This window comes from Myotis myotis, unplaced genomic scaffold (assembly GCF_014108235.1).
Source record: "Myotis myotis isolate mMyoMyo1 unplaced genomic scaffold, mMyoMyo1.p scaffold_m19_p_22, whole genome shotgun sequence".
Classification (NCBI taxonomy): Eukaryota; Metazoa; Chordata; class Mammalia; order Chiroptera; family Vespertilionidae; genus Myotis; species Myotis myotis.
Genome location: NW_023416327.1, coordinates 6,079,109 through 6,150,456, shown reverse-complemented (window position 1 = coordinate 6,150,456; position 71,348 = coordinate 6,079,109). Strand labels below are relative to the sequence as shown.

General features: G+C 48.2%; 1 protein-coding gene and 1 pseudogene across 6 annotated transcripts; both read right to left on the bottom strand.

The window, feature by feature from the left end:
• Window positions 1-20,702: 20,702 nt before the first annotated feature.
• Window positions 20,703-21,341, bottom strand: LOC118679129 (annotated as a pseudogene).
• Window positions 21,342-43,436: 22,095 nt separating this feature from the next.
• On the bottom strand, window positions 43,437-62,970 carry MFSD9 (major facilitator superfamily domain containing 9). 6 transcript variants are annotated; one of them, XM_036355383.1, is made up of 7 exons: window positions 62,741-62,970; window positions 59,520-59,610; window positions 58,043-58,130; window positions 57,049-57,160; window positions 52,061-52,190; window positions 49,095-49,304; window positions 43,437-45,150 (listed from the first exon to the last, which is right to left on the bottom strand). In XM_036355383.1, exons 1-7 carry the CDS (start codon window positions 62,903-62,905, stop codon window positions 44,363-44,365), a joined length of 1,584 nt encoding a protein of 527 aa, XP_036211276.1. In that variant the 5' UTR covers window positions 62,906-62,970; the 3' UTR covers window positions 43,437-44,362. The 6 variants fall into 6 exon arrangements, with proteins under 6 accessions (XP_036211276.1, XP_036211279.1, XP_036211280.1 ...); XM_036355386.1 differs by having other exon boundaries at window positions 57,049-57,092; window positions 59,520-59,623; window positions 62,741-62,867; XM_036355387.1 differs by having other exon boundaries at window positions 57,049-57,092; window positions 62,741-62,765.
• Between the last annotated feature and the right edge of the window lie 8,378 nt (window positions 62,971-71,348).

Here is a 71,348-nt window from a genome sequence, read left to right as displayed (position 1 = left end):
GTTCGATTCCAGTCAAGGCCATGTACCTTGGTTGCAGGCACATCCCCAGTGGGGAGTGTGCAGGAGACAGCTGATCGATGTTTCTCTCTCATCGATGTTTCTAACTTTCTGTCCCTCTCCCTTCCTCTCTGTAAAAAATCAATAAAATATATTTAAAAAAAAGCAATCCCATTTACCATTGCAACAAAAAAAGTAAGATACCTAGGAATAAAGTTAACCAATGAGGTAAAAGACCTGTACTTGGAAAACTACATGACATTAAAAAAAAAAAAAGAAAAGAAATAGAGGAAGACACAAATAAATGGAAGTGTATACCATGTTCATGGATTGGAAGAATTAATCTCATTAAAATGTCTTTTCTACCCAAAGCAATCTACAGATTCAATTCAATACCTATTAAAATACCAGTGGCATACTTCATAGAGCTAGAACAAATACTCCAAAATTTATATGGAACTACAAAAGACCCCAAATAGCCACATCAATCTTGAGAAAGAAGAATTAAGTAGGAGGGATCACAATACTGAATATCAATCTATACTACAAAGCCATTGTAACCAAAAGAGTCTGGTACTGGCACAAGAACAGGAATATAGATCAATGGATCAGAACAGAGAATCAGAAATTAACCCACACCATTACGGTCAATTAGTATTTGACATGGGAGGCAAGAACATACAATGGAGTAAAGACAGTCTCTTCAACAAATGGTGCTGGGAAAACTGGCAGGCACATGCAAAAAGATGAAATGAGACCACCAACTTACACCAAACACAAGGATAAACTTAAGGTGGCTAAAAGACTTAATTGTAAGGCATGAAATCATAAAAATCTTAGAGGAAAACATTGGCAGTAAAATCTCAGACATTTCACACAGCAATATGTTTACAGATACATCTCCTAGGGCAGTGGTCAGCAAACCGCAGCTCGTGAGCCACATGTGGCTCTTTGGCCCCTTTGGCCCCTTCCACAAAATACCACATGTGGGCGCGCACATACAGCGCGATTGAAACTTTGTGGCCCGCGATTGAAACTTTGTGGCCCATGCGCAGAAGTCGGTTTTCGGAAAGGAGATAGACAAAACAAGTATACAAGATGAGTGTGGATGGGAGACTTGGAAGGGGTCGACCTCAGCGAACGTGCCTCAATCAGATTGAGGACGTTTTTAGCAAAGGCCAGCTTAGAAGTACCTTAATTAAGTTAATAACAATGTACCTACCTATATAGTTTAAGTTTAAAAAATTTGGCTCTCAAAAGAAATTTCAATCATTGTACTGTTGATATTTGGCTCTGTTGACTAATGAGTTTGCCGACCACAGTCCTAGGGCAAAGAAACTAAGGAGAAAATAAACAAATGGACCTACATCAAAATAAAAAGCTTCTGCACAGCAGAAGAAACCACCATCAAAATGAAAAGGGAACCCATTGAATGGGAGAACATACTTGCCAATGATACATCTGATAAGGGGTTAATATCCAAAATATATAAAGTACTCATACAACTCAACAAAGAAGACAATCCAATTAAAAATGAGCAGAAGACCTGAATAGACATTTCTCCAAAGAGGACATACAGATGGCCAAGAGACATATGAAAAAATGCTGAAAGTCATTAGTCATCAGAGACATGCAAATGAAAACCACAATGAGGTATCACCTCACACCTGTCAGAATGGTTATCATAAAAAACAAAAAATCAACAAACAACAAGTGCTGGTGAGAATGTGGAGAAAAGGGAACACTAGTTCACTGCTGGTGGGAATGCAGACTGTGAAGCCACTGTGGAAAACAGCATGGAGTTCCCTCAAAAAATTAAAAATGCAACTCCTGTTTGACCCAGCTGTTAAGGGCTGGTAGAATACACTTGGTTTAATTTACATCAGTTGGACTCAGGGGGGTGGTAGAGCCACTCCCTGAGGGCAGGACCAATCAAAAGATTGGAAGCCACTCAGTTTGACTCTCCCACCCAGTGTTAAGGGGATGGATCTCATGATGTCAAAGGCCCAACCAGATGTGATGTAACTTCCTGTAACTCAAGTATATAATAAAGCAGCTTTCGGAGCTGGCTCTCTCTCTGCATGCTCTGTCCCTCCAGAGGGCAGGCTCTCTCTGCCTGTACCTCTGGAGGGCAGGCACCACACCCAGCCCAAGCTTTTAATCTATTTTATGTCTGTCTTTCATTATTTCTTCAATCCCAAAAGCACCTTCTAGATTGCATAAACCGGTTCAAGTCTCTTCTCCATGCGGGACGCGGGAAGAAGACAGACCCAGGAAACCGCTCGGTATACTCAGCGATCCCAATTCTGGGAATATATCCTAAGAAACCTGAAACACCAATCAGAAAGAATATATGCACCCCTATGTTCATAGCAATGCTATTTACAAAGGCTAAGATTCAGAAACAGCCAAAGTGCCCATCAGTAGATGAGTGGATAAAAAAGCTGTGGGACATTTACACCATGAAATACTATTTAGCTATAAAAACAAGAGGGATCCCTTACCCTTTGGGACAGTATGGATGGGCCTGGAGAATACTATGCGAAGTGAAATAAGCCAGACATAGAAAGACAAATATCACGTGATCTCGCTTATTTGTGGAATCTAATGAACAAAATGAATTGACCAACAAAATAAGAACTGAAGCAGGGAGGCATGGAACAGACTGACCTACCTCAATGTGGGGTTGGGTGGACACGAAGAGAGCAATCAAAGAATTTATATACTTATATGCACAGCCCATGGACACGGGCAACAGGGCAGTGAAGACCTGGGGGTGGAGGATAGAGGCTGGGAGGAGGGGGGGAAAGGGTGGAAAATGGGAGATATCTGTCATACTATCAACAATTAAAAAATAATTTGGACAATTTTGACCAACTAGGACTCCGGTTCGGTTCTGCCATCGAACTTAATTCCTGAGCCACAAACAGAACAGAACAACCACGTCCCTCCTCCACGAGCAGGCAGCCAGAAGATAAATAAACCCCAGATACCTGCTTCCAGCTGGCGTGGCCTTGGCTCAAGGAGGAGCTGGGCAACCCAGGCTTTGAGCCGGACCAAGGCAACAAAGTTTCAATTATAGAAGTTAAATAAATCCCAGATCCCTGCTTCCATCTCACGGGCATGGCCAGCCTGAAAATGGCCCTCAGCCCCTCACCCAGGCTGGCCAGGCACCCCAGTGGGGATCCCCACACTGAAGGTGGTGTGGCCAGCCTGAAAACAGCCCTCAGCCCCTCACCCAGGTTGGCCAGGCACCCCAGTGGGGATCCCCACCCTGAAGGTGGTGTGGCCAGCCTGAAAACAGCCCTCAGCCCCTCACCCAGGTTGGCCAGGCACCTCAGTGGGGACCCCCACCCTGAAGGGGGTGTGGCCAGCCTGAAAACAGCCTTCAGTCCCTCACCCAGGCTGGCCAGGGACCCCAGCGGGACCCCCACCCTGATGTGGGACACCCTTCAGGGCAAACCAGCTGGCCCCCACCCATGCACCAGGCCTCTATCCTATATAATAAAAGGGTAATATGCAAATTGACCCTAACAGCAGAAAGACTGGGAATGACTGGTCACTATGACACACACTGACCACCAGGGGACAGGCTCTCAATACAGGAGCTGCCCCCTGGTGGTCAGTGCACTCCCACAGGGGGAGCTGTGCTCAGCCACAAGCCAGGCTGATGGCTGCCAGCACAGCAGTGGTGGTGGGAGCCTCTCCTGCCTCCTCAGCAGCGCTAAGGGTGTCTGACTGCAGCTTAGGCCTGCTCTCTGCTGGCAACTTGATATCCTCTGAGGGCTCCCGAGCTGCCAGAGGGATGTCTGACTGCCAGCTTAGGCCTGATCCCCCGAGGAGTGGGCCTAAGCCAGCAGGTGGACATCCCCAGAGGGGTCCCAGACTGCGAGAGGGCACAGACCAGGCTGAGGGACCTCCCCTTCCTCCCCCCAACCCCCCAGTGCACAAATTTTTGTGCACCGGGCCTCTAGTTGTTTAATAAGCAGACAGGTAGATGAATAGAGATAGATAGATAGATAGATAGATGATAGATAGATAGATAGATAGATAGATAGATAGATGATAGATAGATAGATAGATAGATAGATAGATAGATAGATGATAGATAATAGATAATAGAAAATAGATATATAAATAGATTTGTGTATGTGTTTTCACATATTCAACTATTATTTATCTGAGAACACACACTACAGTTGCCCCAACTGATCTTCATAATCTATTCTTTATCACCTTGAATTTATCCTCAATCCAGTAGCTGAAGTAATCTTTCAAAACCCAAATCAGATCCTGGGATTCACTGACTTGAACTCTTTCATTAGGAACAATAAAATCTTTAATATGGCCTAGGAGGGCCTGCACCACAGGGTGCCTGTATCCCTCTCAAAATAGATAATAGTGTCTGATCCTTTGCTGATTGACTTAATATTTGATTTGTACCCTGGTTTTATTAAGTTGAAAGCTTTAACTGGAAAACTTGTTGCAGTCAAAGCTGATATATGTGCTTTGCATGTAGCTAAAAAATGCTTTTTTGACTGTGACCTAATTATTGACATAAAACTGTATGTAAATTTAAGATGTTGATTTGATTCATTTATATAATGCAATATGGTTACCACTGTAGCATCAGCTAATACCTCCACCATGTCACATGATTATAATTTCTTTCTTTGTGGTGAGAACATTTCAGATTGAACCCCTTAGTGCAAGGGTGATTTCTTTCCCGGGTTCTTGTCCAGACGGATTCAAAGAATAAAGCCATGGACAAAAGGTGGCAGGTGAGAAGTACAGAAACTATTGCAAGCAGATACTGCCTCTCAAACTTTGAATTCTAGGTTTCGAATCCTAAGGCCATTTCTCTCCTGGCCCGGAGAGACGGAGGGGTCCCCTAAGGAGGGTGGCCACTGCTCACTTTGTCTGAGGTATTGTATATCCTGGAGACCACCCTTTGCCTTATTGTGTCTTTCCCACCGTGGGACCTTAGCCTTGTAATAGTTCCCCTCTCCCTGACATTCGCACTTCTCCTCCTTTGATCATCTTATCTGTTCAGATTGGCATTGCTTTTGATCTCTTTTATGGCTCTCTCCTAGTTGTCCTGGCTGAAGTTGTTTTATTATTCCTTATGGCTCTCTCCCAGCTGCGCATGTCAGGGCTGCTTTTGATCTAACTGCTGGTCACTTTAATTGCTCAGGCCAGAGATACCTCTGACCTTGGTTTATGGCTGTTTTAATTGCTCAGGCCAGAGATGCCTCTATCCTCTCTGGACCTGCCCCCCCCCCTTCCTGTCTGCCTAATTAAACTAGCTAGCTAGTCCTTATGAGTCCCCCCTCTGATTAGGAAACCCCAACTGCCACTGGGGACAGGGGGCATCGATCATTCTGGCTACTTCCTGCTGGACAGGGACAATAATTGGGGCAGCAGTCAGGGTTCCCTTGAGGTGGGCGATCTAGGGGTCCACAGAAGAGGAATCAGTGGCCTCCATCTGCAGTTCCATTTGCAGGACCATTTGTAGCTTCAGGGTTTCTAAGTGGGAGGATATGAAACACACCAAAAGGTTAAACAGGCAAGGGCCGAAGATGAGTAATAAGAATAGTATACACAGAGGGCCAAGAAAAGGGGCCAACCAGCTTCTTAGGGATGGCATGATTCCCCTAATCTGCTCCCAAAGCTCTGGGAGAGAGAGTGTGAGGCCCTTTCTTTTAGCCAGGCTGCTTGTTGGAGGATTCGGGCCATTTGCTCCTCTACCTCCTTAGATGCAGCAAGAACTGTTGATCATGGCACAGACTCCTCCTTTTTCGGCTAACAGAAAATCTAGGGCCTCTCTGAGAGTAAGGACCATATGAGCAAGGGAATCTATATACTTTTGAATGTCCCTAAAGTTTGGTCAGAGACCTCAGAGATGTGAGAGACAGCTCTGGTCAGGTTGGTGGTAGTGAAAGCTTTATAGGTGACTCCTACAGTTAACCCTGCAATAGCCATAACAAGGCGATAAGAGTAATCGGCTCCCGGTTGTATCAAGTGAGGGCCTTTGGGCTGAGGGGAGAGAAATTCACTAAAAGATTTCCACCCCAGTCCTCCGCTGTGCAGGGGATAAAGAAAAGGGCTCCAAGCAGGAGGATTTTATGGTGTTTCTGGGTCCCAGCAAGGGAAGAAAAGGTCTCCTCCAGGTACTAGCCTAGAGTTTTGGTGATACTCATAAAAAAAAAGACAGAATAAGTACTATCAGGAAGATGAAGGCAATGACTATCCAGAAATACCAGAGCAGGTTACTTACCTGGCACTTGTCGACTCTCCAGGATCCCTTCGAAAGAGAAGTTTCAGGTCCTCAAAAAGTTCACACGAGTAGGAGTCGGGTGAGTCAGATGGTGGCAACACAGCTTCATTCTCCTCCTGTGCTGGCACCCAGGGCTTTAGTTAAGGCAGATGGATCCAGGAGTCGACTCCACTGACCTTGGTCACAGCAGGGTGGATAAAATCATGGGATAAGGACCCTCCCATCGTGGCTCATAGTGGCAGAGAGGGCAGGCAGGGCCTTATTGAGAACTAGATCCTCAGATGTTAGGGATGCAACCTGGGGATCCCTGGACCTGGCTGCAGAGAGTTGTAAAGTTTGCTGAAATTTGGCCAGTGCTGTAATATCTTGTACTAATGCCGTGGTTTCCTGGTCTACGGGGAAATCATTGGTAAGGAAAAGATGGCCATATAACATTTCACAGGGGCTAAGTCTAAATTTCAGGGAGTATTTCTAATTCTTAGCAGGGCTACAGGCAAAACTAGTGGCCGGGAGAGGTGAGTCTCCTGAACAAGCTTGTGAAGGTGTCTCTTTAGGCTGCCATTTGCTTTTTCCACTTTCCCAGAGGATTGAGGCCTCCAGGCGCAATGGGGTGGTATTTTATTCCTAGGGCCCTTGAGACCCCTTGAGTGTCCTGGGCCCAGAATGAGGGGCCATTATCGCTCTGGAGAGAGTGTGGCAATCCGAAGCGGGGAATAACTTCTGAAATTAGAGCTCTGACTATGTCTTGTGCCTTCTCAGTCTTACAGGGGAAGGCCTCCACCCAGTTAGTGAAGGTGTCTACCCACACGAGGAGGCACAGACATCCTTTAGCGTTAGGCATGTGGGTAACGCCTGCCTGCCAGTCTTCCCTTGGATGCCCTCCGGTTCTTTGAAGACCGGCTAATGCTGATTCCTGGTGGCTAGGATTGTTCCTTTGGCAGACCTCACAAGATTTGATGACTTGTTGGGTGTTTTCATGAGAGCCTTTCCTGTAAATAATTGCTGGGTTATTCGATAGGTCTTTTCTCCCCCAGATGAAATGCCTGGTGCAACGCCCTAATGACCTTCCACTGATCGGCTCTAGGAAGGAGGAGCGTATCCCCCACTGCCCGTATCCATCGGGTGGGAAGGGGAGTGTACCCTCGGGAGTCAGCCCATTCCTTCTCCTTCTGGGTGTAGTAGGGCTTACTGTCTCGCAGGGAGTCTTCCCAGACGAGAGGGGATTCCAGAGTTTTCCAGACTCTTGGGGGTGGCAGCCTTGGTTGCCACATCTGCCGGATGATTTCCCGCTGTTATTTCTTCTGTTCCTTTTTTGATGCCCCTTGCAATGTATGACTGCGACCACTGCTGGCTGAAAAATGGCCCATAGGAGGGGGTTAATTTCCTTACCCATTAGCAATTCCTCCTTCCAGGTGGCTGCATGGGCATGGAGCACTAGGAAGGCATATTTGGAATCAGTAGAGATGTTAACTCTAAGGCTCTGGTGAGAGCAACTAATTCTGCCAGTTGTGCCTAGTCCCCGGGGGAAGCGGCTGGCTCTCAACAGTGTCATTTAAAGAAGGACTGCATATCCGCCTTTTCTGACTCCTTGCTCAGCATAAGAGCTTCCATCAGTGCACAGGACCAGGTCAGGATCATTTAGAGCAGCGGTTCTCAACCTGTGGGTCGCGACACCTTTGGCTGTCGAACGACCCTTTCACAGGGGTCGCCTAAGACCATCCTGCATATCAGATATTTACATTACGATTCATAACAGTAGCAACATTACGGTTATGAAGTAGCAGTGAAAATAATGTTATGGTTGGGTCACAACATGAGGAACTGTATTTAAAGGGCCAGGAGGTTGAGAACCACTGATTTAGAGGCTCCTCCTGCAAGTCTTCCCTGGGTGCAAAGTTTGTAAAATAATCTGTTCACAATCATGCAGAGGCTCCCAGTCTCCACAGCGAGAAGCGAGGCAGGGTTCGAGGCAGGCAAGTCCTGGTCTGAACAGCTAGGCCCTCAAGCAGGAGGGCCTGGTGTCTTCACAGTCGGCTATCTGAAAGCCATAGGCTTCCCCTGGTGTTCAAAAGAGGGACAACCACATGGGGAGTGTATACCGCTAAGTCCCGTCCCAAAGTTAGCTTAACTGCCTCAGGGATCAGGAGGGCGATGGCTGCCACTGCCCACAGCAGGAGGGCCCGCCCTTGGCCTCAACATCAGTTTCCTTGCTTGGATATCCTACTGGCTGTTGGGTCTGTCCTCTAGGTTGGGTCAGGACTCCCAAGGCTACCCCCCTTTCTGTTAGGTTGAATTCCTGGCCTGTTGGAAGATTTAAAACCAGTGCATGTAACAGGGCCTTTTTGAGTTCTTTCAAGGCCTGCTCAGCCTAAGGCTCCCAGACTGAAATGGAGAGGCTGTCCTTCTGTGCCTCTTTAACTAGCTGGCAAAGTGGGCGTGCGATTCTCCGTAGCCTGGACCCATAGCCTGCAGGATCCAGTGATGCCCAAGGAGCCTCTCAATTGCTCTGGAGTCCAGGGCCGAGGGAAGCTGAGGATAGGGCCTATCCAGTCCTCTCTAAAGCTAGTGTCCCTTTGCTAGATTAAGGCCTAGGTATTTAACCAAACGGGAACACAACTGGGCCTTAACTTTGGAGACCTTATATCCTTTTTCCGCCAGGAAATTTAGTAAAACCTGAGTCCCTTCCTTGGAGATTTCCTCCGATGGGGCACATAGTAAAAGGTCGTCTACATACTGGAGGCCCTTAGTCCTGGGGAAAGTAAACTGCCCGAGGCCTTTCGATAAGGCCTGCCCGAATGAAGCAGGGCTATCCCGCAAACCCCGGGGCAGCACTGGCCATGCGAGCTGACTGCCCTGGTTATTACGATCTTCAAAGGCACACAGAAACTGTGAAGCAGGATGCAGGGGTCTACAGAAAGGGGCATCCTTGAGGTCTAGCGCAGTAAACCACTCTTCGTCCTCCAGAATCTGAGTAAGAAAAGTATAAGGGTGAGGGGCAACTGGGTGAATGGGCATCACCATTCATTTGCTAGTTGTAAATCCTGAACTAGCCTCCAATTCACCATTAGGTCTTCGTACTCCTAAGATGGGGGTATTGCAAGGGCTGCTACATGCTTTTAACAGGCCTTGCTTCCTTAGATGGTCTGTTATAACCGTGAGTCCTTCCTGAGCCTCAGGCTTGAGGGGATATTGCCTCTGATGTGGGTATGAGGCTGAGTCCTCGAGACGCACCTGAACTGGAGAGGCTGTGATGGATGGACCAATCCTGCCCTGCATGGCCCAAATGTCAGGGTTAATTCCAGCCTCCACTAGGGGGAGGCATAGGACCTGCTCTGGATACATGTAGACAGTAGATCCCAGATGAGCTAGGACAAGCATGTCAAACTCAATGGCTAACACGGGCCAAATAAACAAGGTTGAAGTTTATGTGGACCGCAAAAAAACAAAAGCTTCAATTTTCATAGAGACATGCTGAATACAAAGGGCTAAAATAAATGAGTCATCGTTAACATAAAATAATAGAACATTTTAATAAAAATTAATATTTTTCTTGAACATTAACTTATCAGACACTGAATAACTGCACAAATTAATAAGCATAATGCAAATAAACCTATTTTTCTTGTTCTCTGAAAGCGAAATACTTCCTGTCGCGCACACCAAAAAAATCAGTCCGAGACTAATGACATGGCAATTGGCTGCTGCTACTAAAATATTCGCTGCTAGTATTAGTGGAGAGAAATGGTGTGCCTGCACATAAGGGAAATGAAGGCAACACCATTATTATAGTAATCAGTCATTAGCAAACGTTGTAGTTCATTATTAATAATTATGTATAACAGGATATTATAAAAATTAAGTTACAAAATTTTTATTAAAATGTTTCTTACATACTGTTATATTGGCTGGGCCGCAAAAATATTCATCATTGTGGGCTGCGTGTGGCCCATGGGCCACGAGTTTGACATGCTTGGTGTACAGGATAGAGGTGGCCTATGTAAGCCATTGACGTCCAACAAGATACCTATGTTTCTTCCTTTTACATTAAAGGGTGTTTGGGGAATTTCACTATGGAAATCCCAGGCTCAGCAAAGGAGCAAGTGCCTGGAGACTCCAGACTGGAGAAAGCCGACCACCAGGCAGGAATCTGAGCAGATGACGTGGGAAGGAGCAGATCATGTCGCGGGTGAGAAGTGACAGGTGACTCAGAGTCCCCGTGAGGCCATTGGCAATGAAGGAGCCGTCACGGCCTCGGACAAGCTGGCACCAGCATCGGGCAGGCGAACATTTCAACGATTGCGAATGCCCAGCCAGCAGGGAGCAACACCTCTTTTGTTTTGAGCTGGTGATGGTGTCAGGAGAGATGGCTGTGGAGAGGGGTGGGGACAGCAGGTGGGTCTGTGGTGGGTTGGGACTCTAGGGGACAAGACAGCCCAGCCTCCCCTCAGGTTCTACGAGGCCAGGGGCCCCATCCACTGTCCTCTTTGTGTGCCACCACGGTCAGTATGAGGAGGTGTGCCTCCAGATGCAGAGAATACCCTGATGGCATCAGCTCTCATGGAAGGTGGGCAGGACCTGCGAATGATGGACAGTGTGACTGTCTGACTCACTGACTAGAACTGAGGCCCAGGATTTGTGTCTGTTTCACTCACTGAGTCAGGCTAAGTGTCTCCAAAATGCCTGTTTGTGGTCTACTGTGAAGTCAAACAACATATTTTTCCTCTAATAATTCTACAAATATGTGAGGAGTGTCTTTCTGCTGTCCCAGGTAGCTGGAGGGAGGAGTGGAAGTCCGGATTCCCTCGTGCACTGCACTGTGGACACTCCAGTGGGAAAGCGCTGGGAGGCCCAGACTTGAGCCTGTTCTTGGCCTCCCTGCTCATCTTGGGGTCTGGGGTGTGGAGACCACCCTGGGCCAGCTCTCAGTTCAGACAGGCACTGGGCGGTGTTGTTGGCCTGGTGCACCTGCACCCTGACCCAGTCGGTGGTGTAGTGAGGCCCATGGGCCAGCACTTCGATGATGTTCCCATTGGATCTCTGCAAAGACAGAGCAGGTACTGAGCCGGGAGGCGTCAGGAAGCTTCCGCCCGCCTGTGGCTCTATGCTACGGCAAACTAGTACACAGCCAACGAGGACACAGTGAGGGTGCTCCTGGCAGCCCTGCTGAATTAGCAGCAGAACTGAATCATGTCCCGGTCCAACCACAGTGAAAGGCTGAGCCATTGCAGAAAATTACCTCCTTTATGGGGTATCAGGGCGGCAAACGGGGCCACAGCTCCTGACCTGGTTGGCCTACAGTGGTGTTCTGGGCTCTGTGAGATGACAGGCTGCAGAGAAATGTATCCAAGACCTTAATCCCTTCCCTTTCTCTTTTAAACCACCCTATCAGGTATGATGGTGTGTAAGGCTTGGAGAGGGTCTGCAAGGAAGTGGAGCTGACTGCCAACAGGATACCTGGGGCAGCTAGCGAGCCATCCAAGCAAGCAAAATGCAAGGACAGCGAGAATTTTCCTCTACTATCCCCACAAGTACGAGAAGTCTGCTCTCTACCCTCCTGGGCAGGAGGCTGGGAGGCATAGATCCTTTGGGGGTGGGCCTGTCAAGACATTGAGGCCCCAGATTTGGCCCACCCGAGTCACCTCGGGTCATGGGTGTGGGCCAGCTCTCACCTCAGACCAGCGCTGGATGGTTTTCCTGGCCTGGCGCACGTGTCCTTTGTACCCGTTGAGGGCGTAAGTGAAGCCATCAGCCAGCTCCTCTATGGTGTCCTCGTTGGAGGTTTGCAAAGACAGAGCCGGGTACCAGGCCAGGAGGCATCAGAGCCCTGCCTGGGCAATGCCAGTGGGGGAGATGCCCACCACAAATTCTGCTCCCCAGATCAGGCAGAGAGGGGCATCTGCAAAGACCTCCAGGCAGGGAGGGAATGAGGACGTCTGATTAACAGGTGGTTAGTAGAGTCCATCCCCAGCACTCAGCTTCCCTTCCTGCCAGCCATGACCTGGGCGTTGACATGACAGACCCTTCAGGCTCTGACAACTCCCACCTGCTCCCGCCCAGGATGTGTGCCCTTCATCCCACCTCCCACCTCCCACCTGCTCCTGCCAGGACGCTTTCCCTCACCACCCCCGACACACACAAGCCCAGGATGAGGGCTAAGAGGGTGGGGCTGCCCAGGTGGGACCCCGCTGGGGCCTGGCCTGGATGGGCCTGCCCTGGGCTGCCCTCAGTTGCTGGTGGGTGCCTCCTGCCAGAGGGTGAGGGGTGTGGGGGTGGCACTTGTGCCGATCTCTGCAGCCACAGAAACAGCTCTCACTCCAGGCTTTCTTCTGCCCAGAGCCTCGGAAGCACGGGAAGCAACACAGAGCCATCCTAGTCTCCTGGCCGGCCCGGCCAAGTGAGCTGGAAAGGCAGTGCCTCTAGAATGTGGGTACCTGGTTCCCACAGTCTAATTTCTGTTGGGGATCTGTCACCAAGGAAGTGAGGTCACCCGTCAAGGTTGCATGACCTGGGCCCTTCTCCAATCAGAGTCGCCCTAAGCCCCCTCCGGGCTGTTGACCGCTCACCCTCCTGGCCCTGACCTGCACACCTGCCTGCACACCAACAGCTAACGCAGCCCTCCCCCAGCGCCCTGGGAAGGTACCAGGCCCGGCTTGGAGGAGAAAGCTGCGTCCACACCTCCTTTTCCTTACCAGTCCCCGGTCCTGGGGCAGTCTCCGTGCCTCCCAGGGCCTCCCCGCCTCCCAACCTGCCCCATGAGGATGATGCTGGACACATTTCCTAAGGAGTGATCAGTGCGGATGAGGTAACGCCCCTAACACCTGGGCTGGCCTCCCCGAGTCCGATGCACAGACGCAGAGGTGGAAGAGTGACAAGACTGAGTGGGACATAGCATGGAACACACTCACACAGGCCTGGGTGCAGCTGGATCTTGGGGAAGCCACTGCTCATCTTGGCCCATTTTCAAGTCTGCTCCTTTAAGAGGTTGAAATTATAAGAAATTCACATACTGGCGTTCACTGGTCTAAAACCTTGCAGTGGTCTCTCTCTCTCTCTCTCTCTCTCTCTCTCTCTCTCTCTCTCTCTCTCTCTCTCTCTCTCCCCTCACCTGAGGATATTTTCCCATTAATTTTTAGAGTGAAAAGGGGAGGGGCGGGGGAGAGAGAGGTGAGACACATTGATCAGTTGCCTCCTGTAAGGACCCTGACCAGGGCCTCAAGGCACCGGGGACAAACCTTCAATCCAGGTACATGCCCTTGACTGGGAATCAAACCTGCAACCCTTTGGTGCACGGGCCAACACTCTAACCCGGAGAAACACCAGCCAGGGCTATATCTTTATATTTTTAGTTCATTTAATTTAAAAAATATATGCAGAGAGAAATTAAAATAGAGTCACTCCAAGAGAGGAATATTTAACCATGTATTTTGTACAAGAGACCTCTAATCGTGGTCCTCTTCTCATAAGAGAAGTTCTATTGCAATTAAAATAAAATAATGGTAAAGCATCCATTCTCACAGACTTCAGTGTACCGGTAGTCAGTGCAGGACACAAGGATAACGCTCTAAACACCACAAGCAGGAAATACAAAGAGCAAATGAGACCAGGGTGGGTGAACCTCAGCCCGAGGACCCATACAGCCCGCCTGGTGCTGACGGCCTGCGAGTGGAGAACGGCTTTCACAATATTTTTAAATGGTTAAACAAAGTCTACAAAGATAATATGTTGTGACACATACAGTTGTATTCTAGTTCCAGCCCACAAACAGCGTTTCACTAGAGCACAGCCAGGCCCACGCACCGAGGTGCTGCCTCTGGCCTTTGTCAGCAGCAGAGCCTAGCGTGGCTGCAAGCGGAGCAGGTGACTAGCGGTGCCTTTACGGAGAAAAGGGGGTGACCCCAACCGAACCCTAGGCCATGCCTGCGGTAGCTCATAGGCAGCCTTCAGATAAAAACTTTAGGTGATTTCCCCCCATAACTGGTATATTTCCCGGTAATCTTAGCTGGGATAGTGACCCGGGGAAAGCAAATTCTGTGTATTCCAGCCCATATCCTTCTCAGGAAATACCTGGTGGGGAGGGGATGGCCAGAAATGCATGCCCATTTGTAAACGTTGGTTTATGTGTTTTATTCTGTGAATAATTAAGTTTAAGAAGCCTTTTTGGCTTTGTTTTGAATAATTATCTTGCTGAAAAGTGTGATGCTCGTCATTCATAAAAGTGTAGACATACATGCACAAAACCGTTGTGCCGCAGAGCGTGTGTCATAGAATTCAGTGTCTGCTGTGTCCCCCAAAGCGCGAGCTGAGATCACCTGTGAGGCCTTCTCTCAACCCCTCCCTGCCTGTGGGGCACCTGGGCAGCTTCAAACTGCTGCCCACGTTCAAGCCAGGGTCACTCCGACCGACGTGGACGGCTAAGCCTTCCTAAGGAAGGAGAGCAGCACTTTAAAAGCATGAACGCACGGTTTCTTAAGTAAATGTTTTGTCCTGCTCCTTGCTGTTACCTGATCTGCTGCCTCACTTCCCCGCGCCTCCTCCAGCCCTTCCTCCTGGCCCCTGGGTCTCCCACCTGTGTTTATGCTGCTGCCGGCCCCGCCCTCCCTGCTGCGGCCCCGCCCTCCCTGCTGCGGCCCCGCCCTCCCTGCTGCGGCCCCGCCCCCCCTGCTGCGGCCCCGGCCCTCCCTGCTGCGACCCCGCCCCTCCCTGCCGCCGGCCCCGCCCCTGCCTGCCGCCGGCCCCGCCCCTCCCTGCCGCCGGCCCCGCCCCTCCCTGCCGCCGGCCCCGCCTCCTGCTGGTGCACCTGCAGCTGGGTCCTCGCCAGGATCAGCGACGCACCTGAGCGTGGCAGGTGTCGGCCTGTGTGGGGCAACAGCGCAGCCTCTGCTCCTTCCTTCTCTCCCCTGGGCTCCCACCTCCGTCCTGGGAACCAGGTCTCCTTCCCACACAGGGATAGACGCACCCGACACGGAGCACGGGGTCCTGAGGCTGGGTGGCAGGGAAAGGAAAAGAAGGCAAGAGGGAAGTAGGGCCTACCTTGGCCTTGGCTGCCAGAGGGAAGGGGTATAAATAGCACCTCCCTGAGCCGCTCTCAGGAAGCAGGTGGCTCGTTATGCTGATGAAACCCGAGGTGCGCAGAGGCCTCGGTTGCAAGTAGGAAGCAGCTGCTGCGTGGAGTGATGACGCCGGCAAGATGTTTCAGCCCTCGGCGGGCGAGGGAGCTGCTGTTCCTCTCTTGCCCGGGCCTCCTGGCTGCCAGGCCACGTGCTCCTGGTGTCACACCAGCACCGGGAGGAGGGACGCCCTGCCGGCTAAGTCATGAGCCTCTGCTGTTGTCTCAGGCCAGCAGGCGTTTATCGTCATCTACTGGGCACATGAAGTAAATCATGATGAGGCGTGGCCCTCGCCTACCGGGTGTATGGCCCAGTGGACAAGGGGAAGCCGTTACCCCACACCTGCAACGCGTAGCTCTAAGGGCCGTCGGTGGGAGGAGGCGGCGAGATGGGTTTTCACTAGGACACACTCTGGTCGGCTCCCCCGTGGGTGACCTGGAAAGACTCGCCCGGCAGGCCCGGCGCCCTGGGCTCTGGGGTCGCCTCTGGCATTTTGTGTGATTGGGGGTGAATTTGCGTTTCTCAACCCAAGTGAGAGCTGGCATGGCCTGTCCTCGAACAGGCCTGTGTGCCCACAGGTCCCGTCAGCCGGCTTTCCTGGGGTTCTGCCTGTCAATCTCAGTCAGGGGAGCAGGGCACCTGCTTCCCTTGCGTTTCCGTGGCTGGTTCTGGGGGGAAGTGGTGGGTCAGCCGTCCCTTCTCGCTTCAGCTCAGAGGCCCTCAGCCATGTGTTGAAGGCATGTTGCCAGCGGACAGGAAGTGCCTGGCATTGTTGAAGCGTATTAAACTAACACTATGTAAAGACTGCAGATTTCTCAGAAACCAAGCAACAGTGTTCGCTTGTCACGTTAGAGGCACAAAACATGTATGAAGTTGTAGCACATACACGTATGCACCCACACATACACACACATGCAAACTGACACATATGCACCCACGTATACACACTCCCACAACACAGGTTGCTGCCTCTTGAGAAGACTCCTTTGGGTCCCATGTCACACCACGCGTGTGCATGTGTGGGCAGGAGGGGAAGGGGCTGGGCGTGAGGACCTCAGTGGTTTTGGTTGAAGCTATTGAATATGATTTAAATAAGCAAATGAGTAGGAAGTGCCACGGCCACAGCCACCGCTTGGGTGCCCAAGAGGCAAGTCCTCTGAGAGGCCGGTGCGTGTGTTGGGGGGGTGGGGGGGTAAGGGGAGGTAAGAGGGAGGGAGGCTGGAAGAGCTGACCATGACCATGCGCTCCCTCCCCACAGGTCCTGTACAACCTGTTCAAGTCCTTCTGCCAGATGAGGACCATTGAGACTGTTGACATGTTTGCCGGGATTGCCAACTTCTTTGTTGTGGGCATCGGCAGCATGTTGATCGGCATCTTCCTGGGATTCATAGCGGCATTTACCACGCGGTTCACACACAACATACGGGTGATCGAGCCACTCTTTGTCTTCCTGTACAGTTACTTGTCCTATATCACAGCCGAAATGTTTCACCTCTCAGTCATCATGGCGTAAGTATGTAATTCCTTGTTAAAGGCTCTTAAAGATGGCACTTCACCGGATTCATGTATTCTCAGCTAAACGTGTTAAAGTTAAGTTATGTGAAAAGTAGGTTTTCTTACATTCTTCTAAGAACAATTAAAAATGGGTTTCTTACTCTTTGTTTCAAAGAAATGAAAATATGCAGCGGCCAGATTCATACAGAAGCGATCTGGTGCCAAATGGAGACTGTGGGGTCTCATGTGAAACGTGGTCATCAGCTGTGGGGGTGACTGCCAGGGGCCACGAATTTCTGCGTGTGGTGCCCATTCCGGGGTGTCCATGCGGGCTGTGCACTACCCCAAGGTGCCATCACCCCAACGCGCTTGTTCTGGGTTGGCTCATGTGGACGCAGATTACTCTCTTAGTAGCAGAAAACCTTCCTTCTGGCGGGAGATTTTACTTTAACTAATAGCTTAATGTCATTCACAGTAAGGCAGTGGATAATCACGTAGTTTATATTTTAAATAAAGAAACTTGACCATAGAGCAGGAAATGCATAAAGCAGGGGTTGTTTCTTTACTGAGGGGCTCTCACACGCGGGCTGAAGGGTGGCAGGGCTCGGACCCGGAGCCTTTGGAGGGAGCCGCCTCACGGGGCGGGGTGAGCCTCTGGGAGGTGTCACACCGCACGCGGTCCGGGGGCGCTGGCAGCGATGGGCGCCTGCGTGTTGACTGGGCAGGAGCTTACACAGGCTGCTGTGTGCTGGTCTCCAGGCCGGCCTGCTGTGCAGATTTCCAGTTCTGCCGCCGTCACGTAGACTGCTTCTCCTGCGCGTGTCCTCTCGCCATCTGACTTAGTGCTGCTCCGATTAAGGACTGTTTGGTCGCCTCCTCTCACACCTTTCAGTCAGAAGCAGGTGCAGTGGTGCAGGGAGGCGGTGCCTCTGCACAGGCGATGGGGCCACTGTGATGAGAGCCACGAGGTACAAGGGTGGGCGGTTGTCTGCTTCACAGGGAACCTGAGTGAAGCAACGTGACCCAGCTGGGCCCAGCAGCGGAGTGTTCTGATCCTCCCGGTGCCGTTCATGCCGTCTGCGTGCCTCCCGGCCGCTCAGTGTTCGCTGACAGTGTCACGGGCCGTGCGTGGCAGCTGGCTCCCGGGTCCCGGGCGGAGTCACGGGTGGGCTCTGTGTCTAGTCTCCAGACCAACCTGGGGCACGTGGGGTAAGAGCCTTGGCTGTATGGTCCCGTGGGCACACGTAAGTGTTCTGGAACCCCACACAGTTATCGGGGGGTGTCCATCTGCCCGGGGTGGGACGGCCAGCATGTGGGGCAGGGCGTGCTGGTGGGGCTGGGGTCCTGGTGCGTCCCTGCTGGGCAGTGCCCCTGAGGCCAGGTCCACAGAGCAGAGACGAGCTGCAAGCCCTGACCTGCTGTGGAGACGGGCTCAGGGGCTCCGGGGTTCTGGGGGCCGGGACCAGGGACCAGGAGGGCCACACTGGTGGGCGGGTGGAAAGCATCACTTCTGTTTCCCACTTGAAAGTAAACATTTAGTTCACAGCCTCGTGTGCAGAAAAGGCCTTTGTACATGCAAGCGACGATGGCCCTTGCACACAGCGCACTAAGCAACAAGCTAAGCCACAGTGTGCCGTCACAGGGGCCTGAGCCTCTGGGTCTGGAATTCCATGCGCACCCAGTCGCAGTTTGCTCCGAGAAGCCACCCGTTTTCCGATGTGGGGCAATCAGCATCCTGTTCCCCGCTCGGCCGCGTGGGGTGCTTCTGTACGTCCACGGCACAGACGCGCCTGCCCCTCGGAAAGTGCACGGTGTGCACGTCCTCCTGCGATTACCTTGGGACGTTGGACAGGGAGCCCAGTGCAGTGATGCGGCTAAAACTGCATGGCCGCGTGCACCCCTTCCATAGAACTAGTCATTTTTCCGCATTTGGATTGCACTGGGTTTAGAAAGTCCTGTCATACTTCATGCTAGTTGCACGCTCTTTTGCAACTTGCAAGCACATGTGAAGGTATGGGGTGAAGGCATGTGGCGAGCTGTACTGAGCAGCTCAGCAGTCCCCCTTTTATGCTGAAGAGAAACGGGCAGCCGCGTGGAAGCCAAGTGGCCCAGGTGAGCAGCTCGCGCGCTGAGAGGGAGGTCAGCAGCCTCTCCGAACCTGAACCTGTAGCTCGTGGACGGAGAACGTGTTCTCCCGGGTTCTGCCTGCCCTCCTCCTCGCTCCTTCCCACCCAGCCCTCTCCCCTCCCTCCTCTTCCCATTGCCTTTCAGTCCCGGCCCTTTGTGCTTTGGCTCTGACCCGGTGGACAGGGGCAGCCTGTGCTGGAATGAGGTCATTTACCCCGTGGGTAGTTAGGATGGAGTCTGATGAGCAGGAACATCCTTCTGGGTACCAGAAGGTGTGGGTCTGGTGCAAAAGGCAACCAGTCTCTTCGGTAAGAGCGCTGGGCGGGGCTCGGCACAGTTTCTCTAGGCCAGTGGTCGGCAAACTCATTAGTCAACGGAGGAGTCAAATATCAACAGTACAATGATTGAAATTTCTTTTGAGAGCCAAAATTTTTAAACTTAAACTATATAGGTAGGTACATTGTTATTAACTTAATTAGGGTGCTCCTAAGCTGGCCTTTGCTAAAAACGTTCTCAATCTGATTGAGGTACGTTCACTGAGGTCGACCCCTTCCAACTCTCCCATCCACACTCGTCTTGTATACTTGTTTCATCTATCTCCTTTCGTTCATCCTCTCTATATGTCCAAACCATCTCAACATGCCTTTCTCCATCCTCGACACTACATCTTCTTTCACTCCACAACATTCCCTAAAATTAACTTAATAAACTTTACTTAAGGTTTTAAGTCTTAGTTAAACTATAGGTACATTGAATAAAACTTGATATCATACTTAATAATGATATTATTTATTGATAAAATTAAATTCCTTATAATTTACCTTACAATATCCATAAAATTAAATCATGACAATGACTGACAAACACTAATGTGAACAATGGCCTTGCATCTCCTTGGAAAGTTTGGGTAAGTCAGGTTTGTATGTTGTTGTTTTTAATTTTAGGCACGATTCCAGGTTCTCATCAATAAGACGACTTCTCAATTTACTCTTGATAAGGTTCATGCTTGAAAATGATTCTTCACATAAATATGTAGACTCAAAAAAGGAAAGAACAGCAAACGCTAGTTTTTTCAGTTGATTATATGAATCAGGAATACTATTCCAGGTGTTAAATATCAACATATCTTCCTTCTCCAGGTCTTTCAAAGCAGACCACTTGTGCTGTGAACTAAGTCCACATTTGTTTTTCTCCAATATTTCTATATCAGCACAAAGACGTTCAAATTTCGAGCTCCACAGTTCTTTGTTTTTTAAATCCAGCAATTGCATTTCAAAGTTGCCAATGTCAATATTAAAGGGAGAAAAATTTAATTCTGTTACAGTAGCATTGAGAGGTATTTTTAACAAAGGCTAATGTCGCTTTGCTGTTTCTGAATTCCTGAAACCTGTTGAGAAAAGCTTCCCTCATATTTAAAAATGTTGTTTTGAAATAGCAAATGTCAGTATCAGAATTATTTCTTGGCGATGTTTCACCAGGCTTGGAAAGTGAATCAAAGTTTCTCTTTCAAAATCTTGAGCAAAAAGAGATAATTTGTTTTCAAATGAAATAACTTCTTCTAACATCGAAAAAACTGTGTTTCCTTTCCCCTGTAGTTTACGATTAAGCTGATTTAGATGAGACATAACGTCTACCATGAAATAAAATTTTTGGATCCACTGATTGTTCGTTAGTTCTGGATAGTGAACACCCTTCTCAAGGAGAAATGCTTTAATTTCTGTTAATAAGGAAGCGAAACGTTTCAAAACGTTTCCTCTTGATAACCAACGTACCTTGTTATGCAGCAGCAGATCTGCGTACTCTCCATTTCAAGTAAAAATTCTTTAAATTGGCGATGATTAAGAGCTTTAGCTATAATGGAGTTGATAATCTTAATTCCATAACTTTGCAAATTTCTTCTGGAAATGTCTGTGCACAAAGCGCTTCTTGATGAATGATGCCATGGTAAGTACGTATCTCGTGATTAATTTTTTCTTTCAAAATAGCAACAAACCCGTTTCTTATGCCAGTCATACTTTTCGACCCTTTCTGTTGAAATTGAGACAATTTTTTCGAGTGGAATATGATGTTTTTCAATGCACTCAATTACAGCATTTGCTATATCCTCTCCACGTGTTTGACCTTTGAGTGGCAATAATCCTAAAAGTTCTTCTTTAGGACCTGTAGACGAAATAAAACGTACAGAAAGTGAAACTTGTGCTGTATCATTTATGGCACAAGACTCGTCAACTGCTATTGATAAAGGTGAAACCAATTTAAGATCTTTGACTTGCTGGTTGGTTATATTCGAAGACATTTTGACTGTTCTATCTTTCACTGTTTTAGCAGACAATGGTAACTCTTTATTATTATTATTTTTTTTTTAGAATATCTGCTTTGTTCTTAAAATCCCGAAATAGCTCTTCGGATGCATTTATAAAACAACTTTTTATGTATTTGCCATCTGTATATGGTTTTCCTCTCTTAGCAATCTCTTGACTAGCCACAAAACTTGCAATATTAGCATTGTTGGAAGATTGCATCCAGTAATTAAATACAGAACTTGATTTTTCTTGACTCTTCTGAAGTTCCTCAACTGCTTTCTTCCTTGCATCACTGACAGGATATTTAGTACTAAATGACACGTGTTTAGTTGTAAAGTGTCTCTCCAAATTTGATTTCTTGTTATGCGCCAATTTTTCCTGACAAATAAGACAGGTAAGAAGGCCATTTAAGTTTTGAATAAATGCAAAAGTCTCGGTCCATTCAACTTTAAATTCACGGTTTTCGTCTTCCGTTTTCCTTTGCTTCTTCTTTGTAGCCATGTCAAACAGGGCACCTAAAAAAATGTTTCATTTTATAATAATAAAGCCACCAATACAAAATAATTACAATTCTTAAATTGATGACAAAAATACCTGTAGGATTTGCAGCTGGTTGGAAAAATACAGGTAACTTTATGCTTCAAGTAGGTACTTTTGTCACCTGCGCGCTATTTGTGGACGCGACTAGCACTAACCACTGCACAATGAGACTGCTGACTGACTGGCTCACTCAACCCCTGCATGAATGGCGCGCGCCTCCCCCGTGCTGCATATCCCGTGGCCCGCCTGCGACGCATCTCCCATCGCCCGACCGACACCCCCCACTTCCGAACCACTTCCTCAAAATAGACTCACCCAGCCCGAAAACCGACTTCTGTGCATGGGCCAAGAAGTTTCAATCACACTGTATGTGCACGCCCCAAGTGGTATTTTGTGGAAGAGCCACACTCAAGAGGACAAAGAGCCGCATGTGGCTCGCGGGCCGTGGTTTGCCGACCACTGCTCTAGGCCAAACATGTCAAACTCGCGGCCAGCGGCCTGCATATGGCCCACAATGAATATTTTTGTGGCCCAGCTAATATAACAGTACATAAGTAATGTTTTAACAAAAACTTTATAACTTAATGTTTACAATATCCTGTTACACATAATTATTAATAGCGAACTACAATGTTCGCTAATGACTGATTAGTATAATCGTGTTGCGTTCATTTCCCTCACAGGCACACCATTTCTCTCCATTAAGACCAGCAGCAAATATTACAGTAGTGATTGCCATATCATTAGTCTTGTACTGACTTGTTTGGTGTGCGCAACAGGAAATATTTCAGACAACAAGAAAAATAGGTTTATTTGCATTATGCTTATTAATTTGTGCAGGTATTCAGTATCTGGTAAGTTAATGTTCAAGAAAACAATATTTTTATTAAAAGGTTCTATTATTTTATGTTAATGATGACTCATTTATTTCAGCCCTTTGTATTCAGCATGTCTCTATGAAACGTATTCAGCAACGTTTCTATGAAAATTGAAGCTTTTGTTTTTTTGCGGCCCACATAAACTTCAACCTTGTTTATTTAGCCTGTGTTAGCCTTTGAGTTTGACATGCTTCCACTTCAGCCTTCTAATACCTGTCCTTACCCAAAAATACAAAGGTTCCAGAAAAGCTAGAAAAGAAAAAGAATATTTCTAATGCATGTACTTAGTTACTAATGTATATAGCATATGAAGATGTTTCTATTCTGCTTTGTTATGAACAATGAGGTCAATAGTTTGCAAATCTAAAGTAACAATACGGTGGCCTTTATTAGCATTGCAGCTTTTTTGCATGGAGTTCTGTGCACATTCCAGAATTCAATCAGTTATTTTTCATAATGACTCTATTTAATATAGCAAAAGCAAATATTATTAGCATGTGGTTAGTGAACAGGTAAACAGGAAAGCTGTAAATATGCAAAGGTGTGTTTAATTTTTACAGTAATTGTAATATATTTTTATAAAGAAACCATATATTTTACTTCTGTAATTACTTAAACTTTGACATAAAGTCTGATATGTCTTTATTTTATGACTAGAGGCCTGGTGCACAAAATTTGTGTACTGGGGGTGGGGGGAATCCCTCAGCCCGGCCTGTGCCCTCTTGCAGTCCAGGAGCTCTTGGGGGATGTCTGACTGATGGCTTAGCACTGCCTTGGAGGCGGGAAAGGTTCCTGCCACCACCACTGCACTCGCCAGCCTTGAGCCCGGCTTCTGGTTGAGTGGTGCTCCCCCTGTGGGAGTGCACTGACCACCAGGGGCCAACTCCTGCATTGAGCGCCTGCCTTCTGGTAGTCAGTGTGCATCATAGCAACCAGGTGTTCTGCTGTTAGGTTGATTTGCATATTAGCCTTTTATTATATAGGACTAAGGGCCCAGTGCATGAAATTTGTGCACTGGGGGGGGGGTGTCCCTCAGCCCAGCCTGCCCCCTCAACATATTGGGAGCCCTCAGGGGATGTCCTAGTGACGGCTTAGGCTCCCTTGGGGAGCGGGCCTAAGCTGCAGTCTGGCCTCCCTTTGTGGGAGGCGACTGGGCTGATCAGGGGAAGGCACCAGCCCCATCACCCTGCTGCTGCAGCCACTGCCAGTCACCTCAGCCAGCAAGGTTTTTTCATCAACACGGACTCCAGTCCCTTCACCATGAAAAAATGACAACTTTCTTTAGGTATTTTCAAGATGTGTCTTTCATGTAATAATAATTTCTTTATTATTATTTTTTTATCCTCACCTGAGGATATGTTTCCATTGATTTTTAGAGACTGTGGAAGAGAAAGGGAAAGACAGAGAGAAACATCAAAGTGAGAGGAACACTTTGATTGATTGCCTCCTGCATGAGCCTTGACCTGGGCCCCGGCCAGGGAGGAGCCTGCAACCTAGGTACATGCCCTTGGTCAGAATTGAACTCAGACCCTGCCATCGGCAGGCCAAGGCATTATCCGCTGAGCCAAACCAGCTAGGGCAGGATATGACATTTCTTAGCCCTCTAGCTGCGGACCTTCATTTTTTTCTCTAGGAGTGTGGTGAAAAACCCTAGATCACCTTTTTGGATTCTTATTACCCAAGTTAGTAAGAATATTACCAGTGGCATACAGGGAGCTTAGCCAATGAGTGGTCAGAAAAGGTGTTTCCTCTGTAGTTCACTCCGATCGCTGGCTTGGACCCCCGGCCCAGGCCTGATGCCTCTGGCCCAGGATTCAGGCCTGGGCACAGGACCCCCATCTACCCCCGATCACCTGCTCTGCCCCCCACCCAGGCCTGATGCCTCGGCCAGCGGCGTCAATCCCCATCACCCTCCAATCGCCGGATCAGCATCTTGCCTTCACCAGAGGTGTCAGGCCTGGGCGGGTGACCCCCATTTCCCTCTGATCGCCAGCTCGGCGAGGTGTCAGGCCTGGGCAGGGGACCCCCAGACCCCTCCAATTGCCGGCTCCACCCCTTCCTGGGCCTGACACCTCGGCCAGAGGCGTTGACCTCCATCACCCTCTGATCGCCAGACTGGCCCCTTGCCCAGGCCTGACACCTCCGCCAGAGGTGTCAGGCCTGGGCAGGGGACCCCCATCTCCCCCCGATCACCAGCTTCTGGGTGGCTTCTGGGGTTGCACACGGGGGCCTGGATGGCGGCTCTCGTGCTGGTGGCTGTGCTGTCCCACCCTGCCTGCATTATGCAAATTAGCCATCATCTTTGCTGGCAGTTAATTTGCATATTGCGTTGATTAGCCAATGGGAGGCATAGTGAAGATACGGTCAATTACCATGTTTGTCTATTATTAGATAGGATATCTTTATGTAAATTCCAAGCCAATTTCTGTGAAACCCCAGAAGAAAAATGTTAGGATATCATTTTCTTAAAATGTAGATGTAACAACAATATCCCACCTTTTTTTCCTTGTTTATTTATTTAACCAAGAAGAGGAAAGTCTAAAGATGGCCTGTGTGTGGAGACTGAGGTGGGAAATGAGAGGGAAGGTGTGGGAGGGAACACTGGGTGTGCAGGACAGTGGCCACGTGACCACCGACATCCAGCAGAAATGCTGTTACCAAGACTCTCAGCATCCCAGTACCTACTCCCCACAGGAGTCCAAGACCCCAATAGTCCAGAACCCGGGTAGTGGAGGACCCCAGTAGTCCAGCAACCAAGGCTGCCTCCCAGGCTGGTCCAAAGGGCTTCGCTAGGGGAGTGAGTGGCCCTAGCGGGAAAGGCCTGGGCAGCCAGCACCACTGTCACTGCTCCAAACACAGGGACCCAGGTCGACCCTCCAGGCCTCATCCTCTCCTGGAGAGTGGAGTCACGCCCTTGATTAACGAGCCGATTGCCTAGCCCAAGAAGAAGAAAAATCAACGAGAAAAAGTCTGGTGAAATGTCTTTTATGAGTTGCGAGCAGTTGTAGTCTTTGCAGAGCTGAGTAAAAAAATGTGTGCCTTCATTGAACTTGAATGACTGAACTTGACATTTTTAGCACACCCTTGCCGGTGAAAATTTTAATATATGCATATGCCTCAAATTTTATGAAAAAGTATGTTTTTCTGTGGTCAGTTTTTAAGTGAATGGCCCTAAAAATACTCTGAAGATCTTCCCGAGGTGTAGTGGCGGCTCCTGTGGCCAGGGCTCCTGGTGGCCATGGCTCCTGGTGGCCGTGTCTCCTGATGGCCAGCACTTCTGGTGGCCGTGGCTCCTGATGGCCAGCACTCCTGGTGGCCGTGGCTCCTGGTGGCCAGCACTCCTGGTGGCCGTGGCTCCTGATGGCCAGCACTCCTGGTGGCCGTGGCTCCTGGTGGCCAGCACTCCTGGTGGCCGTGGCTCCTGCTGGCCAGCACTCCTGGTGGCCGTGGCTCCTGGTGGCCAGCTCTCCTGGTGGCCGTGGCTCCTGGTGGCCAGCACTCCTGGTGGCCGTGGCTCCTGGTGGCCAGCACTCCTGGTGGCCGTGGCTCCTGATGGCCAGCACTCCTGGTGGCCGTGGCTCCTGGTGGCCAGCACTCCTGGTGGCCGTGGCTCCTGGTGGCCAGCACTCCTGGTGGCCGTGGCTCCTGGTGGCCAGCACTCCTGGTGGCCGTGGCTCCTGGTGGCCAGCACTCCTGGTGGCCGTGGCTCCTGGTGGCCAGCACTCCTGGTGGCCGTGGCTCCTGATGACCATCGTGCAGAGCCCAGCCTCCCTGGCTCCATCCTGAGCTCAGGAGCAGCTAAGGGCCTGGCTCTGAGCCCCACCCAGGAAGATGGAAAATCAGCTGGTTTTTATTTGTTCCTCATTCTACGTGTGTTGGGGTAACATATGGATTCCATTGCCTCTTCGTGTGTAAATGGTGCAAAGAGAAAGGCTGTGTGGGTGACACCAGTCTGTGGGTGTGACAGACGCGTGGCAGCTTCGATGAAGCAACACTGTGGGGCCTCTGGCGAGTGGGAGCCAGCACAGCGCCTGCTGAAACGTGTGGGCCGGTTGGAGTGTGAGGGGCTGGAGGAGGCGGCGGGAGCGTGCCCTTCACGCCCGCCTGTGACCATCTGCTTGGGGATGTTTCTGCAGCGCAGTCGGGAACGTTGAACCCAGAGGCTTTAGCAGACAAGATGGAAAGTTTATATAACAGTATCCAGTGTTTAACAGGTTGGTTAGACTTCAGGTTTGACTTTTACTCAGGCAGGAAGCACTTTGGAGAGTGTGGGAGATCTGTTATTTTGCACTAATTTGTAAGTTTTGACGCCCCCCCCCCCCCCAAATAAAGTGGTAACTCAATTCTTCATATAAAAATTGACTCTACTCACCTGAGTGCTTTTAAAAGCACAGCAGGAAGAGCAAGCAGTGGGACATAAGCATTAAAGATGACTTGAGTTTCCGTCTCTTATATGCAGATTTTCTTGGACTGACAGTTTTTCTGGAAAAAAATAACAACCCTCTTTCAAATGTGACTGGAACAAGATTCTAAATGTCTGGGTTTGGACATGAATTAAGCCACTCGTGTAGCTCCACGGATTCACACGGGAGGTACAGCAAAGGGTACGCGTGGCCACAGTATTACTGATGGAAAACATGCGTAAATTTAACGACACAGTGCTTAGGAACCCTTGGCAGCGGCTCTCTGCCCCCATCTTCTCCCCCACCGATGTGCAGAAGTAACTATTCTAGCCTTTCTTCTCATGCTGAAGGCTCGGGACACTGATGGGCTGTGGGGGGAGGCAGAGGGGAGCGCTCACACATACAAGACCCAGGCATTGAGAGCACCGTTTCCTTCCAAACTCCCCCTAGTTGGTCGGTGGAAAGCAGTGGAGACTCCATTTCTAAACTACAGGCTTGGGGTTCTGTGCCAAAAACCTTAATTTTAAATGAAAATGTTTATGTAAAATATGTATTACATCTGCTGGGAAAATAAACTAAAGTGGATTTTTTTATTTAAAATTTTTACTTGTATATGTCACTGTAGTGCTCTGACAATAAAATGACACCATGTACCAGAGCATACAGACATCAACAGTAAGATGTAACTTACCATTACACCACTGCTAGAATATTTACATTTTTTAAGGGACACGTAAGCATGTAAGATGGCCACATTAAATAATTTTCTGGTTTTTCTCCCTTAGATAATCTGAAATTTTTTAAAATCAGTAATACTTTATCAAATTCACTGTTAATAGAACTGTAAACTCTCTGGGTGGTAGGGCATGGGGCAGGGGAAAGGATCATTCAGTGCGGGAGATTGAATTGTGTTACACTGTAATAGTCGCTAGAGTAATCTCACACACACCAACAAGGAACTGTCATCAAAATTAAGGGCTAGTTACTGTTGTTAGTTGCCAATGATAAAGTTCTTTTCAGAACATTGGTTAGCCCACTTATGGTATGAAAAATGCCCTTTCCACTTATGCAGACGAAAAAAATATTCAGAAACTTATTTTTGGTCTTGCTGTGTCAAAAAAAAGTGAACTGTACAAAGATCTATGTGTCAAACCTAAAATTATAATTCTGAAAGCTTATTAAAAACAAAAATGTCATGCATTTTTATTAATTATACAGAGGCTTTAAAACTGTTGCAAGACCACATAGGTATATGTTAGCTTTTATACTGTTAATGCACAACTAACAGCAAACTTGATTAGATCAACAGAAATCTGTCTTAATTTCGCCTTTATATATCACACTAGACCTACAGAAACATTCAGTTCTGAGCACTTAAATGGCAGCATAACTTTTTGTGTTGTAAAACTGATTCACTTTGGAATTTTACTATAGGAATATGATTCAAGAGATGTGATGTGTATTTTTGAGACTGCCAAGAGTAACTTTTAAGAAGTTAATTTATGAGATTTGAGAAGGAAGGTTGAAATGGAAAATGACCGTAGAAAGAAATTTCCTTATTTTTCTTGGTGTTCTATATTAATAAGTATTATAAGGAGTTAACTCTCTGGAACTGAAGGAGAATAAAATGAAATTTCTTAGTAACACTACTTCTTCTTAAGTTGGTAGACCAAATTCAGCTTTCCTGTCATATAAATTTCATGACATTGTGTAAATTTTGAAAAAGGGATACATCATTTCATCTTTATTCTCAGTATATTTTTTTGTTGATTAAATCAATGAAAAATAAATCTGACTTCATTTAGCTTTTTCTATATATTTTCTTCTTTTTAATAAAATTATTGAATTCTAAATACTAATGGAGTGTGTGGAGTTGAAACCCTGTAACTTAATATGATAACAACCTCCATTTTTGTAATAAAGATCCTCAGCCTTTGATGATGACTCCCTTTGTCGGAACACTTGGTCCAACCAAAGTTCAAATGTGACTATAGAATGGTCATGGATCTGTGGTGTTTGTAACAAATTTGATTTTTACTGCCTATGAGTGAAAATTCAGGGCTTATTTCTTCATATATAATTCTAAGGGCCAACTATTGGAAATAGTTAAGCCAGTTAGCAAACAACCAGAAATTGGCCTGCGGAATCTGATACTTGGCTGAAATTCCTTTTGGTTTTTGCTAAGCTTTGTAGTAGAGGCATGCCATTCTGTGTGTGTGTGTGTGTGTGTGTGTGTGTGTGTGTGTGTGTGTGTGTGTAAAAAGCCTAAAGAAGCAAAGCTGATTATTGTGTCTCAGCGTGGTCTGCATTTGTTGCACTGCCCAGATCATGCTATGTGAAAACTAGCATTTCATAGTTAATCGTGAGGTCTGTAGTATTGTTACTTCATATGCTTGAGTGATTAAAGAGATTTTGTGTGCAGTTGAAGGAGCTGTTGGCATGATCTGCTGAGGCCTGAACACTGATTTTTTAAAAATGTTTTTATTGATTTCAGAGAGAGGGAGATAGAAACATCAATGATGAGAATCATTGATTGGCTGCCTTCTGCCTGCCCACCCTGGAGATCCAGCCCCCATCCCGGGCATGTGCCCTGACTGGGGTTCATGGGCTGATGCTCAACCACTGACCTACACCAGCTGGACAGTGAGCACTGATTCTGATTCCATTCCTCAACCTGAAAAAGGAAGGCTCAGGCCTCAGAAGTCTGGTGACCTGGGGTTTACAGTTTTGTTTTTTTTTGTTTGGTTGTTTTTTTACTTTTAGAACAAAACATGTAGCTTGCTGGTACTTTATATCCCGCATTTTAATCAGGCCCTTTCCTCAACTCACTTGTAAGGCAAGTGAGGCTCATCTGGGTCACTGCCGCCTGGCAGTGAGCACCTCTTTGTCCGAGAGAAATGACGCTCCCCTGCAAATGCTTCTCCAATGCCATCCCCTGCCCGTGCGCTGTGGCTGCCGACCAAACACCCACATGGCCCGTTTCCGAAGTCTTCTTAAATGTTGCATGGGCACAGTTTTCTGATCCCTTTTGTTTTGTTTTCTAATTTTTTTCTTTTATTCAAATAAAATTATATTTTACTGCCTTTACTAGGTGTAAAAGTTAATAATGGGAATTTTTTCAATAGATGGAATGACACATATGTTGGTATATATGCAATTTGATATGTATGCTATTTTGTTGTATTGACAGCAAGCTTCAAAACTTCATATGTCAAATTTGCTGAGGGTGTTAACATCATAGATATTTTCACACTTAAAAATGTCAAATTTTGTGCCAAAAAAAAAAAGCACTTGCGGGAAGTTTTTTTTGTTTTGTTTTTTCGTTGCCACTGTTGGTTTTTATTGTGTTTAACTTTACTAGATCTATAATAGTTTTATTTTTTCCTCTGTATCTGGACTAGCAGATTAAGTGGTTGGAGAACCACATTGACACTTATTTTACTTATTTTTATTTTTTTCCTCCTTAGTTTTATTTTTTTTAATTTAATTTTATTGTTTAAGGTATTACAAATAGTAGTACATATGTCTCTTTTTTTCCCCCACTGACCTCCATCTGGACTCCTGGAACTTGTCCTCATCGCCTCGCCCCCAGTGTCTTGCACTGTTGGTTGTGCTTATATGCATACACACAAATCCTTCAGTTGATCTCTTACCCCCGCAACGCTCCCCTACCTTCCCACTGTAGTTTGACAGTCTGTTCAATGCCTCTTTGCCTCTATTTTTGTTCAACAGTTTGTAATGTTCTTTATTATCCATAAATGAGTGAGATCATGTGATATTTATCTTTCACTGACTGGCTTATTTCACTTAGCATAATGCTCTCCAGTTCCATCCATGCTGTTGCAAATGATAAGAATTCCTTTTTTTATAGCAGCATAGTATTCCATTGTATAGATGTACCACAGTTTTCAAATCCATTCATCTGCTGATGGGCATTTAGGCTGTTTCCGAATCTTAGATATTGTAAATTGCACTGCTATGAACATAGGGGTGTACATATCCTTTCTGATTGGTGTTTCTGTTTTCTTGGGATATATTCCTAGAAGTGGTATTACTGGGTCGAATGGCAGTTCCATTTTTAATTTTTTGAGGAAACGCCATACTGTTTTCCACAGTGGCTGCACCAGTCTGCATTCCCACCAGCAGTGAAGGAGGGATCCTTTTTCTCCACATCCTCTCCAGCACTTGTCATTTGTTGATTTGTTGTTGATAGCTGTCCTGACAGGTGTGAAATGGTACCTCATTGTCGTTTTGATTTGCATCTCTCAAATGATTAGTGATAATCTCGAATGATTAGTGACTTTGAGCATGTTTTTATATGTCTCTTGGCTCTCTGAATGTCCTCTTTTAGGACTTTGCCCATTTTTTGATTGGATTGTTTATCTTCCTTTTGTTAAGTTGTAGGTGATCTCTGTAAATGTTGGAGATTAAACCCTTATCAGAGATAACACTGGCAAATATGTTTTCCCATGTAGTGGGCTTTCTTGTTGTTTTGTTGATGGTTTCTTTTGATGTGCAGAAGCTTTTTATTTTGATGTAGTCCCATTTGTTTATTTTCTCTTTAGTTTCCATTGCTCTAGGAGCTGTATCAGTAAAGATATTGCTACGACAAATGTCTGCTATTTTGTTACCTATGGCTTCTTCTAAGATTTTTATGGTTTCCCTCTTATGTTTAAGTCCTTTATCCATTTTGAGTTTGTTTTTGTGTATGGTGTGAGTTGGTGGCCTAGTTTCATTTTTTTGCAAGTGTCTGTCCAGTTTTCCCAACACCATTTATTGAAGAGACTGTCTTGTCTCCATTGTGTGCTCTTGCCTCCTTTGTCAAATATTAACTGAGCATAATGGCTTGTGTCAATCTCTGGGTTCTCTGTTCTGTCTATATGTCTGTTCTTATGCCAGTACCAGGAAGTTTTGAGAACAGTGGCTTTGTAGTATAGCTTGATATCTGGTATTGTGATCCCTCCAACATTGTTCTTCTTTCTCAAGATTGCTGCAGCTATTTGGGGTCATTTTTTATTCCAGATGAAATTTTGGAGAATTTGCTCTAGGTTGTCAAAGTATGCCGTTGGTATTTTAATGGGGATTGCATTGAATTTATAGATTGCTTTGGATAGTGGAAGTCCTACAACTAGGAGGAAAGAGAAATGCATACGGACACTCAGAGGAGGCGCAGTGCTGAAGTCAAATTCTGAGGTGCGGAGTGCGCGGAGCGGGCTGGCGGCGGAGGGCGAGGTTGGCGTTTTCAATCGGGAGGGAGTCGCAGACTCTGAGCTCCAGATACAGGCGAGTCTTTAGGGACCCAGACTCAAACGGGAGAAGCAGGACTGTCTGGCTTCGGTCAGAGCGAGTGCAGCTTTCTCTCCGAGCTTTGCAGAGGGTTCTGGGACTCAGAGAGGCAGAGCCCCTGGGGACAGGACTGAGAGCCGCCATAACTGCTCTCTCCGGCCCACCCTGTTGATCCTGTGCGACCCACCCCGCCCAAGCCCTTCACGGAGGCATTTGCCGGATAGCCTCAGGCAAACGCCAGATTAGCACCTCCCTAGAGGAGAGAAGTTCTCTCACTGCTGACACAGCTGATTCTCATAGCCACTTGGCCTGGAGGTCAAACCCTCCCTGGTATTAGCTACAACAATCAAGGTTTAACTATAAGACTTCGAACAAAGACCACTAGGGGGTGCACCAAGGAAGCATAACAAAATGTGGAGACAAAGAAACAGGACAAAATTGTCAATGGAAGATATAGAGTTCAGAACCACACTTTTAAGGTCTCTCAGGAACTGTTTAGAAGCCGCCGATAAACTTAATGAGATCTACAAGAAAACTAATGAGACCCTCGATGTTATATTGGGGAACCAACTAGAAATTAAGCATACACGGACTGAAATAAAGAATACTATACAGACTCCCAAGAGCAGACCAGAGGAGCGCAAGAATCAAGTCAATGATTTGAAATGCGAGGAAGCAAAAAACACCCAACCAGAGGGGCGGAATGAAAAAAGAATCCAAAAATGCAAGGATAGTGTAAGGAGCCTCTGGGACAGCTTCAAGCGTACCAACATCAGAATTATAGGGGTGTCAGAAGATGAGAGAGAGCAAGATATTGAAAACCTATTTGAAGAAATAATGACAGAAAACTTCCCCCACCTGGTGAAAGAAATGGACTTACAGGTCCAAGAAGCGGGGAGAACCCCAAACAAAAGGAATCCAAAGAGGACCACACCAAGACACATCATAATTAAAATGCCAAGAGCAAAAGATAAAGAGAGAATCTTAAAAACAGCAAGAGAAAGAAACTCAGTTACCTATAAGGGAATACCCATACGACTGTCAGCTGATTTCTCAACAGAAACTCTGCAGGCCAGAAGGGAGTGGCAAGAAATATTCAAAGTGATGAATACCAAGAACCTACAACCAAGATTACTTTATCCAGCAAAGCTATCATTCAGAATTGAAGGTCAGATAAAGAGCTTTACAGATAAGGAAAAGCTAAAGGAGTTCATCACCACCAAACCAGGATTATATGAAATGCTGAAAGGTATCCTTTAAGAAGAGGAAGAGGAAGAAAAAGGTAAAGATACAAATTATGAACAAAAAATATGCATCTATCAACAAGTGAATCTAAGAATCAAGTGAATAAATAATCTGATGAACAGAATGAACTGGTGATTATAATAGAATCAGGGACATAGAAAGGGAGTGGACTGACTATTCTTGGGGGGGAAAGGGGTGTGGGAGATGCGGGAAGAGACTGGACAAAAATCGTGCACCTATGGATGAGGACAGTGGGTGGGGAGTGAGGGCGGAGGGTGGGGCGGGAACTGGGAGGAGGGGAGTTATGGGGGGGAAAAAAGAGGAACAAATGTAATAATCTGAACAGTAAAGATTTAATTAAAAAAAAAAAGAAAGGGTGTTGGATTTTGTCAAATGCTTTTTCTGCATCAATGGATATGATTATATGGTTTTTATCTCCTAGTTTATGTGGTGTATCACATTTATTGATTTGTGGATGTACCATCCTTACATCCCCAGGATAAATCCCACCTGTCATAATGTATGATTTTTCTAATGTATTGCTGGATTCGATTTGCTAGAATTTTTGTTGAGGATTTTGGCATCTATGTTCATCAGGGATATTGGCCTGCAATTCTCTTTCTTTGTATTGTTTTTATTTGGTTTTGGGATTAGGGTAATGCTGGCTTCGGAGAAAGAGCTTGGAAGTGCTCCTTCCTCTTGAATTTTTTTGAATAGTCTGAGGAAGATAGGCTTTATTTACTTTTTGAATATTTGATAAAACTCCCCTGTGAAGCCGTCTGGTCCCAGGCTTCTGTTTGTTGGAAGTTTGTTGATTACTGTTTCAATTTCCTCCATAGTTATTGGCCTATTCAGATTTTTTGATTCCTCCTGGTTGTTTTGGAAGATCGTATTTTTTTAGGAATATTTCCATTTCTTCTAGGTTGACCAGTTTGTTGGAGTAGTTTCTCATAGTATTTTTTTTTACGATTCTTCATATTTCTGTGGGGTCTGTTGTTATTTCACCTCTTCATTTCTGATTTTGTTTATTTGGGTCCTCTCTCTTTGCTTCTTGGTGAGCCTGGCTAGAGGTTCATCAATCTTGTTTATCCTTTCAAGGAACCAGCTCTTGGTTTCATTGATCTTTGTACTGTTGTTTTTTTCTCTTTGTCATTTATTTCTGCTCTGATCTTTATCATTTTCTTCCTTCTGATCACTCTGGGATTTTCTTGTTGCTGTCTTTCTAATTCTTCAAGTTGCAGAGTTAGATGGTTTATTACCAGTTTTTCTTGTTTTCTGAGGTAGGCCTGTAATGCTATGAACTTCCCTCTCAGGACTTTCACTGTGTCCCAAAAATTTAGGATTGTTGTGTTTTCATTGTCATTTGTTTCCAGGATGTGTTTTATTTCTTCTTTGATCTCTTTGGTAACCCACTCATTGTTTAATAGTGTGTTATTCAGCCCCCAAGTGTTTGATCTTTTGTGATTGTTTTTACTGTAGTTGATTTCTAATTTTATGCCATTGTGACCTGAGAAGATGCTTGGTATGATTTCAATCCTCTTGAATTTGGAGAGACTTTGCCTGTGACCCAGTATATGGTCTATATTTGAAAATGTTTCATGTGCGCTTGAGAAGAATGCATATTCTGTAGTTTTGTGGGGGAATGTTCTAAAGATGTCAATTAAGTCCATCTAGTGATTCATTTAAGATTGATGTTTCTTTACTAATTTTTTGTCTAGAGGATTTATCCATTGATGCTAATGGGGTATTAAAGTCACCTACTATGATTGTGTTGCTGTCAATCTCTCCCCTGATATCTTCATAAGTTTTTTTTATATATTTGGGTGCTCCTGCATTGAGAGCATAAATGTTTATCAGAGTTACATCCTCTTGTTGTATCGATCCCTTTAGAATTATGAAGTGGCCTTTCTTGTCTCTTGTTATGGTCTTCACTTTGAGGTCTATTTTGTCAGATATAAGTATTGCTATCCCAGCTTTTTTATTTTATTTTTTCATTTCCATTTGCCTGATAGATATTTTTCCATCCCTTCACTTTCAGCCTGTGTAAGTCCCTTGTTCTGAGGTGGGTCTCCTATAGACAGCATATATATGGGTCATGTTTTCTTATCCATTCACTCACTCGATGTCTTTTGATTGGAGCATTTAATCCATTTATGTTTAATGTTATTATTGATAGGTACTTGTTTGTATCCATTTCTGTACTTTATGCCTGTGTTCCTTCCTCCCTTTCTATTTCTTCTATTTACAGCAGTCCCTTTAGCATTTCTTGCATTGCTGCCTTGGTAGTGATAACCTCCCTTAGCCTTTTTTTGTGTGCAAAGCTTCTGATTTCCCCTTCAATTTTGATTGATAGTCTTGCTGGATAGAGTATTCTTGGATTCAGTCCTTTGCTTTGCATCACTTTGTTTACCTCCTTCCATTCCCTTCTAGCTTGATGTGTTTCTGTTGAGAAATCATTTGATAATTTGATGGGGGATCCTTTGTAGGTAACTCTCTGTCTCTCTTTTGCAGCTTTTAAGATTCTCTTTGTCGTTAACATTTGCCATCATAATTATGACATGTCTTGGTGTGGGTCTTTTGGGATTCATCTTGCTTTGGACTCTCTGTACTTGTGTAACTTTTTTCTTCCCCATATCCAGGAAGTTTTCTGTCATTATTTCTTCAAATAGATTTTCTAATCCTTGCTGCTCTTCTTGTCCTTCTGGCAGCCCTATTATACATATGTTACTTCATTTTATGTTGTCCCAAAGCTCCCTTAGGCTCTCCTCCTGCTTTTTAATTTGTTTCTCCAGTTGCTGTTCAGATTGAGCTTGTTTCTCTACCTTATCTTCTAACTCACTAATTCGGTCCTCTGCTTCTTTCAGTCCACTGTTGGAACCTTCCATGATGTTTTTGATTGTAGCTGTATCACTTTTGATTTCTTCCTGATTTTTGCATAGGTTGTTGATTTTCTCATCCATCTGGTGTATGAACTGTATGACCATTACTCTGAATTCTTTTTCTGTCATGTTGCATGCTTTTGCTTCACTTATTTTCTTTCTTGGTGACTCATCATTTTCTTTACTCTGGGGATTGTGTCATCTCCCCATTTTGACTATCACCAGAAGGTTCAAACGTCAAGTTGTGTGGGCCTGGGCCGTGTGCAGTGGGAGCTTCGCACCACCCAAGTGTCACTGAAGAGCTCTGACACCAAGACGTGTGGCTGCCATGGGTTGGTAGGAGCCACGCTCACCCAGAATCAGAGTCACCGGCAATCAGTGTGGCCTGGTGTGTGCACCTAGAATCAGGGACCCTGCCTGCGCCGCACTGAAACAGAGACCCCGCTGGTGTGTGCCAAAGATCAGAGTCCCCTAGTGTGTGCCAGGAGTCAGAGTTCCCCTGTGCCCGCACCAAGAATCAAGTATCAGAGTCTCTTTTGCTTGGTGCAGCCTCACGAGAATCAGGGTCCCTGTGTGTGCATGTGCCAAGAATTGGAGTCACTGGCTCTTAGTGTGAATGCACTGGGAATCCAGGATCCCAGGCGCATGCAATGAGAAAGAGAGTCAAGTCACTGGTGCTCAATGCTGTCTCTCACATGGAGAATCAGGGTGCCCCCGTCTGCTCGGGGGACTGGGTTGCCCGGTTGCACTGTGTCGGCAGGAGGTCCACTCCTGCGCTGCGGAAAACAGACTTCTGTGTGCGCTTGCCCAGAATCGAAGTCAGGTGGCACTGCCGCCCTGCGTGGGCGTGGGGTTTGGTCACCTGATTGCGTTGTGGGGAACAGATTCCCAGTGTCCATGCACGCCCAGGCTCAAATTCCTGTAGCAGCGCTGCGGCCCTGTGTGAGGGGCGGGTCTAGCAGTTTCTATGGTGCTGCCTCGAGCCTGCAGGGAGGGGGATGGGCTCTGTGACTCACAGAAATCCGTGGCCAGGATGTCTGGATTCTTGGTGTCTCTGGGTCTGCAGCTGTGGTCACAGGACTCGGTCTCCAGCGGCTGTAGGGTTCTGCTTTGTGTCTGAGACCAGACTGAGTGGTGCTGAGGCCAGGATCCTGGTCTCAAGCAGCTGTTTTTCAAGATGGCATGGTCTCTGAGCCCGCACTGCCCTCCCCCCCCACACACACACACACACATTTGCGGGAAGTTTTAATTCAGTATTTTGAAGAAAAAGTTATTGTATACTTCGGGAAGCTTATGGCGAACATGTTCCATCTTAAGATATTTGTGAGCGCTGGTTTAAACGCTTTAAAAGTGATGATTTCGATGTGAAAGACAAAAGAACATCCAGGTCAATAGAAAAAGTTTGAAGACCAACAATTACGAGCATTATTGGATGAAGATGCGTGTCAAACTCAAAAACAACTTGCAGAAAGATTAAACGTTACTCAGCAATTTCCGATCATTTACAAGCAATGGGAAAGATTTTAAAGGAAGGAAAATGGGTGCCACATCAACTGAATGAAAAACACATGGAAAACCAAAATGTCATCAGTAAAATGTTGCTTCAATGGCACGAAAGTCTTTTTTGCATTGAATTGTGACTGGCAATGAAAAGTAAATTTATTTTGAGAATCCTAAATGCACAAAATCTTGTGTTGATCCAGGTCAACCATCAACATCGACTGCAAGGCTAAATCGCTTCGGAAAGAAGACACTGCTCTGCGTTTGGTGGGATCAGGAAGGTGTGGTGGATTATAAGCTTCTGAAACCAGGTGATCGCTACAGACAAAAAATAATCAATTTGAACCATGCTTTGATAGTGAAATGACCAGAATGTGCCAGAAGACACGGAAAAGTAATTTTGCTTCATGATAACTCACCAGCATATACTTCAAAACCAGTTAAAGACAGATTAAAAGATCTTGCCTGGGAAGTATGAACCCACCCGCCGTATTCACCAGACCTTGCTCCTTCAAATTACCACTTATTCCGATCGATGGCACATGCACTTTCTGAGCAGCACTTCAAAACATAAGAAGTGGAAAATTGGGTCTCTGAATGGTTTGCCTCAAAACAAGGAAAGTTCTATGGGGACGGTATCCACAAATTACCTGAAAGATGGGGGAAATGTGTAGCTAGCGATGGACATTACTTTGAATAAGGCACTTTTGATGTTTCTCTTGAAATTCTCGTGTTTTCTTTGATTACAAAATCCGCCATTATTGACAGGTACACCTAGTAAGTGTAGTCGGTAAGTTGTGGGTCAGTTCTCCTACCTGCATGGTCAGAGACTGAGTTTTCTGTGCAGAGTTAACATATGGACTGTGAACAGGTCACCAGCTTTTCAATAGAGAGAGCCTGTTACCGGAATGGCTGAGCCCAGCCAGGGCCTTCATTATGTCCCGCACAGGGGCTATGGCCATTACCCTCCTGGGCGACGTCTCCAGGAGAAGCCCACACTGGACGGAAGCCGAGCTCACTTGTGGTGATTTTTCTGACTTTCACTCCTGTAACAAAATAACTAGAACTAAATATCCCAACGTTTCCTCTTTTTTATTGAGTTGGGTCCTGTTGCATCATGATTGCAAGTGGTCACTACATTCGTAATATGCATGAGGCTCTCTGACCCCACTCACAGCGGCTCAGCTTGCCAAGCAGATTTTATGCATTTACACTGACAAGGGTTTTTCCTGGTTCTTGTGAAATATTGTACAAAAGTTTAAATCTTAATCACATGGAGATATGCAATTAATGACTTCTGGAGAAAATAATACAAAACATGAAACCAGGACAGTCCCAGAAATTCCAATTTTTTAGTTTATCAAAACCACTCTCATTTGTACTAAAATGGGGTCATGATGGCTGGAAGTCATGAAAGGTAAATCCTGAAGAGTATTAAACATTTACAATTCTTTTCATCTCAAATACACAAATCTAACACGAGGTTAACATTATTACTGTGTTAGAAAACCTGATCAGAGGAATAAAGATGATAATTGGTCCTAACTTCTCTATATGTAAGGAGATGCTTGGGTGAAAGATAATGTGTGCTCTTAAGAGCAAATGTTGCCTTCTCAGGCCAACCAACAGAAAGTCAGGATAATGCCCACATTGCCCTACCAAATGATTTTTAAGGATTATTGCAGAGCTGTGTGTCAACCTTCCAAACTTTAGGCTCACCTGATCAAAACCACCTGTATCTGCTTCCGTAATTACCTCTGGCTCTCAAACATCTAATTAAGTCCTGTAGCTAGAAATGAGACAGAGAACATGCTTTGAAGGGGACCAGGAAAAAATGCTCACCCTGGCCATGACATCACCATCTGGCACTGTCAGAAGTCGGCCTTCAGGTTGTCCTGGCCTGGGCCTCCACCCCAGCACAGAGCAAGCCCGCCATGACGCAGACCCACAGGGCCAGGCCTGGTCCACAGCAGAACGCATTTATTGCATTAGGTTCATTTTGGGTATTTCACGTGTGGGAACCCTAATCAGAGTACACCAGACGTTCAAGGCCAAGTTGTCCTACGCAGGTGCAAAAGCAAGGACACAGCACTCTCACTGTACGCACTGCGCAGGTGTGCTCTATAACCCAGACATCGGTGTCACTACTGGCAAGAAGCCTCTTTTGTCTAAGTTGGCATAAAGATGTGTTGTTGACCAGCTGGTGCAAAGCTGCTCCGATAGCTCCTGTTTGGCGTGCTGCTTTGTGAGGCTCCTGTTTACAGCTGCTTTGTGAGGCTACTTGGAAGAACTGTTTGTCTGATGGCTCCTTGTTAGCAACGGCTACTTGGTCTGCAATAAAGCCTCTACATATGCCTAGGACTGCTCATGTCTTCTCCATCTGAGGCCCAGCCTCCGAGGACCTGTGCTCCCACAGTTGCGCAGTCAAGCAGGATCGAGGAGGAACTTGCTCCCACGATGTGGTTTCAGTTACACTGAGCAAACTCGGGGTGGGTTTGGTGGTGAGCTGTCACAGGAAAGGTAATTCTGTCTGCATACGAACCTGAGTCCCAGCTACTCAAAGCACAATAGACTCTTTGCTAAGGCAGAAGAAAGATCATCTCTCATCCCATATGGTAAATTTAAACTATTAATAGGTATTTTAATTCCTTTTTTTGTCCTCTGCAGTGTACGATTTGGAAAATGAGTTTTTATTTACTAATATGCGACGTGTTTTAAATCCAGGGTGATCGAAATACAGTGCTTTGCTGAAACAAGATCCTTATAGTCCACTTCCACGCCACTGAGTGAGCAGTAGGAACACGCCTCCGTTCGCGTTTCTCTGCTCTCTTCCCCCAGGAACACGCCGAGAGCAGCCGTTTTCAAAATAAGAATTGGCGCTATTTCCTACAATGTAGTGAAGCAGCAAACAGAAATTTTGTGACTGTTTTCACAGACACTTTCTATAAAAGGGTGAGTTTAGACCATGTTTGGGAAAACAAGACATCTAGAGTAAATTAATGTTTTAAAGTCAGTATTTGTGTGACTGATTAATTAAAAGTAATTCCTAGTGTGAAATGACGTGTTACCTTGAGCCCATCTGCTGGCCAGCGGTGCAGACCGCACTACAGGCTGTGTATACATCTGGTGCTAGCATGCAGCCGTGAAAGACTAGGCTTGTGGTTTACCTCTGAGCTGTGCGCTGGGGTTGGAATTTTCAAGCACTTCAGGATTCTGCTTTAAAACACACAGAATATAAAAGAATGGTTTCTAAAATGTAACAATTAGAATAAATAACATTTCATTACAATTTTTTAAAGGGATTTTAATAAAGAAAATGATTACCATGTAATTGGCAAATTCTCCAGGGAAAAGAAATTTAGGACTGAAAAGGGTTTATTTATTTATTTTTAGATCTAAGCCTGATTCTCAGCTTGGTGCCTTATACACACTAGGCCCTTCCGAGCCGGCTCCCAGCTCTGGACGCTGCTTGCACGCACGCCTCCCTATGGGTGCGGCTCCCAGTTCAAGAGTCCAAGAGGCCGTGTGAGCCCCAGGGGGTCCATCCAGCGAGCCGCTCACCTCTCTCAGCCGCCGGCCTGACATGCCCCAGCCCTCAGACCTCTCAGTGTCTCAGGACGTGTCCTCAGGAGGAAACGTCTTCTTAGTGTCTGAGCTCCAGAGAGCCCAGGCCCGCCGCGCCCTCTGCCAGGGCCCACGGGCAACAGGACACGCTGCACACTCACCAGGCCTTTCTAACCTCCCCGAGCTGTGCCCAGACCAGGCGCCAGGGTGCCACTCACGTCGCTTCCAGAATCCCCCCGGAGGCCACACCCTTAGAGTCACTGGCCTTCTGGATCCTGCCCCCCCTCCCTCTCCCAGGGCCAGGACCCCCCCACTCCTACCCCCACCCTGCGCCCACCTCTGGCTCCTGCTCCACACCGGGCTGCTCCCTCTCGGCCTCCACACCTCCTGCCGCAGCCAGAGCATCTCTAAACATCACCGCCCATAGAGCAGCCGGCAGGACCCTCAGTGGCCCTCCCTCACCTGTCAGAGAAGCTCCAGCTGAGTAGGGGAGGCCTTCAGACCCACCCACCATTCTCCATCCTGTGTGCCTTACAGACACGGCCCTCAGAGCCTGGTCCCCGGGGCAGGGCAGGCCTGGGCGCCCGTGACTAACACGCAGCGCAGTAAGGCAGAGATCACTGCCTCCAGCCCCTCCATGTGCCCCTGGCCTAACCTGCCAGGCCTGGTCCAGGAGGCCTGAGCCGAGATGGGAACACGCTCGGTACCCTGGGGCCAGGCTTCGTGCTCCCTCTGGATTTTGCTCAGGCCTCTGGGCAGAGGGACGACCCGCCCCCTGCTCACAGCACCTACCACTGTGGCTGCAGGCTGAAGCTGTGCCGCTTCCTTTATAAGCTCTGCAGGAGGTCCCACGCCTCTGAAGTACGACTCCACGTGAGAGGGTTACAGATGTTACTCCAAAGGATTGAAACAACAAGTCCACATGGACTGTGACTGAGCAGGTTTCATTTCCCTGAGTCATATTCCATCGTATCCAAACCCTGTCGGTCCCAGCAGTGGTTTTCACAGGGCACAGAGGGCACACAGAGCACACAGAGCCGTGGGCGTCCTGCGGAAGGCCCTGCAGGTCGGACGGAAGCGGGCCCGTTCCAGGGGCCCTGGCACTGCTGGTCCCCAGAACACACCGCACAGCAGCAGCACGTTCGGCCACTTAAGAGGAGCTGTAAGACCATGTTTATCCAAAAATCATCACGTGAACGAGACACTGATGCCCAGCGCAGCAGTCTCTCCAGGCCGTCTCTGGTTTTCAGGGTTGCCATGGATCCGAGTAACTGTAAAGCCTCATTAGTTTAGAGGCTTGTATTTAACTTCAAAAATAAAGTGCTTTGGTTTAAAAATAAAAGCAAGGCTATATTTCAGCTTCTAAGAAACCTGCTCCTCTGAGAGTGGAGAGAAGACCATCCCTGGGGAGATCCTCCTTCAGTACAGACGCTTGCTGGTCCCCGCCTTCCCGTCCAGCCTGCATGGCGAGCTGGCCGCCAGGGGGAGGCCACTGTCCGTCGCAGTGCGCTCTCCTCCGGCACCGGGCACTGCAGAGCAGGTCGGCGTGACACTGAGTGAACAGTCCACCTTCCCGCGCAGTCAGGGAGGAGAAGGACAAGCCTCACCTGCCAACTGGTTCTTTAGCATAAACATTTGAGTTTCCCCACATCCCAGTTCTGAACCTACAGAAATACTTTTCTGCTTTGCCTTTAATAAGTAATAAAGTCATAAAGTGTGTTAAAACCTTATTCACAGCTCTCTGTGCGTGGGGGTGGAAGCAGGACTTACTGTACACCCTAGTGGACTGAACGAGAAGACTGACTTGGGTTGTTTGTGTGGGGAAAGAGAGGGAGCACCTACATGACTTTTATTAGTGACTGCTGTCATCCAAACAGGAAGTGCCCACCAGCGCCTTCCTCCAAGCCCTGCGAGCCCCCCGGGCCCTCACCCCTTGGGCACTGATCTTGGAATGGCAGCCCAGGCTAGGCCCCGGAAAAGGCTCACCAAACCCTGTCCCTGGAGAAAAACAGCTCTTTCATTCACAGGTGTGACAGCAAAACAAAGGAAATGACCTTCAACACAAGACGCTGCAGAATTAAGTCCCCCGAGAAGGCGTGACGCCTGACACTCTGATTCTGCACCCGTGTTAGGGGCTACAGTGCCGAGAGCTGGGGAAGTGCAGTCCAATAAGGGGAGAGTTAGCGCCCAATAAAGGCAGCCACGTCTCTCTGGGTTTTACTCTAATCAAAACCAGCCTGTCTCAGAGCTCCTTTCTCTGCCTCCACGAGGAGCTGCACGTGGTACTGACCCAATGCAGCAGATGTCTGGCCTCACCAGGCCCGCGATCAGTCTCTAGGGGTGAGGCTGGCCTTTGGCTCTTCACCAGGTCCCAGGTGGAACCAGCATCCGTAACTTTGTTCTGACTTGAATGACAGACCGGCTTTCAGCAGCTCCTTCAGTCTCCAGGGTCAGACAGAAGAAAAGCCCCTCTTCGCTCACACAATGAACAGGCGCCTGTGTCCCGGCTGACCGCAGTCTGCTTTTACTGAGGGGAGAAACCCGTGGGCCTCTGCCCTCGCACAGGTTCTCCTCCCATCACTGCTTTCCTTCCCCTTGATGGGCTCTGATTGTGCCCCGGGCCTAGGCGCAGAGCTGGAGGCTGGCCTGGAGGAGCCGCATGGAAGTGTCCCACTTCGACACTCACCCTTCCCAACGCACCCTCGCCCCTGGCCTCTCCCCACTCACACCCTCGGATCCCGCTTGTGTTGTCCAAATCCATTCTATTCACGTTTTAATCTGCCGCTCCGGTCACCACCATAGCGAGGTTTGTTCAGCAACATTATGAAAACAGCCACCAACGCTAATGCCGCGCCCAGACTGGGGGGGCCACAAGGGCTGAACTCCTGGGCAACTCCGGAGAGGAGGGGGGCCATGACCCGGCCCACGGCCGTCACTGACTGCCCCACGCCTATGAGGGTGCCCCCGGCCTGGGCCCCGCCTGCAGCTAGCTGGACGTCTGTGATGCACGTCCTGCCCAGGGCCGTGGAGAAGGACAGCAGCACGGAGGGGACGACGGCGGCGCCCAGGGTGGGGGCCGTGGAGTAGAGCAGCAGCAGCAGGAAGGTGAGTGCGCTGGAGTGCAGCAGCAGCCTGGGGGAGTTGTGCCTGTACAGCCGCAGGACGGGCCCCAGGACCAGGCCGGCCAGGACCCCCACGGCGCTGCTGTAGCTGATGAGGTAGCCCGTCACCTTGGGTCGCACCCCGAAGCGCTCCTCGAGGGCCAAGACGAAATTGCTGTAGTACAGCATGACCGCCACGGCCATGAGCAGGCGCACCAGAAACACGTCCCACATCTCCGAGAACACCAGGCTCCTCAGGCCCCGCAGCGCGGCCACGCCCTCCGCCCAGGGCCCGTGGGCCTGCTGGTCCTCCGCACTCCCAGGCCCCAGGCTCGCCTCCTGCACGGCACAGTCTGTATTGTCCAAAGGCGCATGGTTCTCACCCAATCGCAGGCTGCTCTCTGTACTGTGGACACTCACTTCACTCCATGGAAACAGCCAAACGAGACCTGTTGAAACGCGCGTCTGTTAAAGTGGGTGACTTCACGGTCACACACGCCTCCCACGGGGACAGGCAATGACTGCATTAGGTTATACTGCACTTTTTTATTAGCAGATTTACTCATCTGTATTCTTGAATCCGGTTTTTAACCATTCCCACAGCTACTTCTACTCCATTTTAATACCAGAATTCTGCAATTCGCCTTAAGGAAAAACCTATGCCTAAGTAATACTCACTGTTTTCCCCAGCTCAAGAGCCTATGAGGGCTTCCCATAGCCCACCATTTCATATCTAAATTCTTAGGCTTTACACTTAAGTTCTTCCCTCACTACTGTGCTAATTCTCTGACTATCCACCATCTGACCACCCACCCAACACTGAAGAGTCAGGCTTCTAAATGCTGAATCCCGTGCTAGCCACTACATTCACACACAAGGCAAGGCCTGTACAATCCCTGTCCCCAAGGAACTTAAACCTGAGGGGGTGCGGGCATGCAGACGGGCAATTCGATTCCAGGGTAAGCGCTACACTGGGGAGGCAGAGGGTGCTAGGCCAGCCAGCCCTGGCAGGGCGTGGCCGGGGTTCCTGCACCAATGGCCCCGTCAGGAAGCACCTGCAGGATCTGTGCTTTTGCAAGTCTCACGTCACAACCTCTGGGGGCACCATTCCCATCGCCCATGACACCCCTTACCCAGCAGCTCTGTCCCTACTGAGATAATGCCCTCTGCCCCCAGGTGACAGGCACAGTATTGCCTCCGCTGTTATGATCCATGCCATCCAAGTACAATTCCGTGCCAATCCCTGCCCTGAGTTTTCTTAAAACTGAACTCAGGCTCGCCACCTAGGACCCGTTTCCTAACTCATCCCTGTGGTTTTCAGCCCTTCGGCACAAGTCCCACCGGCCCATGGCTGCTGGCCAGGGCTGCTCCCTGCTGTTCCCAAGCTCTGCCTGCGCGTGCGCATCCTCCAAACGCAGTGTAAGGGGCCTATTAGCCAGGCACTAGCTTAGGACAGAAAGCTGGTCGCGTGAGAAAGCAGGCCTGGACTTTCCCTCGCTCTCATTTATGACAGTTCCCTTGGACAGCTCACAGAACTTGATAAGACGTGAAAGAACTGTCGCTAAGGGACTGAAAGAGAAGTATAGTTACATAATAATAAAAATGAGGGTGACAGCAACTGGCATGTACTGGGTGGTTACCATGTGCACCGGAGGCGGGAAAACTGCTGCTGTGCAAACCTCCACTCGTTCTCACAGCACGTCCACCAGGGCTGTTTCTCCAGCTCCGATGACGAGGAGACGGAGGCAACCCAGCTGAGGCCCACACTGAACGGGGCCGGCGGGGACGACACCTGATCTCAGACCAGAGCCTGAGTTCTGACCCAGGAGAAAACAAGTCATGGTCAGGGAAGTGGCAGATCAGAGCAAGGACATAAGAAGGTGTCGGGTTGAGGAAAATGGCCGTCATTGAGGACAAAAGTATGACAAGACGGATTGAGACGACGGCTATACACTGCTCACCGCCCAGGAAGGCCCAGCACACTGTGCAACACTGTCTGTGTCCCCTCTCCCTCCCCCCTGCATGTCTCTGTGGGCACTGTCTGTGTCCCCTCTCCCTCCTCCCTGCATGTCTCTGTGGACACTGTCTGTGTCCCCTCTCCCTCCTCCCTGAATGTCTCTGTGGGCACTGTCTGTGTCCCCTCTCCCTCCTCCCTGCATGTCTCTGTGGACACTGTCTGTGTCCCCTCTCCCTCCTCCCTGCATGTCTCTGTGGGCACTGTCTGTGTCCCCTCTCCCTCCTCCCTGCATGTCTCTGTGGACACTGTCTGTGTCCCCTCTCCCTCCTCCCTGCATGTCTCTGTGGGCACTGTCTGTGTCCCCTCTCCTTCCTCCCTGCATGTCTCTGTGGGCACTGTCTGTGTTCCCTCTCCCTCCCCCCTGCATGTCTCTGTGGGCACTGTCTGTGTCCCCTCTCCCTCCTCCCTGCATGTCTCTGTGGGCACTGTCTGTGTCCCCTCTCCCTCCTCCCTGCATGTCTCTGTGGGCACTGTCTGTGTTCCCTCTCCCTCCTCCCTGCATGTCTCTGTGGACACGTCTGTGTCCCCTCTCCCTCCTCCCTGCATGTCTCTGTGGACACTGTCTGTGTCCCCTCTCCCTCCTCCCTGAATGTCTCTGTGGGCACTGTCTGTGTCCCCTCTCCCTCCTCCCTGCATGTCTCTGTGGACACTGTCTGTGTCCCCTCTCCCTCCTCCCTGCATGTCTCTGTGGACACTGTCTGTGTCCCCTCTCCCTCCTTCCTGCATGTCTCTGTGGGCACTGTCTGTGTCCCCTCTCCCTCCCCCCTGCATGTCTCTGTGGGCACTGTCTGTGTCCCCTCTCCCTCCTCCCTGCATGTCTCTGTGGACACTGTCTGTGTCCCCTCTCCCTCCTCCCTGCATGTCTCTGTGGGCACTGTGACCACCCCCCACTCTCCCCTCCTCCCCTGCATGTTTCTGCATCAGCTGCAGCCTGTGACCCCACAGGTCTTTACTGGGAAAAATAAATCCCTGTTACTTAAGTGACTGGAGTTGGGAAACTGGCAGCTGAATGCATGCTCACTGACTCAGGGCCACTCACAGGCTTAGGTTAAGGCAGTGGTCGGCAAACTCATTAGTCAACAAAGCCAAATATCAACAGTACAACGATTGAAATTTCTTTTGAGAGCCAAATGTTTTAAACTTAAACTATATAGGTAGGTACACTGTTATTAACTTAATTAGGGTACTCCTAAGGCTTAGGAAGAGCCACACTTAAGGGGTCAAAGAGCCGCATGTGGCTCGAGAGCCGCAGTTTGCCGACCACGGGGTTAGGGAAAACGTTAAATAGCACTATTACTGAAAACTCCAAAACAGGACGCCACACTCACACTCCTGGCTCACACACTCCTGGCTTCGAGTGACCGCATGTGGGTGCCTTCCTTCACATCAGAAGGTACCTGTTCATACCAACCAGGCATGTGCTTAAAGCCATTTCATCTAGGCTCACACTGATCCATCGGACCCCTCCTCCCGGCTGAGGTACAGGTTACACTCCTGGCAGAGAACCGTGCAGTATTCCCATGAGCCCTGAGATTAGTAAGCTCGTGAACTTTGTTCTTGAGGCTGACATCCCAACCCAGCATGGAATTAACCACTTCAGCCTGAAGTCTTCAAAATGAATATCAAGTAAAGTAGAATATAATTAGATTTAGGACAACTGAACAGCATGACTCCTCTTGTTAATAAAGCTGTTCATCTAAGGGTTGGCCATGCACCGGTCTCTGGGCAAAGAGGTTTCTCCTCTCGGCTTTAAGCAGCCGGCCGGGCACCCTCGGGGCTCCCGTCCAGCGGGCCTTCTTCTATTCATCCGATGTCACTGAACCCCGGCCGCACGTGCCTTCCTCTCTGGGCACTGAGCAAATACAGCTCTGTGGGGCTGACTTTCTAACTGTGTGTGTTGGGGGGAGGGGAGAAAACACACTAGTAATACGGCTTCAGAAGAGCTGTAAACAAATGCAGTTACCTTAGACAACGTGATCAAAGCAAGCTTCTCTGAGGAAGCAGACATTTTAAACCTGAGTGACAACAAGAAAGAGCCAGGGAAGAAACGTGCAAAGAACTCTGCAGGTAGAAGAGAGAGCTCACGGCAGCGCCGTCCTGTGGGAATAGCCTGGTTCGTGTGAGGTCGACCAGGAAGCCAGTGTGGGAAGCACCTGGAGGGAAAGCGGGGAGGGCAACACTGTGAGGCTGGGAGACGAGCAGGGCCTTAGCAGGACGGAGCCCACGGGAGTCTGCACAGGGCGTGGCACATCTTTCATTTCTGAGTAATGAACCTACACACTCTGAGAAAAACAAATTATTCTAAGGAGATAAAAGCGGGTAGATCAGTCAGCATGAACGAATAAACCAGCTTTTCATGATTCAATGGCGACTTACCAGCATTGAGAATGAAGACAGAAAAGCAGATGAAGCATGTCAGGCAAAATCCACCGTCTAGTTCACTAAGACAGCCACCGACCATGGGGCCCAAGATGAAGCCCACACTGGACGCTGTATTTAACTGTCCAATGACTAATGGCCGCTCCTTCTCTGGAACCAGATCAGAAAGCATAGCCCTTGAAATGGAGAGTGTATGTTTAAAAATACCTGCAAGGAGACAAGTAACATATTCTGTAACATTTTCCACATTAAAAGCAGGGACTTCACCTCTATCCCTGATGGAGTTCCTATCCATTTCCTTTGAACCTCTCAGGCCACATGTTCCCTGCTGCCGTGATGGACTCCTGGTGCAGCCCACCATCCTGGCTGGCCACTCTGTCCCTGGCAACCAAGCTCCTGGATCCCCAGCTTCCCCCCACCTCCCATCAGGACATCCCAGTGTCTCCAGTCATCTCCGCTATCCAAGTACAATTCATGGTGGCTTCTATATAGAAAGTTACCCTTCATTATTCATAAACTCGGAATAAACATTTTCTGCATGCCTACTATATGTCCAGCACGAACCTTGACCCTGAGGGTAATGCAAGGAACAGAAAGAACAGAAAGGCAGGAAAAAGACAAATATCCTGTCCTCACAGAGCTTCCATATCTCTCTAAGTTAAGTGCCATGGAGAGAAACAGAGCAGAATGACAGGGAGTGAGTAAAACATAACATATGATGATACCACTGATTTTCTACCAGCAAGAAGCTTGTGAAACTGTTGACTACACAAATTGAAAGCTGCGATATGACTTTACTTCTACTGATGTATTTGACCTGTAGGCCCCCACACATTGAACACACACACTCATAAACAGACTGGTGAATTCTGGTGACCTAGGTTGCCCACTATTTTGATTAAGGCATCGTAGGTCCTACTAATAAATGCTGCTGGCAGGCCTGGCTGACTGCTCCTAACCGGATGGGGCACTGGTTTCCAGTGAGCTCCCTGAAGGAAGCAGTTGCATGTCACCACTCAAACCAGGTTGGTTTATATTAACATTATCATCCTCCACATAAATCTCTACTCATTTTGTAACAAATATAAAGGTGGTATTGTAAGAGTGGTAGTATTGTAATCCACCCCACCATTCTTGTGACTGTCTCTGTGAATGCTGACTCTAATATGTAGCTTGTAGATGAACAGCACGTTTGCGTAAGAATCCTAGGAACTAACTTCAGAAGATGCAGACCCGGTCTCGAGTCACCCCAGTTCTGGGCCATTTGCTGACCTTCAACCATAGAACCAGATGACACAGACCCAGGATGACGAAGACCAGGATGATGCACACAGACCATCATGTGACCAGTTTCAAGGTCCTTATCGGCATGACCTGTGCTGGCCTCACACAGAGAACTTTTCAACCCCCTCCCTTGATTTCTTTGTTCTGCTTTCCCTCTCCCTCCTTATAAAAACCTCGGCCGCACTGAGACGTTGCAATGGGCTTTGTGACAAGAGTTCCCCGTCTTCTCAGGTGTCTAGCAGTTCAAACAACCACTTTCCTTTTTCACCAGCACATGTCTCACAAATTTGGCTTTCTTGGCAGCAGGTGATCAAATCTTGGTTCCAGTTACACTATTTATCTCTCATCTGTTTCTTTTGAATTCTAAACAGCCTTACCAGTGAATGGTGGAGTGTATTATACTGTACAAGGACACACTGCCACCCAAACCAAGAACATAAAATAATGTGGACACCAGGTGCACATGAAACAGCTGTCAGTGGATTTTATGTGTGATGGTGGAGCTTACTGGAATGATTGATCACATTTAGAACAAAGGCATTCATAAACCATTGTTTTAAGTAAACCACACTCAGCATGGATTTTGGAGGGTGAACACAGAAGACTTGTCCATCAGGGTAGCAGAATCGGTCAGTGCTCTCATGAGAAAGGTGAGAAAGAAACAGAAAGTCCAGGGCTCTAGTCACCAAGAAAGGCAGAGAGGGAATTAAGAGTAACGACCTACCCATCTCAACACCTAGCACTCACAGGGAGTATTTCAAAGAATGGAAAAACATTTTAATGGCTGGACAAAATAAAAGCTATTTCAAAAATGGAAGAAACATTCAGGAGCAGTCTGGAGACAAAACTAACCACTGAGCATTCCCCCACAAAGCAACGGCCAGCTTTACAGAAGGCGACAGGAAAGCTATAGTGGTCAGTATCCATTTGAAATCAGGAAGCCCAATTGAAAACGATAAGCTCGCTGAGGGACAGAATAGCAGTCAGTGCTGGCTGGAGACATTTCACAGATTATCCTGCTTGAGAGAGATGAACAGGAAGGAGCGAGGCACCGCCGCAGCAGCAGAGCTGTCGCCGTGACAGACACTGGGCGCTGGCTCCGGCTCCATCACACACGAGGTCTGAAGCTCTGGACAAGTCAGCAGAGCCTGACTGATGGTGGTGTGACAGCTCTAATTTGTATCGCCATTATGCCCTCTACACATAAGCTCTGGTCAGGGGCACTGACCAGCAGGGACAGTTTTCTCTATGCATATATAGGGTGTCCCAAAATGCACGCAAGATTTGAATTTTGCGTGAGCATTAACAACAAAAAATGAAAGCCTAATTTTACTTGGTTTATTGAATCAGATTCTAATATCTGTTGCCCTTTGATTTCAATCCCTTCAATTTGATAAGTATTGCCAAGTACCAATTATGGCCCAGGAGCAGGGACAATGAAGACCAATGAAGACCACGGCTTTGCGTATGTGCCAGCAAAGCCGTGGAGGCCATTTACCCGATGTGCTATTCCATACATAACTTTATAGTGTATACTTTATGAATCAATATAAAATTTACAATTTTCAATTATAAACCTGTGTTTTCTATCAAAATTACTTCTTGCGTGAATTTTGGGACACCCTATACATACGAGTGATTTATTTTGAAGGAAAACACAGGCAGGGGCAAGCACTCACCCACAGAGACTCTAGCGAGGACGAACAGGAACATGTTGGTAGAGGCTCCAAGAATAAGATAACCCAGGGCACTGCAGAGAATGCACACCAGCAAGGAAAGCCGCCTTCCAATCACATCACTCCAGCAGCCCTGAGGAAGCAAGAAGCACAGACAGTCCTTGATTCACCATAAAATCACCACCTTGGAAATGCCCCCCAAATGCAAGCCAGTGGGAACCAGCAGGGAATTTGGGCTAAGATCCTTAAATGCTCAATTCTATTATGCCACTTGTCAGAGTATTTTCTTTGGTCTTCCACAAGTTGAGTGGAAAATACAACATAGCTTTCTCTCTCTCTTTTGTTTTTTTTCTAAATCCTCACCCAAGGATGTTTCATTGATTTTTAGGGAGGGAGGAGGGGAGGAAGAGAGAAACATCAATCATCTGCCTCCCATACGAGCCCTAAATGGGGACCAAACCTGCAACCTGCACACCCCAGGGCTGGGGTTTGAACCTGCAACCCAGGTCATGCCCTTCATCAGGATTTGAACCCATGATCTTTCAGTGGGGATGCTCTAACCACCTAGACACACCAGCCGAGGCTCATTTTTATCTTCGTTATCGCTTTACACATTTCAACTCCTCAGTAACAATATTTAGTTTAGAAATTTAGGAAACACTAAAAAACAAAAATATAAAAATGCTTCACAATCCCCAAATCTACAAATGATATTTCTAACAAAATATAGCATACTGTATTTTGTAACTTGCTTTTCCACTTAACAATAAATCTCGAACATTATGCCATTAAAAATTTGCCGCCTCCCCCCCTTTTTTTTTTGCTTAAAAGTGTCTATTTTCTACCATCATGACAACCATGGATTTTATCATTAATTTTTTTGGTCTGTTAATCTTCACCTGAGGGTATTTTCCCACTGCTTTTCAGAGAGCTGAAGGGAGGGATTGCAAAGGGGGGTGGGGGAAACAGAGAGAGAAACATCGATGTAAGAGACACATCGACTGGCTGCTTCCCACACATGCCCTGACCAAGCGGGGGAGTGAACCTGGAACCCAGGCATGTATCCTTGACTAGGAATCGAACCTGCACTCTTTGGTATGCGGGCGATGCTGTAACCACTTAGCAACACAGGCCAGGGCTTATTAATTTTGTCAACCCATATGGCTCAGATATACTGCAAAATGATTCCCATAATAAATTTAATTAACACTCATTATCTTAAATAGGTATAAATAAGAGTGAAAAAATGTTTTTTCCTTGTGATGAGAACTTTTAGAATTTCCTCATAACGACTTTCAAATACATCATTCAGCAATGTGAACTAGTCACCAGGCTGCACAGTACCTCCCAGTACTTCCTTATAGCTGAAGTTTGTGCCTGCTGAACGCCTTCACTCAATTTGCTCACGCCTGCCTGTGCTTATCACAAATCTGATCTTTGGTAAAAATCTCATTCAAAAATGACTTTGCTTTTAGAGTCAACATGTAAGTGAGGTCATACCGCATTGTCCTCCTCGGTCGCCTTCACTTAGCAGAAAGCCCTGCGGCCCATCATGCGGTCCCAGATGGCAGGATGGGATTCTTTTCATGACCAATAGCACCCACTGTGCACACAGACCACATTTCTTCACCCAGTCACCTCCTGAGGGACAGAAGTTGGTTCCGTCTTGGCTGCTGTAAATATAGCTGCAGTGAACATGGGGGTGAAGGGATCTCTTCCACAGCGACTGCCTTTCCTTCGGATATACAGGAGAACTGCTGGATCATATACGTGTTCTGTTTTTAATTTCTGGAGCAACTTCCGTATCGTTTCCCATGGTGGCTGCATCCATCTGCATGCCCACCAGCAGTGCCGCGGGTTTCCTTCCCTCCACATCCTCACCATCATCTGCCTTGTGTTTTAGGTGACAGCCATCCTAACAGGTGTGCAGTGATGTCTCATTGCAGTTTTGATTTGCATTTCCCTATCAATTAGTGATGTTGAACACCTTTACCATTTATTCAGATCCTTTGCCAACCTTTTCATTGGATTATTTCTTTTTCTGCTATTCAGTTGTATAAGGTCTATATATATTTTGAATATTAATCCTTATCAGATATATGGTTTGCAAATATTTGTTTCCATCCAAGTGGCCTTTTCCATCATGGTTGTTTCTTTTGCTGTGCAGAGGCTTTTTAGTTTGATGTGGAGTCTGGGGGGTGGTGCGGGGAGGGTCACAGATGCCTCAGGAGCAAAGGGCCGCCTTCCCAGCTCATCCTTCACTTCCCTGTGTTCAGTCTCACAGCAACAGCTACACCAAAATACACCTCCCTGTAGCTAGAGGCCTGGCCTTCAGAGATGCAACCAGAAGCCACTGGTGAGGCTTCTGAGAAAGTTCTTTAGAGGTGGGGGAGGGTACCGGCAGTCTCCTCTTCCTCCTTTCCTGTCTCCTGCTGAGGACTGCCCACCACGCAGGAGGCTGAGCCGCTGCTAGTGAGGAGAGCTGGGCAAGGCGATGCACGCTGGTCTCCTGCAGCCCCCCAGATGCTTGACAGCCTGGCGATCAGCTGCGCGCTTTCCTCTTTACACGTTGGAAGTTCCGTGCAGAGAGATACACGCCTGACGGAGGAGCCCAGCCCGGCTTCAGCGCTGCCAGTGAGCCGGTTCATGTACTGAGGTTCTGGGTGAGGCTTTGTTTGAAAGAAGTGTCAGAATGAAAATCACTGAACACTCTCAGAGCAACAGAGCTCTGCCGGAGAAACGTCAAGGGCAGGACTCCGGCCACGTGGCCTGGCGCTGGCTGGAAGGTGGTCTATAGCCTCCTGCTTCCTTACCCCTCAGGCTGCTCAATGACTCCCCCACCCTCTCCAAGTAGCTGCGACACCCACACCGGAGCCTGCCTCTCTGTCTTGCCAGCAGCAACCACTGTTCCTGCCCTTCCTCCACTTTTATATTTATATTTATGTGTTTATATTTTTCTAAAAAAAAAACACACAAAAGATCATTTTACAAAAAGAGGCCATACGTGGTTATAAAATTCCTTTATAAAAAATTCAAGGGTGAATGTTCTAAATACTGTCAACTTTTTCCCTAGTTCTCATTTCAGTGGATTTAGAAATTGTCCACACTTTCCTCCTGCGCTCGCAGGGCAGTGCTGAGATCTGGCAGGAACACAGGGCCCTGCGCGAGGCTGTCTGGATGCAACCCTGAGCTCTTACCACATGCCAGACACATTCCACATGGCAGCACATGGCGAGCCCGGCTCTATCTGTAAATCAGGAACAGTAATAGTGTCTGCCCTGGAGGTCTTTCCCCTCCACCCTGGCCTGGTGCCTTATGTAAAATCCGTCCTTAAAGAGGCAGGGCCTCCAGCGCCGTGGCTGAGAGCAGTCAGGATGAGGGCTGACCGCAGTCAAGTGCTCAGCACAGCGTCGGACACGTAGTAGGTACTTAATAGACGCTAGTCATTTTTATTAAAATTATCAGTCAAATCTGACACATAATTTCCTTAAGGACTTCTTTTTAAAATTAAAATGTTTCTAAAAAACTTATTAAAGATTTATAAAAGTACTGGTTGACAAGAAAATGTTTATTTGGCATTTCACGTGAATGATTTCTAAGGAGTTTCTCCACAGACATTACGGCTAGCAGGTTTATGAAATGTGCTTTGTAAGCGCAAATAGGATACAGCAAAGGCTTACTTGAGAAAGAGGGTTGGGCCATGGCTACAAGCCCGCCTTCACTCAGATCATCAGCGCCAGCAGGAGGCACTGGCTGCTTACCGCTCACTTCCCCTGCCCCTCGCCCTCCCCCCCGCCCCCCACCCGGCTCTAACATACACACTAGCAAGTGTCTGGGCAGTGTCTGGGCAGTGAGTGTCCAGGTAAAAGAAAAGCTGCTCACGAAGCACATGCAAAGTCCCTCACAGGGACCAGTGCGGCCCTACAAGCAAGCCCACCATCCCCTGTGCAACCTGAGGCTGGTTATCTATTTACTTTTTTGGATCTTTAAGGCTAAGACTTTTAGGGAGAAAAGAACCCAGGCTTAAAGTCTGGGGTCAAGATGAGGTCACTTTCTCAAATTATTTCACGTTTGTGAGTCTTAATTTCCTCCTGTATGATAAAGGGAGATGAACACTTTGCTGGGTCATTGTAAAGGTTAAATGAGAATAAAATTGTTATTGTTATACAAATTTAATCTATGAAAGACTTGAAAACAAGATAAATCAGGGTAGCTATTTACTTACCAAAGAATTCATTACAAAATCGGACCAAATTTCTTTTCTTTTTTAAAACACATTTTACGTGTAAGCCGCTCTTGGGAAGCATGGTTCCATACTCTGTGTTCACTAACCAAGGTCACGGTTGGCCAGTCCGTGGACTAGCCTGGCGGTTTTGCCTGGCCTTCCTGGACCACTGGACACCGAGGCTAAGACCAGGGCGGTTCAGAAAGGAGAAGGGGAAGCTCAGCTAAGAATTCCGAAATTCAAACAGGAGTGGGCACAGTGGGCGTGACGTGCGCAGCTCTGGCTCTTTCCACCCCACGCTACAGACAGACTTCAACCCTCCAAATGGCTCCTGTCTGTACACTTCAGTTTTAGAATTAATAAACCGCACAGTTCAAGACGCACCACTTCAAACAGAATCCTAGAAGCATGACTGGATTTGATGACTGTCAATTAATTGAAACAAATGCTAAAATTGGTAATAACCATTCTCTTTCCCAGTCAAACGTCAGCAGGGAATCATGGGAAGGACATGGTACAGTGTAAAAGTGGGCTCTCGTTCTGACTCAATGTGCTCCTTCCAGACTCTGGTACGCCTAGGTCTTCGCGCATGTCCCGTGAGGAAGAGAGGTGCCTGAGGGGCCTTCCGATCTAACGCAGGGATCTCCCATCATCCGCACGTCCGCTTCTGGAAGCCTCCAGCCCTGACTTCACAGCAGCCGCACTGGGCGCGCTCAGAGGGCAGAGCCCGCCTGCGAGACACATTGCCAGGCGGAAGGTAACTTACCACCAGGGTGCTAGAAAAGAGCTGCAAGACGCCGTAGGACGAGCCTGCAAAAAACATCAACACCAAGAGCTGAATCAGCTGGACCCTCACAGAACGGACAACGGGATAACGACTGCACAGAAATGGACAGAAAAACATCAGGAAAGCAAAGATCATTTTAAAAAAGAAATTACCCCACAATTGCTTTTTCAATTGGAAGAGTGTAAGTAATCTAATTATTAATAAAAGGTCTTCAAAATAAAATGAAAAGCAAGCAGAAGAGAGACCAAAGGCAAGTTCCCTTAGGACCTTGAGACAGCCCTTCCTCCGTGTGAGGTCCCCCGGGGACGATGCAGAGCCCAGGGGAGCCGAGCCGAATCCGGTAGTCTACCACGTCTTCAATGTTAACATCGGCACATGCACACACATCGTTTTCTCAGGATGCTTTCATGTTGTGAAGAACTTACAAAGTTTATAGAGTGCTTTGACCTCCATTCTATCACATAACATGTCTCGTAAATAAAACCCTTGTGCTGCCAGCTGGCCCAGTATAATTCCAGATACCCTTTCTGAGGGACATACAATGCTGGCATGGGCAGCGCTTACTGAATAGTATGTTCAAAACTGCCCCCAAACACCTGCTGATTGAGCTTGCGAATGACCAAGGACTAGAGTCTTAATTCTTCATTAGCACAGTCAGAAGCCCTGCCAGCTCCTGCCTCTCTGGGGCATCAGTGACTGCTGGCTGGAGACCGGCGCACAGGTGGCACCGCCTCACAGCACTCACACGTGCTGGCGCGGGAAGGCTCACCCCACGCCCCCTTTCTGCATGTCGCAAAGCCTCTCAGAACACAGGTGGGCTAGGACAAGATGAGTGAAATATCTGAAATTCATTTCATAGCACTTTTCAATTTAATTTTGGGCAGCATTTAGCTATGAGACTGACCTGCTTTCAGGTGCTCAGTCCAGGGATGTAAAATGCTGCGCTCTGAACATGTGCAGTACATCCACTCACCTGCTATTCCAGCGACGGTGGGACTTGCTCCAAGAGACTTGACGTGAAGGCTCAACAAAGGCACCACCATGCTGACACCAAACAAATCCTGAACAACAAAGCGCTGATTAACTCTAATCAGAAACAGTCTAGGTGTTTTTAAAGCGGTGATCCTAACTATACACTGCTTTTCCAAATAAAACCGCTATCTAAAACTGAGCAAATAAGAAACCGTAAGTGCATTCCATCTATGCCATACTCATCAGGTCCAAGTTATCAAGGATCCAAATACAATATGCTGCAGCAGAGGCTCCCCGTAAATGTGCGGGCCACCCTGACCTAGAATCCATGTTAACTTTAGCGTCTCTGTGACCGATCTTTAATATTCAAGAAGGATGTGCTACCAGAAGTCTCTCCAATAAGAAAACAAAACAATTTTTGTGAGCAGTCAAGTGAGAAAGGAGGTAGGGGTGATGTGCATTTCTGGACAGAGCAGCACATACTCAATAATACGCACTTCCTCCTGCAGTTAGGGAAGGTAACTGATCTGGTTTACAGCCTGAAAAGAAAGTCGCCGTGAAGCAAGAGGCTGGTGGATTAACGAACGGCCACACTCTGCAGCTACGTCACAGAGAGTGCGCGCTCTGGGATCAGAAAGACCGTTCTCAGTTCCAGGTCCACCACTCTCTAAGAAGCCTGTGTCCTGGGGAAGTTATTTAACGCTACCAGGCACCGCTGCGGTCACCTGTGAAAAATGAGGGTTTCTACCTGCCTGGCAGAAGCGTGATGCACATGAGAGACAGCGACTGAAGAGCTGACACACAATACCAGTTCAAACATATTTTCTCTTCAGTTCTGAGAGTAAGCACTGACCCTTCTTTTTTTTAACAGATTGTTAATTTTTCCTTTAAATGTCGTTCTCACTCCTACTTCACTTGGTTACTCGCTACAGCTGGTTTAGGAGAGGAAAAAACACACAGCACACATAGTGTCTTTCACAGTCAACCTGAATTTCTTTTCTTGTCATCCTAAACAGAAATACTTGAAATGATATATTTTTTTCAGCCAATAATTCATCTCTCACTCCCTGCCTCTCTTGGTAGCAGTATATTCATCTAATTACAGAAACATAAACTTCCCAATACACTTTTCAGTGTTCTTCCCATGGTTACAGCTTTAGAAGGCCATATAAATATAATATCCAGTGACCTTAAGTAGCTCATAAACCTACACTACCAGAACTATGGCGCACTATTTTGATTTTAAGATTACGGTAGTCCTCTCTTATCCATGGGGGTGCATCCCGAGAGGGCCTGAAACCAGAGTGCCCACACTTACTAGTAGATATGGTTTCCTACCCATGCATTCCTATGATCAAGTTTAATTTCTAAATTAGGCCCAGTAAGAGATGAACAACAATAACTAATAAAGCAGAACAACGGTAATGAAGGTTATGTGATGTTGTCGCTCTATAAACACCTGATTGCTCTGTACCCACCTTCTTCCTGTGCTGCTGTGAGATGGTGCAACGCCGAAGTGAGGAGATGAAGTGAGGAGAGCGGTGGGCATTGTGACCTGGCACTGGGCCACTATGACAGAGACCTGAGCATAAGCACTGTGTCATTCTGATAACCGAGAAGGCTGCCAAGTGACTAACGGAAAGGTGCAGTGTCCAGCGGGGATACACAGGACAATGGGATGACTCACGGCTAGGCCTGGATGAAGAGGGGCGGCGGGAGCTTTTAAACTGCGTGCAACTTACTTCTGGATTTTTCCACTTAAATTTTGTGGACCAACATTGACCACAGATAACTGAAATCATGGAAAGCAAAGCTACCAGTAAGGGGAAACTAATGCATTTAAAATTTCTTTTGAGTCTGAGCCAAATTGGGGGGCGGGGGGGGGGGGGGGTACTGTTAGCTTTGTCCCATCAGCCTACTGATGTTTTATATCAAGACTCAAAATACATTTTCTGGATCTTTAGTACAAGGAAACTCAACTATCCAACAAGATATGTTTTCCAAAAATATCCCCAGTACTGTTTGTATTTAATACTGGAATGGTTATTCTAAATAAGTACTGGGAGAGAAGTGTTTCAGTGGGTAGGCCGACAGCTATGGAAGACAGATATAAAGACACAGGCTCATAAGCAATAATGGTGACCATATTATTTTAGTACTTTGTGAGCCTGGAAAATATCCTCTTTTCCCAAGGAGGCTGGCTGTCGCTCCTGCCTCTGTCTTCCAGTTTAACAGAAAAGGCAGCTGCAAAGCTGGGGCCTGAGAACCAGGAGAGGAGGGGCCACTTCACCCTTCCCAGAGCACCCACCCCTCAGTGCAAACTGACGACTACATCAGAGAGTTTGGGGATCTTTTAAAAATGAATCCTCACCCGACTAAAGGTGATGAAATGAAATACAAATCTCCCAGCACCTGGAGGGAAGAAGAGACTGAAATCGCAGGTCCCGGCAGCACCTTAGGGTGCTGACCACGAAGGACCTCATCTCAGACTCCCTTTCTACACCAGCTAAAACCTAGCAGACAGAGAGCTGAAAACAGAACATTTACGCAAGTGAATTCTTTAACTTGTTCATTTCCTCTCCCAATTGGAAATCATTTTCCCCAAAGTCTTGGGGTCTTCACATCTCTGTATTAAAAATCATAACTAGGATATGTATAATATTCCTTAGCTGTGACCTAACAGCCATTAGGTGCTTCAAGTTGCATATATTATGTTAACAACACTTTCCATTTAAAAAATCCCGACTTTTAACTTGGGGGAAATCTTACATTTCCCCCTGAAGATATTAGAGACCTGATGATGCTCTTGAGTTAATTATTAAAATTAAGCTTTTACATCAGGTCTGCCAGATCAGGCTCACCATGTGGACAGTATATGAGGAGCTCTGATTGCAAATCTGAATCCCAAGGCCAACCATTAGGAACAATCTCAAACTATGTTGAATTCTAGGTCATGTTGGTTTCCAAAATTCTCTGAATTCCGGTGTGGACTTTCTAGATGAGGGTCCAAACCCTGCCCACCTGGCAGGACCAGATCGGAATGCCATCTGAGATAGGGGAGCAGTAGCCTGGGCCCCCATCTTCTACCAGAAGGTGGATGGAGGCCAACCCCCTAGATTTGAAGAACCACTCACACTCCCTGGTTCTGGATTTCGGGTGACTGGACTGGTAGGGGAAGAGGAGCCTGCATCCTCAGTCTCAGCTAAGAGAGACACTGGGTCAGAAGAAGTGCCAGGCTCTGAGCTCAAAGGCATTAGGCCTGGGGGTGGCTGCAGTAGTAGTGGGAGGCTGGGATCCCTCGGAATAGCTGCCCCCTGACGGCTCTCAGCTCTGTGCTCACAGCAATGTGGGAAATACGCTTCCATTGTCTTAACAACTGTGAATTCAACATCAGCCTTCGGGGCTGTGGAGCACCTCGCACTGATGAGGGGAGGCAGACTGAGCAGCCTCTGGGTCCTCAACCAGCTCAGTGGGACTCAGGTCCAGACTCCAGCCTCCAGCGAGGCTCCTTTTGTTGTCGAGACCGTTTGGGCCAAACGAGAAAATCCTACTGGGTCTCTGTCCCAAGCCGGGTTAGCTCACAACCAGGGCAACTGAACCGTCTAAACTTGGAAACAGGCGTGAAAAGGTGGATCTGGGCTTCCTACAGATAGTGGCCCCAAACTCCCAACACAAGCTTCCCAGTAAGGGTGAAAATTCTCCCAGGCACAGGTTGTACACATAGCAATGGGAGCTCCACACACCTAACAGACAGCAGGTATCCAGGAATCCCATGACAATGAATGAGAGGGTGGATGAATGAATTTACCTTACATACACTCGGCTTTCCAAGCTGTCCATTAGACATGGACATTGTTAACTGTCCTATTAAACCAGAACACACACGAATTGTGACAAAGCCCTGCGCCCCACAACAAAAGGGAGAAGTGTGTAATTCACGGTGACTTGCATTTGTAAACAGCCAGTGTAGCAGGAGCCCTCATGGAAGCGTGCCAAGCGGGCTCATCAACAGCAACTCCCCGGCCCTGAATGGTAGAGACCTGTGTGTTCCCCGGGCAGCCCTGCTCAGTGGGCTCTCCCGGGCTTGCCCAGGAAGGCCTGCTCCCCGCCTCGCCCGCCTGGCACCTGCCACGTCAATGAACACCTGGGCTCAGCCTCTGAGGAGGCGAGGTTCAGAGCCACCAGGGCGGCCCGGGCCCAGGGAAGGCTCCAGGGCCATCGGGGCTGGGGCCAAGGTCAGAACGCAGGGGTGATGGGGAAGCAGGAGGCCTGACTGTAGGGAGGCAGCACCGGCACCGGCGGATCTAGGTGCGCAGCCCTGGCTGAGCCTTGCGGGCGGAGGAGGGACAGTCAGGAGCCTGGGGGGAAGGTGGCCAGGGGCGCCGCGAAGGGCAAGTCTCGCGGGTGGCACCTGCCCCCGGTGGCCTTGTCCGCTCCTAGCAGGTCACTGGCCCGGCGGTTAGGGCTCCTGACCTATCACATCGCTGGTCATAGGTTCAGACCGCTTCCGACCTTTCCTCCCGGGCCTGTGGCTGCTCATTAAAATAAATGTGTGTGTGTGTGCTTCTATCTGAAATGTTTCTCAGCCAAAACTCCCAGACGGGGTCTAACCTGGCGCCCCCTGAGGCTAACCAACCCCCGGAGCTTCCAGAGAAAGCACCTGATCAGGTCAGCAGTCTGCACGGGCGGCCGCACTCACCAGGAAGCCCACCAGGTAGAGACAGCGCAGGAAGAGGGGGGCTCGCGACGCACCGGGGCCGGGGCCCCCCGCCTCGGCCGCCGTCCTGGGCTCCTGCCGCTCGGCCGCAGGGTTCCCTGGGCGATCCCGCGGGCGAGCCCAGGACGCGGAGGCCCCCAGCTCCATGCGGACGGAACGGGAGAGGACGCCGCCAAAGCCGCCGCGAGCTCGGAGCTCGCAGCTCGGCGCCGCCCCGCCCCCTAGCCCCGCCCCCTAGCCCCGCCCCCAGAGGGCACGGACGCAGACGTGCGCCTGCGCAGAGGGGCGCAGCGGGCTGGGCTCAGCCCCAGGGCGTGGTTGGCCCCAGGCCAGGCTGGAAGTGGACACGCCCCCTCCCCTCCCCCTTCCCTCCCCTCTCCCTCCCCTTTCCCTCCCCCTTCCCTCCCCTTCTCCCCTCCCCCTTCCCCTCCCCCTCTCCCTCCCCCTTCTCCCCTCCCCCCTTCCCCTCCCCCTCCTCCCCTCCGCGGAGCTAAGGCCCCTGAAGCCAGCAGTTTTTGTGACGGTGCTGGTGATGCTGTTTTCTCCGGGTCAAGACCCTATTGTGCCAGCGTTTGGAGGGTGGGAGGGAGTTGTGATAAGCTCCAGCTTAGAGTACCGGGTTGTCAAGGAGAGAGTGACCAAACTTGTAGAAAAGTTTTTATGAGTTTGAGTCCAATTTTGTGGGCATACCTAGAAGCAAAATCTCAATGGATTTGAGAAAAAGCCCTGCAAGATGGCAATTCTGCAGTTTATTTTATACATTAGAATCAAAGGAGATGTAAGGAGGGTGCATGAAATCCGCTGGTGGTAGATTAAGGCAGCCGGAGGAGGGCGTGGGGTGGGGTGGGGTGGGAAGCTCTAGGATTGGGTAAAAAGTGGAAGGGAGAGATAGACTCAGCTAGGAATTTAAGATCTGATCATCCAGGGTGGTTACTTTGTCCGGCCTGCCATGCTGGGATGTCCACATCTGGGGTGGATGCCTTGAGTGGGTGCTGGTGTTCTCCAAGACCTGCCAAACCCCTACTGCGGCTACTGGAGCCGTAGCCGGTGAACTCTCCGTGTGCTCCAGGGAGCAGGCAGTCGCTCAGAGACTTGAAAGGCTCTGCTAATATGCAGTCAGTACAGACCTCAGAGGTCTTTCGGCCTCTTGGGAAGCTCCTTACAGCCACTTGACTGCAGAAGGAAATCCTTGGGTCTGGTGTACAAATAGATCTGCATGATATTCTGGTGTCACCTAATGTCACTAGTTTGACATAGGGGTGACTCTGAAGGACAGTGGTGAAGGAAAGTCTTACCATTGGTTGGAACCCTAAGTGGTATTTTGGTTGTTCACTTTGTCTGGAGTGAGAGGTGGCCAAAAATAAATTACATTACTCATGGCCAGTACCTAACAGACTTGGAAGATTAATAACAAAGAAGTCTGGAGAAGAGATATGTGGATGGATGTCTCAAAGGGGCACAGGATGGCCTGACTGGTGTGGCCCAGTGGTTGAGCATGTACCCATGAACCAGGAAGTGATGGTTTGATTCCCTGTCAGGCCATATGCCTGAGTTATAGGCTTGATCCCCAGTAGGGGGCATATAGAAAGCAGCCGATCAAATGATTCTCTCTCATCATTGATGTTTTTCTTTCTTCTTCTCCCTTCCTCTCTCTAAAATCAATAAAAACATATATGCATATTTTTTAAAAAGGACACAGGATGTAGAAGCTACTTTTGTTTCCTTGGGGATGTTTGCCAATAGGTATCTACTGCAGAGGAGGCTCATAATAGCCAGATGGACAAAATGATGTGCTCTTTGGATATCCCAGCGTTTCTTCAATGGGTCCATGAACAAAATAGCTGTGGCGGCAGAGATGACGGCTATACACGGACTCAACAGCGTGGCCTTACTGTTATCAATGATACAGCTTAATTTTTAATCTACCAACAGCAGAGACCAACATTTAGTTCCTGCTTCACCAGTCTCTGGGGAAGAAACTTAATGGGAGGTTATTATGGAAGGGGCAGAGATTCATCCTTACTAGAATAAATAAATATTCTGCATATATATTTGCCTTCTCTATTCCTAATATTTCTGACAAAAACATTCATAGACTCACAAAATCACTGATCTACCTCTATGGCATTTTTACATAGCATTGCTTCTGGTCAATGTACTCATGTCACTGCAAAGGAAATAAAGCAATGAGATCACCCTAATTGAATTAACTGATCTTATCACATCACACATCACCCAGAAGAGGCTGGCTTAGTTAAATGGAGAAATGACTTACTGCAAGCTCCGTTACAGTGCTAAATGGGAGATAACACCCTAAAAGAATAGAGTTCTGTTTTAAAGCATATGGCATATTCTCTGAATTAGAGACCATTATATGGTGCTGTCTCCCCCATGTCCAGGAGATATAATTTGGGAATCAAACGGTAAAAGTAGTAGTGGATTCTCTCACTATTATACCTAACTAGAGGCCTGTTACAGGAAGATTCCTGCAAGAATAGGGCTTCCTGCAGCCGGAGCGAAGCAGAGAAGGGAGCGAAGCCTTCTCTGCTGCCTCGCTCCCTCCCGTGTCCGCTGCCTCCGGACACTCCATCGGCAGCGGAGCAGCGAGGCTGGATCGGATCGGCCACTGGAGTGGGCGGATTGTGCCTCGCTGCTCACTTCTGTGGCCCCAGGCTGGATGACAGGCCCAGACACTCCAGCAGCCTTGCCACTCAGTCCCTCTCCCTGCCTCCCCCGCCACCTGCCTGGCCAACAGGCCTGGACACTTCAGCGGCGGGGCTGAGAGGACTGGGTGCCACCATCTTTGTGACGGAGTGATGGTTAATTTGTATATTACTCTTTTAATAGATAGGACTAGAGGCCTGGTGCATGAAATTTGTGCACGGGTAGGGTCCCTAGGCCTGGCTGGCAATCAGGGCCTCCCCCGGCTGCCAGCTGCTGGCTGGGGCCTTCCATCATTCTGCACTGCCCCCTGGTGGTCAGCGCACGTCAGAGCGAGTGATTGAACTCCCAGTCGAACTCCCAAGGGGACACTTTGCATATTAGCCTTTTATATATAGACTAGAGGCCCGGTGCACAAAATTCGTGCACTGGGGGGTGGGGTTCCCTCAGCCCAGCCTGCCCCTCTCACAGTCCGGGAGCCCTCAGTGGATGTCCTACTGATGGCCACAGTCTGGCAGCAGAGGCTCAGAGCAGGTGTCCTGTGTGTGTGTGTGTGTGTGTGTGTGTGTCTGCTGGGGGCCTGCCCCCAGCCACACCATGGAGGCTTGGAGCAGGAGCCAGTCTGTGTTGATCTCTCAGGCTCCTGGCCTCCACTGCACGTTGTACTCTCCCTTGAGCTATGGCCAGGATGGGGGTGTTGCTTGCAAGCCGGGCTTTCCTGCTCCCGGGTCCCCATGGTGACTGGGAGCAGGCCCAGCTGGGGGCTTCCCACAGGCTGGGCTTTCCTGCTCCCACATCAGACCCAGCTGGGGGCTGCCCGCAGGCCAGGATTGCTTTCCTGCTCCTGGATCAGGCATAGCTGGGGGCTGCCCGCAGGCCGGGCTTGCTTTCCTGTTCCCGGATCAGGCCCAGCGGGGGGCTGCCTACAGGCCGCACTTTTCTACTTACCGATGGCTGGATTACCACAGTGACCCAGGGCCCAGCGGCACTTTCCTGCTCTCCAATAGTCATAGGTTCCAGGCTGGGGGTGGGGCTTAGCAGTGCAGGGCTTAGGCGGCACAGGGGTCCCTGGCTGGGGGTTCAGGTGGCACACAGGGGTCCTGGCTGGGGGCGGGGCTTATGCCCCACTGCCCAGGGCTACACATGGGGCCCGGATGGCAGCTTGCGCTGTCCCACCCTGCCTGTAGTATAGGATAGAGGCCTGGTGCATGGGTGGGGGCTGGCTGGTTTGCCCTGAAGGGTGTCCCAGATCAGGGTGGGGGTCCCGCTTGGGTGCCTGGCCAGCCTGGATGACGAGCTGATGGCTGTTTGCAGCTGGCCACTCCCCCTTTAGGGTGGGGGTCCCCACTGGGGTGCCTGGCCAGTCTGGGTGAGGGCCTGAGAGCCGTTTTCAGGCTGGAGGGCAACTTAAGCTCCCAGCCTCTCCTTTTTTTCTTTTTTTTTTATTCTGGGATTTATTTACCTTCTATAGCTATCACTGGAGCTGAGAGCCGGCTCCAGCTCTGAGGGCTGAAAGCAGGTTCTGGGTCTGTTTGGCTTCTATAATTGAAACTCTGTTGCCATCACAGCAGCTCTAAGCTCTGAGGCCAAAGCTGGCTGAAAGCAGGTTTCTAGGTTTATTTGGCTTCTATAATTGAAACTCTGTTGTCATCACTGCAGCTCTAAGCTCTGAGGCCGAAGCTGGCTGAAAGCAGGTCTCTGGAGCTTGTTTAGCTTCTATCATTTCAACATAGTTGCTTAGAGTCCAGCTCAGAGCCCAGCAGCAGCAGGCCGGGAGCGTTGGCTTCCTCCGTCACTGGAGCAAGCAAGCCTCCTGTTCGCTTCAGCTGCATGGCTGCAGGCTGCCATCTTGGTTGGCAGTTAATTTGCATATCCTGCTGATTAGCCAATGGGAAGGGTGTCAGGGCTATGGTCAATTTGCATGTTTCTCTTTTATTAGATAGGACTAGTAGCCTGGTGCACAAAATTCATGCACATTGAAAGGGAATTAATTAGAGGAATGTAATTTGGACTCACTATCTAATATCAATAATATGTGAGCATGAGGCAGTCCGCGTTTCTGAAATTCGGTGACATGAATTTTAGCTATTACTTTGCCAAATAAATGGAATTTACAGATATCATTTTAAAGAGCATTCAGCTTAATATTAAAAAATCTGGCTACCAAGTCAGGTCTGTTTTCAACTTTTGCCAGCGTTGTAAATTGTTTGCAATATCTGCCCATTTGGGGTTGCATTCATGGTTATGAATAAATCGGACTTGCCCTAACCAGTTTGGCTCAGTGGATAGAGCATCGGCCTGAGGACTCAAGGGTCCCCAGTTCGATTCCGGTCAAGGTCATGTACCTTGGTTGTGGGCACATCCCTAGTGGGGAGTTTGCAGGAGGCAGCTGATCGATGTTTCTCTCTCATCAATGTTTCTAACTCTCTATCCCTCTCCCTTCCTCTCTGTAAAAAATCAATAAAATATATTTTTTAAAAAATCGGGCTTGCCATACCTTGTTACAATTGCCATAGCATCCCGATATCGCTGCTGCATATTTCTGGGACTACCCTCAAAAGATGATGGAAGTATTATCATCTTACCAATCGGCACACTGTCCTTTTCAGATCTAGATGTGAGATAATCCATCAAACCACTATACTTTTCAACTCTCAACTTATATTGGTTTGCTTTGATGAAATTTATCTGATTGGCCTCCATTTTTGAATACGAATCCATGATAAACTGTTGAGTTAATTTTCCTGCATTTGAAATAGGATTGAATGTGTCCCGCACAGAGAAATGAAATCCACAATACTGCATTTGTGTGACTCGTGTCCTTACATTTTGTCTAGTATTATTGTCGATTACACTGTTATCTCTGAGTCTTAATGCAATATCTGTTCCCCAGCCTTTTTCACCATGTGGGAAAAGAATAGGATATGTCATTGCATCTAATGTAGGAAATAGGATATTGATTTGTTTGATTTTAGTGGCATTTGGATTATTGGGATCTGGTTTACAATGAATGAGCAAATCCCTTTCAAAGGAGGTTCTCCATCTTTGTTTCTGAATATGACAGCAACCTCGGTTACACAAGGAGAATTATATCTACCCGGATCGCTGTTACGATTGTATTAAATCACCATTGTTACTTCTGTGGGAGCAATACCTTTTGCTGCTGCTTCAGATTGGGCTTCCTTTTCTACCTCATGTAGCATCTTGTACGATTTTGTTAATTCATTGATTTCATGCATGAGGTTGTTGATGTTGATCATGAGTCTTTCTGAGCAGCCCTGGTTTTCTGGCATTGCTAATCTTTTACTTGTAGCTTCGGCTGTATCCAAAGTATAGAGTTGATCAAACTTCTGAGAAACACCATCCTAAGGATATATAAAGTTCCAGTACGGTGATAAACTGGTCCATGTATTCTAAAACAGTATGGCCCATATCCTGATGGTGATGCAATATTTGCACCCATGGAAGCAAAAGCAAAAGAACTATTTATGGAACAAATATTTTCCATGAAATTTTTACTGTCAGAATCTACATTTGTCATTAATCTTTTTAAATACGCTGGGTAATCTGGAAAATGTATATCATTTGGACAGACTTTCCCTTTGCTACAACATCGAGTAAATTTCCCATCGGATGGTTTTTCATCCGAGAAATTTAGTGATAGGCAAAATTCACATCGAACAGTCATTCCACCACAACTGTGTTCAAGGATTGCATCCTCATGTACTCCATTTTCTCTGAGAAGGCAGTTCCTACCAGTATTGGTAGTACTTGTTGATGACTGTTCTCTCGACATATTCTGTCATCGCCACAGCCTTCTTTCAACTTCAAAGGCGCGTTGGTCTTTAGACATTTTCTGTCGATAACGCCGGTGTTTTTTGGCATCAGAGCAATTTTTTCCTGTAGCTGGTGTTCAGATACATCCTGTTGCAGGTGCCGCCTTCTTTCAAGATCAGACACACGCTGCTCTGCAGACACTTTCTGTTGATAACACCGGCATCTTTCAGCTGCAGAGCTACATTGTATCAACAGGTGTTCTTTAGACATAGTCCCACCTCTCTACTGTCATGGTCTGAGATGCAGGTGAATGAGAGTCCTGGCTGTCAGGCTGCTGAGAGCTGTCTGACCAATGGCTGATTCTGGCTGATTCTGTGGGGGGTGGGACTTCTTCCTCCCTGCTGTCAGTTTCCACAGCTGTGATGAGGAAGCTGGTGTGACAGAGGGAGCTGTGCCCTCCAAGCCGCCCTCTCTCTTGCTCTGCTCTATGTCCAGTGGTCTCCTGCTCTGCCAAGTCCTCCACACCTCCCGCTCTCCGCTGGAAAGGTCCTGGGAGTCTGCGGGCATGGCTAGGTGCAGGTGGCCGTGCCTCCCCAACTGGCAAAAGTCCTGGGAGCCTGCAGGTGTGGCTACAGCCTTACCTCCCGGGGCTGGTGAAAGTCCTGGGAGCCCGCAACCATGGCCACTGTCGCCTCCTGGAGTGCATGACACCTGTGTACAAATTAACCGCCATCTTTGTCAGATAATTTGCATAGTCCAGCCGTGGGCAAAGTACGGCCCGCGGGCCGGATCCGGCCCGTTTGAAATGAATAAAACTAAAAAAAAAAGGACCGTACCCTTTTATGTAATGATGTTTACTTTGAATTTATATTAGTTCACACAAACACTCCATCCATGCTTTTGTTCCGGCCCTCCGGTCCAGTTTAAGAACCCACTGTGGCCCTCGAGTCAAAAAGTTTGCCCACTCCTGGCATAGTCACTCGAATTGGCCAGTGGGTGTGGCTGGTGGGCGTGGCTTGAGTGTAGCAGAGGGACAGCTAATTTGCATGTTTCTCTTTTATTATATAGGATAACTCTTTTATAGAACACTAGAGGCCAGATGCACAAATTGGTGCAAGGGGCTTAGCCCTTGCAGCTGCGTTGGCCCTCACAGCCCGGCTTTGTCCGGTAGGTTTTCCAGACGGTCGTTCCACTGTTCGGCCATCTAGTCTAATTAGCATATTATGCTTTTATTATTATAGACTTGCTTTCCATTTTGGTAATGTTGGCCTCTCATTTTGAGAACTTTGATCCCAAGAGGGCAGTGTGTCCACTAGATGGCACATCAAAGATTCTATTGAATTAAAAGATGTTTCTAATGTTATATTTTAGATGTTTTGTTTTGTATATCCCCTAGCTACTTATTGTAGTTATTGGTTTTGCTCCTTTGTCTTTTAATCTCCATACTAGTCTTTTAAGTGTCTGATTCACTGTGTTTATCATATACTAGAGGCCAGTGCATGAATTCGTGCACAGGTGGGGTCTGGCTGGCCAGCCCCAATCAGGGCAGATCAGGGCCGGGCCTGTTGGGAGGAGGAAATGGCGAGAGGTTGGCCAACTGGCCCATCCCAATCTGGCCCAATCAGGGCTGGGCTGGCTGAGGGGAGGGGCCACGGGCAATTGGGGGGAGGCCGATTGGAGGTCAGCAGCTGGGGGAGGGGTAATGGGAGGTTGGCTGGCCAGCCCCACCCCCAATTGGTGTGGGAGGGGGCCTATCAGGGGCAGGGCCATCCAGGGGGAGGGGCTACCAGCCAAATGGGGTGGTGGGGCCCATCAGGGGTGGGGCCGGCTGGAGGGAAGGGCTGCAGGAGATTGTCCGGCCAGCCCCGCCCCCATTGGGGTTGGGGGGGGGGCAACCAGGAGTGGGGCTGGCTGGGGGGAGGTGCTGTGGGCCAATCAGGGTGGGGCGGGCCGATCGGGGGCAGGGCTGGCCGGGGGGGAAGGGCTGCAGCGGGTTGGCCTGCCGGCCCCATCCCCCATTGGGCAGGTTCGCTGCCCACAGTGGGCATCGTAGTGACCGGTCATTCCGGTTGTTGTCTTTTTATATAGATAGATAGATTTGCCTTTACTGGTGAGGTTTTTCTTTTCACATATTTTCTTTTTTCTTTCTTTC

Excerpts from the sequence above, each read along its gene's own strand:
- MFSD9 (XM_036355383.1), bottom strand. The coding sequence starts at position 62,905 with ATGGAGCTGGGGGCCTCCGCGTCCTGGGCTCGCCCGCGGGATCGCCCA. Across the intron at positions 59,611-62,740 it reads TCTACCTGGTGGGCTTCCTG|TGGCCCAGTGCCAGGTCACA; the intron begins GTGAGTGCGGCC and ends TCTCTGTCATAG. Across the intron at positions 57,161-58,042 it reads CACCGTCGCTGGAATAGCAG|TCGTTATCCCGTTGTCCGTT; the intron begins GTGAGTGGATGT and ends ATTTCTGTGCAG.